Source organism: Schistocerca piceifrons, chromosome X (assembly GCF_021461385.2).
Source record: "Schistocerca piceifrons isolate TAMUIC-IGC-003096 chromosome X, iqSchPice1.1, whole genome shotgun sequence".
In the NCBI taxonomy this organism is placed as follows: domain Eukaryota; kingdom Metazoa; phylum Arthropoda; class Insecta; order Orthoptera; family Acrididae; genus Schistocerca; species Schistocerca piceifrons.
In genome coordinates, this window is record NC_060149.1 from 704,510,840 (window position 1) to 704,582,928 (window position 72,089).

Sequence of the window (72,089 nt, forward strand, 5' to 3'; positions counted from 1 at the left end):
TATTGTTGTGAAACATTAAATTAAGACGCAATATATAGTATGTATGACAGGTAATTGAAATACCACATTTTAAAGTAAAGTTTACATTGTCAATTCATAAGTTCATTATTGTGAAATATTAAATTAGACATAATACACTCTTTACACATAAACATGTTTTATAGACTACTTTCCATACTACGTTTTTATACTAGAAATAAAGAAATACAATGTAACCAGTTACTCCAACTATTAAATTATTTCTCGTTTCGGAAGCTCGGGGCCGACCAGGTGACGGTTTCGGTAATCATCCTAGCTTCATTTCTTCAGGGAAACCACCGATGTCGAAATTCGTGCAGTCCTGTGCATCTGAGTTGCTATTTTTTCTCATGAGAGCTTCATTTGAGCTTGAGACTGTCACTGCTTACAAGTTTGTAAAAAGTGCACCTCGTGCAAAACACGCAGCGCAGGTCCACAGAACAGCAGAAATTTTGACGTCGTTGGTTTCGTGTGAGCTATGCTGCTAGGCTGAACACCAAAACCGACACTTGCTGTTAGAGCAAAGTCTCCGAAACGCGTCTCAATAAAATAATTAAATATTCCACACCTACTGTCGTTTGGAACAGCTACTAACAAACTCAGAAGAAAATTGAAGACCTCGGCTGTAAATAATGGCAAGGGACAAGTATGTTGTTTAAAGAAATTGCGCAGAAAAGATTCAATAAAATGTCATAAGTAACTTTTGTCAAGTATATTCATTGACTTTTTTATTTAGATGAGTCATTGTTTTCAAATATGTCTAACGTAACAACATATTTTTAAAATTTTCAATTCTATCCAAAGCTATGTCAATGGGAATGTTTGCGTGGTAGAGTAATGGTGGCGTATGCGTACGTGGAGAACTTGTTTGAGCAGCAATCGTCGACATAGTGTAGCTGATATGAAGATGGTTTCTCGTTGACTGTGTTTATCTCTTTTTACAGCTGTGATTTTCATTTACACTGAGCAACAGAATTAAAGATTCCCTTTTTTTAAACTCCATAATTCCCTCCCATTGCGACGCATAAGTTTAAAATTTGATACAAAGGAACCTGCAGCCTTTCTCTGTATTGGTTCCATAACTTGGCGGGCTGTGACGTCACCCCCTGTCGTGGTGACGATTCAAACAGCAAAGTGCAGACACATGGTAAAAATAGGCCAGACCTCAGAAGTCCATGTGAGGTGTAAGCTGAGTTAATGGTTCTATATTTACGCCAAAATTCTGCACAAGGTCATCGTGGACGTGTCACACGATGGGAAGGTCGTCACATCCATTCTTACACACATTTCACCTCTTCTTTTGACGGCTCTGCGATGGAGGCTATAACAACGACGCCTTTTTTCAAATCACGAGGTTTCACTGTGGGCGGTCGAGAAAATATGTCAGACACACTGTCACTCAGAATCAATACGAATATGCTTCAGGAGTGACATAAAGTGATTGAATGAAACCGCCTCTTCCCTCGGGGCGTTGATTCCCACACATTTCGCGACAGAAAACGACAGGCCTCAGTGCGATGAGCAACAGGACTTCGGTCTTGATAACCTTTGACGATACTGACACTCGCCAGACGTTTCAAACCTACTACAAGTATATAGTGGATCTGCAACCAATTTGAACGTGATCGCACGCCTTTGGAGTATAATGTGGCAGCAAGTTTTGCTGTGGGGTACAGGGTGAGACAACAAGGAGCCATTCAGAACCATTCGACGAAATTTGAACGTAATCCAAAGAAGCAAAGTATATTTATGCTTTTTCAGCCCTCCTGTTACGGCACACCTATGGCGCGCTCACAGAGGAGTTCGGCAAAATCTTTGGTGCCACCTCTGCACCTTTGTTCATCATTTTAAAAGTGGGACTGTACAGAGACAAACTCTGATAGATTCCTAGGAGCCTGTAGACAGGCAACCCCTAGTCACCCCACAGATTCTGTATGCCTACAAGCGGGCGCTAGAGACACAGCGTAGTGTCTTGGTTCAAATGGCTCTGAGCACTATGGGACTTAACATCTTAGGTCATCAGTCCCCTAGAACTTAGAACTACTTAAACCTAACTAACTTAAGGACATCACACACATCCATGCCCGAGGCAGGATTCGAGTCTGCGACCGTAGCAGTCCCGCGGTTCCGGATTGCAGCGCCAAGAACCGCACGCCCACCGCTGCCGGCAGCGTAGTGTCTCTCAGCTGAAGTAGATTAAGGGGCTACCTGGCTGCAGGTGCCTAGGAGTCCGTCATAGTTTGTCTCCGTACAGGCCCACTTCTAAAGTGATCAACAAAGGTGCGGAGGTGACACTGAGGATGTTGCTGAACTTGGGAATTTAAGAGGGACTCTTCGTCGTTTTATTCATGCATCTGCCAACGACACACCCATCCGTGAGCGCGCCATAGGAGAGAGTGTAACAGGAGGTCTGAAAAAGCACAACACACTTTGCTGCTTCGGATCAGTTCAGTTTTCATCGAATAGTTTTGTATGGTTCCTTGCTGCTCCAACCTGTGAACCAGAGAAAAAATTACTGTCACACTATACACGAAAAGGGTGCGATCTCGTTCAAATTGGTTACAGTCTCACTATGTACCTGAAGTAGGGTGGAATCGTCTGGCGAGTGTCAGTAGTGTCAAAGGTTGTCAAGACCGTCGCCCATTTGCTCATCGCATTGCGAACTGTCGTTTCCGATTGCGAAATGTGTAGGAAACAACGCCCCAAGAGAAGCGATGGTTTCAATGACGCTCTTTACGCCATCCCTGAGGCCTCTTCGTATCGATACTGAGTGGCAGTGTGTCTGAAGTGTTTTCCTCTGCCGTCCCATAAGAAAACCGCATGATTTCAAAACTGGGCGTCGTGGTCATGACCTCCATCTCAGAGACGTCAAAAGAAGGGGTGAAATGTGTGTAAGAGGGGGTGTTACGACCTTCCCATCACGTGTCACGTCCACGGTGGTGTTGAGCAGAATTGTGGTGAAATTAGGTGCCAATGTGAGATCATTAATAACAATAACCGACCTAACACCTCACATGAACCTTTGAGGTGTGACCTACTTTTCGCATGTGTCGACTACTCGCTGTTTGGAGCGTCGCCGAGCCCGATGGTAACGTCGCAGGGGCCACGCTTTTCTACAATTACAGAAGAAGATTGTAGACATCTTTCAGGCAAGTGTCAAATTTCTGCGTTGCTGTAGGAGACAATTATGAGGTTTCCGAAAAGTGACCGTTTAACTGTGTTGCGCAGTGTGTTTTCTGGTCTGTAGTCGCACTTTTATTATGTCTAATGGTTGCTGGTTTCGGTATCACGTACCATAAACAGGGCATCCTACGATCAAAAAATCACAATTTGTAGTTAAAATATTCTTTAAAAATTATTTAAAAAATATTTTCTTTAAAGTGTAGTCTTAAAATATAGGCATCTCCTTACCCCCGGGGTGCAGTCGTCAAGTTCGTTTATCGAAGTAGGTCTGTCATATACGAAAAGTAGAGGTCAATGTTGTTCCTTAATTAGATCAAATTGCTGCCAGAATTGATGAGAGTGCCCTTATGTAAGATTAATTATTTATTTCTTATAAAAGAGTCAGAATGTAAAAGACACACCCAAAAATAAGAGTCCCATAAAATGTGAAATGTAAGAAGATAAATGATAAAATATAATATTATATTAAGAATGAAACCAACCCCATTGGAAAAGTACATTAAAGGCAGAATATCACATATAATTAGCTTCATATCCATCCACACTGTGTACCACAGTAATACATCGATATCACCATCAGTTTTCTAAGGAAATATGTGTTGTCTCGATCAATGTTTCATACTGGTACGGCTGCAAATGCTGAATGGAAATATAGCATATTAGACTTTTAGTATATGACACACCTTCTTGGATAAACAATGGTTCAAATGGCTCTGAGCACTATGGGACTTAACATCGGAGGTCATCAGTCCCCTAGAATTTAGAACTACTTAAACCTAACTAACCTAAGGACGCCACATACATCCACGCCCGAGGCAGGTTTCGAACCTGCGACCGTAGCGGTCGCGCGGTTCCCGACTGAAGCGCCTAGAACCGCTCGGCCACAATGGCCGGCAGACAAAATAAAAGTGGGACAATAGACTAAAGCAAATAATTTTCTCATAAGATGAAGAAGAACCACCTTGAGCCACAATCGTGATTTTATTTCGACGCACGACGAATTTCGAGCCCTGGGTCTCATCTTCAGGTGGTTCGACAGCCTACGTCGATTTTTTTTTCAGAGTTAGTTTAATGCTGGGAACTTAATTCTGATAAAAAATATTGACGTAAAATGTCAAATCACCTGAAGATGGCCGGCCGAAGTGGCCGTGCGGTTAAAGGCGCTGCAGTCTGGAACCGCAAGACCGCTACGGTCGCAGGTTCGAATCCTGCCTCGGGCATGGATGTTTGTGATGTCCTTAGGTTAGTTAGGTTTAACTAGTTCTAAGTTCTAGGGGACTAATGACCTCAGCAGTTGAGTCCCATAGTGCTCATAGCCATTTGAACCATTTGAACCTGAAGATGAGAAGCCAGGGCTCGAAATGCATCGTGCATTGAAATCAAATCACGATTGGGACTGAAGGCAGTTGTTCTTTACTTTACGAAAGTAATACAGTCACGGAAAACACTGACAGCAATGGACAAAATTTTTAAAAAAATATATTAATTTTCTTCCGAATAATCAAAGTTTAGTAACAAATTACATTGTGTTTGTTTATTTGTATTTACAGTATATTCTAATCTCTAGTGTTAACGACCTGGCCGCAGTGGATGCACAGGTTCCCGTCAGATCACCGAAGTTAAGCGCTGTCGGGCGTGGCCGGCTCCTGGATGGGTGACCATCTGGGCCGCCATGCGCTCTTTCCATTTTTCAGGGTGCACACAGCCTCTTAATGCCAATTGAGGAGCTACTCGACCGAATAGCAGCGGCTCCGGTCAAAGAAAACCATGATAACGACCGGGAGAGCGGTGTGCTGACCACACGCCCCTCCTATCTGCATCCTCAGCTGAGGTTGACACGGCGGTCGGATGGTCCCGATAGGCCACTTGTGGCGCGAAGACGAAGTGCTGATATCTCGTAAATATTTATTACTGTTACGCTCAGCTACTCACAACAGTTCCATGCGGCTTTTCGCGGATGATGCTGTAGTATACAGAGACGTTGCAGCATTAGAAAATTGCAGCGAACTGCAGGAAGATCTGCAGCGGATAGGTACTTGGTGCAGGGAGTGGCAACAGACCCTTAACATAGACAAATGTAATGTATTGCGAATACATAGAAAGAAGGATCCTTTATTGTATGATTACATGATAGCGGAACAAACTCTGGTAGCAGTTACTTCTGTAAAATATCTGGGAGTATGCGTACGGAACGATTTGAAGTGGAATGATCATATAAAATTAATTGTTGGTAAGGCGGGTGCCAGGTTGAGATTCATTGGGAGAGTCTTTAGAAAATGTAGACCATCAAAAAAGGAGGTGGTTTACATAACATTTGTTCGACCTATACTTGAGTATTGCTCATCAGTGTGGGATCCGTGCCAGGTCGGGTTGACAGAAGAGATAGAGAAGACCCAAAGGAGAGCGGCGCGTTTCGTCACAGGGTTATTTGGTAAGCGTGATAGCGTTGCGGAGATGTTTAGCAAACTCAAGTGGCAGACTCTGCAAGAGAGACGCTCTGCATCGCGATGTAGCTTGCTGTACAGATTTCGAGAGGGTGCGTTTCTGGGTGAGGTATCGAATATATTGCTTCCCCCTACTTATACCTCCCGTGGAGATCACGAATGTTAAATTAGAGAGATTCGAGCGCGCACGGAGGCTTTCCGGCAGTCGTTCTTCCAGCGAACCATACGCGACTGGAACAGAAAAGGAAGGTAATGACAAATGGTTCAAATGGCTCTGAGCACTATGGGACTTAACTGCTGTGGTCATCAGTCCCCTAGAACTTAGAACTACTTAAACCTAACTAACCTAAGGACATCACACACATCCATGCTCGACGCAGGATTCGAACCTGCGACCGTAGCGGTCACGCGGCTCCAGACTGTAGCGCCTAGAACCGCACGGCCACTCCGGCCGGCGAGGTAATGACAGTGGCACGTAAAGTGCCCTCCGCCACACACCATTGGGTGGCTTGCGGAGTATAAATGTAGATGTAGAACAGTTAATTACGAGCGTCACTCAATCCTCGCTAGGCAACACGGCCGTGGTTAGTGGGCGCTGCGTGCATATGTGCTACTTTGTTGTCAGCGCGTATAAAAACTCGTGTATTAATGTTTTTCTAAATACCGATTTAGCAAATCAAAGAAAGCTCGGGTCGTGTACTGTGGATGCGTTACAAATCGTACGGTAACTGTATAGTGGAGAGCTGCCCGAGGATGACGAGGTAGGTGAGGACGAGAGCGAGGGCGGAGACGACGAGTCGGCGGTCGACGGTGAAGAAGCCGGCGGCGGTGAACGACAGCGGCGGCCCGTCGAGGGCCAGCCGCAGGAAGGCGGACAGCTCCGCGCGCGCCCGCGGCCGGCGGTCGTCCCACAGCGCGGAGGCCCGGAGTAGCAGCTGGCCGGCGGCAGCCGCGGATTCGGCGGCGGCGGCGCACGGCAGCGCCAGCAGCACCAGCCGCACCCCGTGGAACCACAGCCACAGCAGCGACGCTGCCGCCGGCCGGCTCGGCGAGAAGTCGGCGATCTGGCGGGGCCGCGCCGCCAGCACCAGCAGCTCGTAGGCGCTGCAGGTGCCGCCGCACACGCAGTAGGCGGCGTCGGCCACCGCCACCGGCCCGAAGTGCGCCTGCAGGCAGTCGGCGGCCCGTCGTAGCGCCACGTGCGCCGCGCGCAGCTGCCGCAGCCTCGCCTCCGGCTGCGGCTGCGGCTGCGGCTGCGGCTGGCGCTGCGGCGGCGGCAGACCCAGGATGTCCCGCAGCTGCGGGCTGCACGAGACGCGCACCGCGCTCCGCAGGCAGCCGGCCAGCCCCTGGAAGCGCGTCTGCAGTTCCAGCACCAGCACCGCCAAGTGCAGCGTCACCAGCGACTCCAGGAAGACGTGCGCCGCGTGCGCTGCGGGCATCAGTACCGCGCCGGAGCCCCAGAAGGTCGCCGCCGTATTGCCGACCACCACTGTTAGCTGAACTAGGAGAATGAAGCCTCCCAGAGCCTTCTTGTTTACGGTTTTACAGGCGGGCAAGCGCTCGTCTGCGAAGTTCACCGCTTCCGCGTACGAACGCAGACGTCCTAGACCCGTAGCCGCGCATATCCCGAGTGCCAGCAGCACCTTCAACCTTCCTGTAGCTTCCATTACGATATAAACGAGCGGCGCGATTTCCGGAGCTCGGAGATACAAGTGAGTGCGCTGGTACGAAAGTAACGCCGAGATACAAGCGTAGACTACAAACCAGAAAGCCGTAGGGGTTAGGAATCTCTTACCCCAGAACTCGTGTCGCCCAGTACAACACGGTTTGCGCAGCGGAGCCATACCAGTTATTTTCCACACTGCGCACAGTAATCCGAAAGCGAAGTGATAATCGAGTGTAGTCTTTCTTATATTCGAGGCCATCTTTCCTTGCTGATCACAAACCAGTATCCACGTCCGGAAACTCGAGAGCGGACGCTGATATCCTTACGACGCCGTACCATTGACGTACAATAACGTAATTCGATTGTGTATCCTCATTCTGTAGTGAGCAGGTGCGCATTGTGGCTACAGAAAGATTCTGTGACGTCCATTAATGCTGACTCCAATACCGTAGGATCGTTTGTTTGCTAAGACAACTTCATTCCCTATAGACTTGTATTTTCATTCCAAACAGGATATCAGTCGAGCTACTGTATGCCTACAAATTTGAGGAGTACTGTCATTCGTAAACATTCTGTAGCAGAACCGTGGCCGAAATGCAATTACATTACCGCACATGTGGCCATAGGTTCTAGTACTTACTACTCTGTCAAAGATTCTCCTGAACACCATTCCTGTCAATGTACAGAGGCAGCCTGAAACATGTTGACATTCGTGTAACTGCTGTTCACTTATAAATGAGTGTTCCTTTTACTTCTACACCTTTATTTTCTTTGTCACAAACTTACCGCGCATTACACAACTTACTGTCCTTTATGCTTTGTCTATTAAGACTTTATTTTAGTACTAGCTGAGTACGCCGCGTTGCCCAGTGATATATTTATTTCATAACCCATCTTCTGCTTCCCCTCTCTTTGTCAGTTTTCTCCGTCCTCCTCTCTGTCCATGTCCTTCTCCTGCCCCCCTCTGTCCACCTCATCCACTTCCACTCTCTATCTCCTCTTGTCCCTCTTTGTATCCATCTGCTATTTCTCGTCTTTCTGTCTATCTGCTCCTGCCCCATCCGTCCATCTCCTCCTCCCCCCTTTGTCTACATTCTCCTCCCCCCTCAGTGTCCATCTCCTCCTGCCCCTGTATCTCCTTCTCCCTCCCTTTGTCTCCTCCTCCTCCTGTCTCTCTCTGACCATCTCCTCTTCCCTTTCACTGTTTATTTCCTTCTCCATATATCTCTGTCCATGTCCTTCTACACCCTCTCTCAGTCCTCATACTCTCGGTCTCTCTGACTATCTCCTCCTCTTTCCTTCCTCTGTTCGTCTTCTCCTCCCCCCTCTGCTCCATCTCCTCCCCCTCTCTGTCCTACTCCTCCTCTTTCCTTTCTCTGTTCACCTTCTTCTCTGCCCTCTCTCTATCTCCTCATCTTGCTTTTCTCAATAGATTTCCTCTAGTAATAAATTAAAATGTCATGCATGGTGCGGAAGTTTTTCACGCATCTCAGCATTTACAAATGTCATATCTCCTGAACTATGTGTCGTACAATGACATAAATTTGCAGGTATATTCACTGGTATATTTTGATACTGTCTACGAAAGCTGGCATCTATGCATTTAATAGTAAAGAAGCAATCAGTTAAAACGACATGGCCTGATACCGCAGTTTTTCTGCATGAAAAACGAAAATATAGTAAGTGATAAACTTTTTACAGCATTTTATGGGACTTGTCAGTGAGAAAAGTTTCCATAAAAGTTTGAAATCATGTATAAAGTTTGTTGCAAGTCACTAAGTGCTCTCTTTCTCAAATACTGGATGAATAAAGCCTGTGAATACGTGCATCGTAAGCTACACTACTTTTTCACCCCCATCCCATCCCCTCTGATAGATACGTAGTTCTTGTCCTGACAGCCATTCTCTGCAGACAGTAAGTGATACGTGTACCAGGTTTGGTTGAAATTGGTCCATTGCGTTAGGAGGAGATGTGGAACATACACACATACGGCATATGTAACTGCTCCTCGTCTAGGCAGTGGAGACCCAAGAAATGTCTACCGGCGGCCGTGTCATCCTCTGCCCTGCGCCGTCATGCGGATGTGGTACGCAGGTGCATGTGGTCAGCACTCCGCTCTCCTGGAAGTTGTGCAGACTTATCAGACGTGGAGCCGCTACAGTTCAATCAAACAGCTCCTCAATTGGCGTAACACCACCTACCAGTCCACCCGCAAAGGAGAAACCCTTGGCAATACTGGGAATTGTACCCGGCTCCTCTACATGGCAGCCATCTACTCTAACGACTGAGCTACGGAAACATACTTATCCCTTTCCACGCCGGCAACATCACTTTTCTGCGTCACTCCAGACTGCAACGACTGTGAGGGCTCCTGGCTTGCGTTTGGTAGGTGTTTTGTCTCATTATGCGGCCATCAGAGGGCAACAGATGACTTCAAACTTCGACGAGAAGACAGAGCCATGTGTTCCCGAGGTAAATACAATGTATTTTCCTCCATTTCATTCATTTAAGGCAATGCTGCATTATTTTTGACTGAGAATGTTTCACTTAACGTATGTAAGGTGTCTAAACTACTGCATGAAGTGCCATTGGATTTTATAAATGTTTATATTTGGAGTAAAACGATCGTGGCTCTCAGGTGTTACTGATGCCAAGCTTAGACGCTAGCCTGTTTTCACATGCAGACAGTACAGTAAATATTCGCTCTAATATCTGTGAACAAATAGTACTGCTTTGGTTTTTATATACAAGTAAAATATCCTTTTGTCTTTTCGGGTTACCAGATGAAGAAATAATACACCGTATTTTGGAGGATTCCGATTTATGTGACCTCTCCAGTGGCAATGCAGACGATTTTGAGCCAAGTCATGTTGCATCAAGTGTGACCAATATTTGTGCATGTCCAAGGAAAAAAACTGATTCCGTTCATTCCATATTAAAAATTATTGTGTGTGTGTGTGTGTGTGTGTGTTAGTATTCGTATGAGAGTAGGTTATTTTGCAACACATATATGTTTATATCACTTTTGTCATACTATTGTATTCAAAGACCTTGAAAGAAAAATATATAAAACCACTCCTTGAACAGTACAATACATATGAGTTGGACTGGAATAAAACCTAACTAGAACGATCGTGCTAGTGACGTTTTGAAAAAACTTTCATCTTGAGAATTTTTTCATTTTTTGACCTGATTCCGCAGGTCATAACGCATGAGAATTGACATATTTCAGATAAAGGTTTAAGAAATTTTTTCTCAGGGTGAAAAGTTATATACTATGTAGATCCACATTTATTATATGTATGCGTTTGGTCCTCATCGTTACCTCTTTATTTGTGAACAAGCATGGCCATGTTTGACTCGTCATAGGATTATAGACGACCTCAGGTACAGATACATTGGGAGGGAATGAGGTGAGGGTTGGGGTGAATCGTGGTAGTCTTGAACCTCCCCCTAAAACAAAAAAAAAGTTTTAGCCGGCCGTAGTGGCCGAGCGGTTCTAGGCACTACTGCCTGGAACCACGCGACCGCTACGGTCGTAGGTTCGAATCCTGCCTCGGGCATGGATGTGTGTGATGTCCTTAGGTTAGTTAGGTTTAAGTGGTTCTAAGTTCTGGGGGACTGATGACCACAGCAGTTAAGTCCCATAGTGCTCAGAGCCATTTGAACAAAATTTTACTGTAAGTTTTCATATTTTTACACACATCTGTTTCAAAATTTGCCAGCTAACTGTGGGAGAATAAAGTAGTATAAATACTAAGAGTTCTCAAAAAGGCAAGAAATTCTAAAAAATTTACAAGCTACAAGTCTGTATGTTAGCCCAGAATACTGTTCAGTGCTTGCCTGCAGGGTAGTGGTCTGACAGGTAAAAGAAAACATTCCAGCTTGGTAAAGGCGTCTGTTCACTGGCTGATTGTACCTACTGCCAACATCAAATCGGACACAGTTCTTGAGTCCACTAACAGCACTGAACAGCCACAGGAAGTTGTTGAGTAAGGTGGGATACAAACGCAAAGGCCCTCCACTTGAATTGCAATGCAAAGCCGTGATCGGCAAACCTGTGTTCATACCCGAAGTTCTAACAATGGAATGGTCCAATACGACATTTCGAAACGTGCGATGATGTTTTTTTTTTCAACTGGTAGAATACAAACAAACAAGTGTACTCCAGATTTAAGGTGCTATGACAAACAGCAAGTATTTTTTTTTTAAATCGTTGAAAACCGCCAATTTCATTACCTTGCTAGAAAAATGTACAACTCTTGTGGTATAGGGGCAGACTGTGCATGTGCAACACGGTTGGTGTACAGCATTGGCTGACGACACAGCAGTAAACAGATAGTACGACGAATTCTAATCATAATTTTGAAGTGATCTTTGGTTTCCGTTGGTAGTTCCCCTAAAACAGTTGCTCATAATTGCGATTCGGTGGAATGTGCAATTCATTTGGTGTCCTGAAATAATGACAATTACCAGTTCCTTTTGTGGTATCGGTAAATGTCAACAGCGTAAATATAACTGAATTGATATTTGTTGTGGTTTTTTCGTATATTCTTGTTGATAAAATATGTCTTTGTGCAGGTTCCAGAGTTTAATGGTAATGTGGAAGACAATGTTCTCAACCTTGCAATCGCGCAATATAAAGAACGTGGTATGCAATTGGCATTATCCAATTCTCCTGTAGATCTACATATGCGTGATTTGCTGGATAATTTCTTGGACATTTATTAGAATAATGTTGACTTTGTTATAGAAAATGGCAAATGTTGTTCGAGTGATAGTAGTTGTGGCAATAAGAGCGCAGAAGAAGAGTATCCCCCTAGCACAAAGAAATCATTTAATGGTACCGCAAACAGCTTTCACAAGCAAGAAAAACACTGAGTTTTTTGTTGAAGGATGGAGAGAAGTTAAGCTATGTGCCAAGCTTGTTCTGTTTTGTAAAATCTGAATGTGAGTTGTATAAATGGAAAAAAGGATTACACGAGAGTGAAACTCGTAAAGGTGTGGAAGGAAAACTTTCGAAAAATTTAAAACTGCTTGTGAAAGACAATGGACTGTTACCAAAGAATATCTACAAGAATGGGCCCTCCGAATCCCAAGTGAAATAATCGTGGGTGATTCCAAGCTGCCTCAAGCTGGTTAAGCGCATTCATGAAATAAAGCAGTATAGGAAGTTTAATTAACTTTCTAGAAGAAACGCCATTAATCTGCAGTACTGTAGAGTATTTTATCACTAGCGTTTAGACGGAACTTGCTATTACCCGTACACAGCTGATGAGTCATGTTAGCTGATTGTGGACCAGAAGATCTTGAAGATGATCTCAGTAGAAGGTTCGAAACGTCGATTTTGTACGGAGAAATTCAACAGGAACAAGAGCTGGCCTGACAACTCAGCAGATTTTACTTTCAGATTTCGAGATGTTAGATTGTATCACTCCCTTGTTAGAAATAGAATACATAATTATAAGGTCACACTTACATTCTATGTTGTGCAAATTGCGACATTATCGAAATTGTTCGAGTATGTTACTATTACTGCTCTTTAATGACTTGCATGACATGTACTTCTATTTTCAAAAGATGTATTTCTTTGACTTGCAATTTCTTGGATGTTATGATAAGGTCATATACTAAGCACCGATGTACACAAATTATCATTATTATTGTTTGTGGAAAAATAAATTGTTTTTTTAAGAAGTTCCAAATTGTATGTACACTTTTTTTACGAATATATCTTTAAAAAGTGTGTGAAATTACATACCTATTACCACGTTTTTTAGCAATAAAGATGGAAAAAAGTGAGAATTGAGTTGTGTAACATAAAAAGTTATAATCAAAAACGGTGTCTGGTTTAGTTAGATTTCGTACTGAACATAAGAAGTAAGCTTCCGCAAGTGATGAGCCGACTTGGGCCTCTAGATACAAAAGAAAACTAAAAGACTTTGGACACCACCAACGAAAAGGGTGCAGATCGAGGACAAGTTGAAGTGGACAAGCTCATTGCGAAGCTGCAGCCATTATGGGTTGCAAACAGCAACGTTTTTATTTCATTTATTTATTTACTTACTTTTGTCGATGTGTCTCTCCACGAACGATTATTTCTCTCTTGTGTTAACTTCTTCGTGTGAGAGTAACACTTGCACCCTATGTCCTCATCTTCAACTACTTGTTGATTGTATTCCAATCTCTGTCTTCCCACCACAGTTCTTATTCTCTTCAGTTCCCTCTACTACCTAGGAAGTTATACCCTGAAGGTCTTAATGCATGTCTAATCATCGAGTCCCTTCTTCTTGTCAGTGTTATTCCATATGTTTTTTCTTACCGACGTTGCCGGCAACCTCCTCATTCCATATTTTTTAGTCCACCTAATTTTCAACACCCTTCCCTAGCACCAGACCTCAAACGCTTGGATTTTCTTCTTTAGTGGTTTTGTCACAGTTCGTGATTCACTACCATCAATACTGTGCTCCAGAAGTATATGCTGAGAGTGTGCGTGTCTTGATTTTTTTAAAGTCTTGCTTCCATTATTGATTGCATCATCAGAACTGCTTCTCGACTGCCCTTACCTTTCTGAAAGCCAAACTGATGCTCATGTAACAGGTCTTTAGCTGCTTTTGCCAAGTGTGCACAAAAAACGAACTACTGCCATCGTTCTTTGGCAAAGAACAAATCTTGATGTGTATCTAAGAATTAATATAGACAATTTTGGATATCTTTGAAGTGCTATTTTATATTGACACAAAGACTGAACTATAATTGTTGCCATGTGTACCTTTATCTGAAATTTATATCAGTTGTGTCAATAAGTAAGTCATGTGTTTTGTACTTTTATAGAAGATGTCTTTGTGTGTTTTGATTAATAATGCAGACAATTTTTTGGTTTCTTACTATTTTACTTTGGTACAAAGACTGAGCTCCACTCATCAGTGACCAGAGATCAAGCTTTCCTCTGCATGGAACCTTGTTCAAAGACTTTACAATTCCTGAGACTCATAGTAGCACACCCAAGAGAATGTGGAATGTCTTTGACAGAAGGAACCTGAGCAGCCGCCATGTTGATCTAAGTGTTTAAAAAGTAAAATGTTGCATTTGGTGCTTTTTGCAGTTACACTTGCGTGTTACAGAAATGTGCAGTTTAAATGATACACTGCGTTAAAGATCTCTCCAAAACGCGCCATTTTTAGTAGCGTTTGTTGTACTAAAGTATTTGAAAATGTGACGTCAGCTGCTAAACATAGATCCTGGTATTATTTAGTAGTTGAATATTGGAAGGAAAGGAGATACAGTCTGTAAAGCTCTTTGGCACTATAGCTTCTATCGGTAAATGTTGTAGCCTTCCTCAAAAGTTAGTTTCTCTACCATCAGTGGAATAGAACCTCAAGGAGATCTAAGACCGAAAGTAATAAAAAAAAGCTATATTAACCAGTCAAAAAACCCAGTTATACTTTTCTAGTGTAGAATCTGATGGTGCTTGGTCAAGTGTTGAAGGTTCGTTTTTGGACCACCAATGGAATATAGCCTGTCAGGTAGACCTAGGAGAGGTGAAGGGCTCAATGGAAAATTTGTGGTAAGCTCTTATGGGACCAAACTGCTGAGGTCATCGGTCCCTAAACTTACACACTACTTTAATCTAACTTACGCTAAGAACAAAACACACACACACACACACACACACACACACACACACACACACACACACACACACATACATACACACACCTCTGCCCGAGGAGGACTCGAACCTCCGACGGGGAGAGCCTTGGGAACCGCGACAAGACGCCCTAGACCGCGCGGCTACCCCACGCGGCTGGGAAGGGTGCGTTGAGGAGAAGAGCAGAGGGGTGAGGCATGATAACATCATGCATTTGTCTTTGTCCGTACATGTAGGCGCGCCGAAAGTTCAGTGTCATATTTGTCCCTGAAGTACTGTTGCATTCCTGCTCATGAGCCAGAAGATTGTAAGGAGATGAGTCAACGCTACTAAACACATTGTTAGTGACTGGAAGGAGAAGAGCCACGACTAACAGGAGGCTACGCAGACTTCAGTTTACTGTCAATCACTTCCAGCCTCCTTTTCTCCCGTACTGCACGAGAACCTGGTGCAACAACGAGGGAACGGATGGCAACAGAACAGCACACTTTTATCGGCCAGTCCTCCGACAAGCTTGTAAGTATAACGAGTGATTTTCAGATGAAAATGATAAAATCATGGCAAGGGAAGTCATTTATGTAAGTAACTCGGTGTATTTTTGTGAACTAAATAAAAAGGAAATACTGGAAACGTGAATTTATTCTCAAGTCAGCTACCAATTTAAATAAATGAAAACTTGACAAAGGGAATTGTTACGCAAATTGCGGGTTAATGCAATCATACGTGGACCAAACAGCATATATAAATATCTTAGCATTCTGATTCTACCTCGTTCATGAGTCAAACAGGTCACTTGAACTCGAGTGTACAAGAAACAGTGCTCACGTATGGTGCAATAGGAATTGGGTAACAAGCAAAACACTGAAAACTGTCATTAAATTTATTGTATGGGAACATAACATTCTCATTTTATAATGGACACAAGAAATAGGAAATATAAATTGAAATGGCAAAACACTCATATAAAGAGTGATACCTTACAATTCTTAATCGGTTGGGGGACACATTAGGGCATACACCAGCTGCAAGGATTAATATAGGCTTCAGACGCGCAAGGAAAGGTTGAGGTACAATAATCTAAGGAGCTTCTAACTTACGTTACGTTGATCGGAGAAATGACTTGCTGCAGTTATATAGGGGTAGGCACGCGTATAAAAAAAGGATAATTCACCCGCCATAGCTGTCTTGGTTCAACATAAGCCGAGACAGCCCATCGGCGTGATCGAATTTAAAGTTATTTCAGACCATGGCATCATCCATGGACTTCCACGCGGTAAAATCTGTGTGAATTTTCAGGCTAAGGAAGCACACCGAAAATGATCAATTAACTTAATAATTTTTACTGTAGTTACAAGCGAAATTGCTTCTGTGGGTTCATACGGGAGAAAAAGACACAATGTATACATTCATTCGATATGAGTTGCACCTAATCGACTAAACTCGCATGTGGTTCATCACACAAAGAAAGGATCAAAAAATTGAACAACAAAGTCAGCAACCTGTATAAGACTAATAAGCAACACACATTCTCCATCGTATGAGAGAATATCTCGCGCTTCAAGCTCTCTTGAAATTTAAGTTCGTTTCTTGTATCACGGACTCTAAGGTATCCCGTTACCTAGCACGTAGCTACTTCCACCCTCTAATTTTGAACCAGAAAAAGAGACTAGTGAATCATCGTAATCAGATATCTGCTACATACACTCTTGAAACGGTTTGGAGGTTGCACAAGGAATGTCAGCAGATGAGACAATTACTCCCTCGATCACGCCGCACCTGCTCGTGCCTTGTGTATCGCAATATTATTCTGCTATGGATACTGCGAATAGGTGATACAGGCAAATCCTGGAGACATAGCTGTAATATCCACAGAAAAATATTTAATAACTGAAACACGTTTTGTGGTTACAGTTGCAACCAATATGGTTTAACGAATCTGGAAAATTATGTGATTGGTATCATTACCTTCAACATCCTGAACTACAAACATCATCTTTATTATTAAGTGAGGCACTTGGTAGTTCAGAAGGATTGTAATACAGACTCTAGAGACGTAAATTAATTTTTTTCTTATTGATATTGTAACTGACATTGTGTTATAGATTTACCAGAGGATAGAAAAATCCGTAAGTCGGCTTATATATGTAAATAAACGTGAGAAATCCAAGGATTTTTTACTTAACCGAATTTACGACATCTCCTACACTAGCGTGCCAAAGATGAACACTGTAGCACCAAAAGGGGAACATGGTTTAGCACTATCGAAGCACATGTTCCACTCGGGGCAGCTAACAGTGCACGTGAAACGAACGATGCCAGCCGTGTAGTGCCCGAGGTCATAGTTGAATCATTCTAGCGACTCGCGGAGATGCTTAAGATCAGCCTTGGTCATGGAGTTTTTGAGTGTTACTCATAATTTGCAGCACTGTGATTTTACGAGCCGAGAAGGCTGGAGCAAGAGACTTCGAAGGTTCTGTGACAAGCTAGGCTGTGACTTCTTGGACTTACGCTATAGAATTGAGAATATTAGGATGCACTTAAATCGGCCAGGGATGCATTACACGTCAAAAATTGCGTGGCTGAGTGTGTGTGGAGTGCACACAAGGTTATTTTAGCTTAGGCGACTCCTCAGCCAATCCAGCTAACGATAGCGTTAATGGGCTCCACATATGATAAGATTAAAATCCTAGTGATCAATTGCCGAAGCATTCGCATCAAAATCCCAGAGTTTGGAGCAGTAATAATATGAGGTACGGAAAGCCGACTAAAACCCAAAATTGTTTGCAGTGAGATAACTGCTTTAAATCAAGTGTGTATCGATCGTCTCGACAGCCGAATTGTTAGCGTGACTGCCTTCGATGTGGAAGGACCAGGGTTAGATTCCCAGCACTTCCTCGGATTGTTCTAAGGTAGGAAGGTCTGGAATGGGATCCGTTCAGCCGCGTGAGGCCAAACGATAGGCTGCTTTAATACAAAAAAGCAGCGGCAACATTTGGATCAATTTGCTTGCAATAACAGCTGGGGGTTGTCGACATGCTGATCACAAGTCGTAGATCGAAGATTGTTCCTGGTACTGCCTTGTAGGCAGCAGTCGGCCAGTCAAAACAGGCCTAAAGCACTTGAGTCGTATTTAAGTTTTCGTTTCATAGTGTGTATCGAAAGGATAAGTTAATTGGAAATTGAGTTCGAGTATTTGTTTCTTTCGAGATAGAAATGGAAGTTGCAATGGAGATCGTTTGGATAAGGCTCATTAACAAGGATGAGCATAAATGTTGACTGGAATTTTCTATCAGCTACCAGACTGAACCCCAGATCCAACCGAAAAATTTAGAAAATTACGTTCACTAACTCCAATGTCAGTTACTCATACTATGGTCACTGGAAGAGTCCTTAATCATCCAACAATCTGTGTGGATAATTACTCTTCTTTATGTCGAGGGTGTGACAATACAGAAAGAGAAATCTTAATAAATGACATTTCTGAAAACTGTCTACTACAGATAGCTCGAAAGCCCATTCATAATGGAGATATATTAGACCTAATGAGACTAAATATACCTTATAACTTTGAGGGTATCCATAGTGAAAAAGGTGTCAATCACCATTTGCAGCAACATTGATTACTAAAGTACAAGCTGCTCTACCTAAAACAAACACGAAGATTTACAAAAAATGGTTCAAATGGCTCTGAGCACTATGGGACTTAACTTCTGTGGTCATCAGTCCCCTAGAACTTAGAACTACTTAAACCTAACTAACCTAAGGACATCACACACATCCATGCCCGAGGCAGGATTCGAACCTGCGACCGTAGCAGTCGCGCGGTTCCGAACTGAGCGCCTTAACCGCGAGACCACCGCGGCCGGCGAAGATTTACAACTTCAGTAATACAGATAAAGAGACATTCGTGTCATATCTCAACGAGGAACTCGAAACATTTATTTGTGGGCAGGAGCATGTAGAAGATCGGTGGATCAGGTTAAAAAGAATAGTTCACCATACACAGGATAGATATACCGAGGTGACAAAAATCATGGGATAGCGACATGCACATATACAGATCCCAGTAGTATCGCGTACTCAGGGTATGTAAGGGCAGCGCACTGGTGGAGCTGTCATTTGTACTCAGGTGATTCATGTGGAAATTTTTCCGACATCATTGTGGCCGCGCGATGGGAATTAACAGACTTTGAACGCGGAATGGTAGGGAATTCAATATTCCGAGAGCCACTGCATCAAGTGTGTGCCGATGATACCAAATTTCAGTCATTTCCTCTCACCACTGACAACGCAATGGCAGACGACCTTCACTTATGACCGAGAGCAAGGACCTCTGAGTAGAGTTGTCAGTGCTAAGAGACAAGCAACGCTGCGTGAAATAACCACGGAAATCAATGTCGGACGTACGATGAATACCAAAAACTAAAGAAAGCTCCAGGATCCGATGGAACCCCTCTCAGAACCTATACAGAATTGTAATATTTTAATGGTTCAGCTTAACAGGTAGAACTCTTGAAAGCTGGTGTTCCGAGGCAATTATATGACATGCAGCTACAGGAAACAAGCAAAGATAAAATTGAATAAATTATTACACCTAAAAGGGTAAAGATTCCCATGGGTATCATGAAGTATGATGTAGGATTTTGAGACTCGGATATCTATCGATGATCTGCCGCTAAACATGACAGACGATAGAAAAATTGTTCTCTTTGGAGATGATATAAGTGTTGTTTTGAAACATGGGAAACATTATAAATCATACTGCTAATAGTATAGTCAGTAATATCAGCACGTGGCTTTCAGAGAACAAATTAACGCTTTGGTGTAACAGAACGCAATGCACACAGTTTGTGACACGGTACTCTTGCAAAAGTGAAATTTTATTATCCGAAGGTGGCTGCACCGTCAGTGATTTCGGCAATTTGAAATTCTTGTGATTGAGGGTAGATGCCAGGCATTCTTGGAAGTGTCTCGCTTAAGATTTTGATCGGAAACTGAATGCTGCTATCTTCACTACAAGAATGATATCCACTGTCTGAGACACTGAAAAACAAAGGTGTGTTTACGTTTCTTACTTACATTCTACTATCAAGTATAGTATTTCGGGGCAATTCTGTGCACTCACCAAAACCATTCTCAGCCTAGGAAATGACGGGCAAACTTATCTATATTGTTAGTTTATTAACTTAAAGTTGGCTATTTTTCAGGTGTCTCCGAATTCCAGCTCTGCCGTCCCTGCGCATATATTTCATGATGCGATTTGTTGTTGACGATAATGCCTTATTCAGAAGCAACTGTAGCATTCACACAGTGAAACCTAGACGGAACAATGACATACACTTGACTAACACATCCTTAAGCATTGTGAAGAAATGTGTATACTACTCAGCGGGTTTCATTTTCAGTTGGCTTCCAGCAGAACTGAGAAACTTGAATGATAAAACTCAAGTATTAAAATCACTGGTGAAAGATTTTCTTGTGGCACACTCCTTCCGCTCTCCACAACAGTTCCTCAGTGCAGGTGAGAACTTTTCTTTGTAGTGAGTTATTTATTGTTCTACTTTCTGTTTATTTGTGTTTTACTAATTGTTTAACTCTTTGTTTATCAATTTTCTGATCAGTATTCTGTAAACTATATGCTGACTCGTTCGATGACCAAGTAGCATTGGCCTGCATCAGCCCGTGAGACGTGATTAATACGAGGGCGTTCTGAAAAGTAATGCCTCCGAATTTTTTATTTGAAATCCCGTAAAGCTTTTCAAATAAAATAAACGTTATAACATTCTACGTCTTTATTCTTCATGTCTACTTATCTGCGGTCCCCTGCCGCAAGAGGGCTCTGAATTGTTACGTGCAACGTAGAGGTGTGTAACGTAGCTATGTTGTTGCGTGAGAAACAGCGTAGTGTTGTCGAGTTTTCAATTCGAAGACTTCGTCTACACAAGGAGAACTCTTTCCTTCAACAGGACAATGCCAGACCACACACGAACCCTGCAACATCTGCAACAGTCCGGCGCCTTGGGTTCATGTCAACGATCAATCCTGACTTGGCCCCATCCGATTTTCATCTGTCTCCAAAAGTTAAAGAAAAGTTTTGAGGACTCTGATAGTGATGAAACGGTGCAAGCAGAGGTGAAGTTATGACTCCGCCAAAAACGTCAAACATTCTATAGTGACGCTATCAACAAACTGTGCTCGTCAGCAGTGTGACTATGATGAGAAATAAATATGTATATATGAAGAATGAAGATGCAAAATGTTAATAACGTTTGTTTTACTTAGAGAGCTGTAAGAGTTCTCACATAAATTATTTGGCGACATTAATTTTGAACGCTTCCTCGTAAATACTATGGGACAAGTACACGAAAGCTTTCATTTTTCCTGCGACCTAACAAGATGCAAGCCCTCTGATTCCATAAAAAAGAAGGAAAATCAGGGTTTAAGATCCCGTCGACGACGATGTCATTAGAGACGCATCAGGGATTGGAAAGAAAAATGGCGGCCTCCTTTTCAAAGAAATAATCAAGGCCCTAATTTATTTAGGAAAATCACTCAAACCCGTATCTGAGTGACCGGACATGTATTTGAACCACCGACATCCTGGATACGAGTCTAGTGTTTTACAACTGCGCCTCCTCGACTGGTCCCAATAGGATGTTTAAACATGTACGCTAGAAATCGATAAAATAAACGGTTACAGCGGGTGACATCTATCCCACAGCCAGTGATGTACATCATGAAACACCTGAATTATTGATATTACTTACAATTTACGATATATGTGAAACGTTTGTCATAGTTCTTCTGGTGACATGTGCCTGATACATTCTGGACATATTCAACACTGCTAAGATAGTACAAACAAATGATGATTCGATCAGAACGGCAATCTGTTCAGACTTAACACTATTTCGTGATCCACGTGAAGATTCAATATTGGGTCTTCTGTTGTTTCTTACATACACTGCTGAGCCAAAATATAATGATCACTTGCCTAGTAAAGTGTTGTCGCCCCCCCCCCTCCCCCTTTGGCAAGCAATACAGCAGCTATTGCGTGACATGTATTCCGGAGACCTGTGAACGGTTTCTGGAGATATGTGATACCAGGTGTCTGCACATAGGTCGCGCAATTTTCGTAAATTGCGGGCTGGCGGTCTGTGGCCGCGGAGATGGCGGCCGATAGTGTCTCAGATGTTTTTATCACGTTCCGATCAGGTGAATTTGGAGGCCAAGGCATCAACATGAGCTCACTATCATGCTCCTCAAAGCACTGTAGCACGATTGTGACTGTGTGACAGGGACAGTTATCCTGCTGGAAGTTATTCGGGAGGACGACGGTTCAATTCTGTCTCCAGCCATCCTGATTTAGGTTTTCCGTGATTTCCCTAAATCGTTTCAGGCAAATGCCGCATGGTTCCTTTGAAAGGGCACGGCCGATTTCCTTCCCCATCCTTCCCTAACCCGAGCTTGCGCTCCGTCTCTAATGACCTCGTTGTCGACGGGACGTTAAACAACACTAACCTAACCTAACCTGCTGGAAGTTATCATGCCCTTCGGGGAAGACATCACGAACGAAAGGATACAGGTACTTTACAGCTATCATGGGGTGTTTTATTACTGCTAGAGATCCCCTAGGAGCACAGGTGAATATCCCCAATATCATAATACGGCCCACACCGTCCAGCGTCCGTGCCACGGTGCATGCTTCGAACTGCCGTTCGCCTGGATGACGGCGTATCCTGACATGACAATCGACCTGTTGCATCAAGAAAGATGTTCCACTCGACCAGACGGCACTTTTCCATTCATCCACTGGCCAGTCTCGATGAATCCGTTCCCAAACGCGAAGGAACAACCGCAGCTAAACCAAGACGAGGCAGAACTCATATGCTGATGCACAGGGGCCCTCAGACACTCCAGAGAGTGCGTGTAAAAAAATCGCACGAAATCAGTGGAAGGAATCAGGCGTGAGTTACAAAGTGATCGCAGCATTCGAGGCTACTCAGTGACTGTAAGCATTAAAAAGAATGTGGTAGAATGGTGGAGGAGTTCCTCACAAGCCCCACTTTTCCGTTATCAGTGCCAAATGACGATTGTATTAGCGTAAGGAGCGACGCCAGTGCAAGGAGGATGACTGGGGAAAGGCGATTTGGCCTCTTGAGTCACGTTAAACCTTGTGGAAATCCATCGGACGGAAGTGTCTCACTTTCGCGAATGCCTGGAGAACGTTACCTCACATCATGTGTTGTACCAAAAGTGAAGGACAGTGGTGGTGATATTACGATACGGGGATGGGAGTGTATTTCGTGGTTAGGGAGGGGTCTCCCTATCACGCTTAAGAAAACGCTAAATGCGAAAGGATATGAACACATTTTACAGTACTGTGTACTACGTACAGTGGGTGAACAGTTCGTAGACAAAGCTTGCATCAGAGTAAAAATGTACCCTGTCAGAAAGCAGCATCTGTGATGCAATGGTTTGTGGACAATAACATTCCTGAAACGGACTGACATGCCCAGAATCCCGACCTCAGCCCAATGGAACATCTTAGGGATGGGTTAATACTTCGACTTCGCTCCAGACGCCATTGTCAAACATGGTTTCTGCACTTCATCAAGAACAGCTAGCAATTCCTCCAGACATGCAGACACTTCACTGAAGTGTCCCCAGCAGAGTTTGAGCCGTCATAATGACGATGGGTGGACACACCACACTTAATGTTCACTAATAGGTGTGCGGATACTTTTGATCTGATAGTGTGTAAGTATGCCTCAACAGGTTCGACGCACTGCAGGAATTCACACGGCGCAGATGGTATCCGTTGTATTCCGCCAGCTCGTTATCGTAATTAGCATTCGTCGGCTGCTCTAAGCGGCTCTGCTCATTCTAGAAATGCTCGCGTAAGAAATCCCATGTGGCGTTCCTAAGTTATAACAGCAACAGTGTAGCCTACTAGAATCGTGTGGTGACGGAGGGGGGAAGGGAGAATTTATCCAATGATTCTTACGCTTCCTGGGTATTAGCACTGACTGGGTACCGCGAGTCCTTGCAGCCTAATTATGTCCAATATACTTAATAACCTAGTTCTTCCCTATCATAATCCACAGTATGAAGAATTTTGTTTTAGAGTTTTTTGGTAACGTCGGCATCATTAAGCACGGATAGCCACTGACGAGATGACCTATTAATCACGGATTCTGATGAGTCTTTGGTATGTTATACAGGAACCGGTTGTGAGTACATGGTTAAGGATTTTTCATGTAACGGCCCCCAGCTTTCGAGAAAATATATGCTGAAATTTTACACTTACCACCTATATCCGTAACTTTATTTATGTTTCCATCGACCGTGCGTTGTGCAAGGCCTAAAATTCACGTCTTCCACGCTGGCGAAAGAGGTTCAACAGCTTGAACAGACTCCTGCTGACATGCGGGATCCTCGGATTCATGAGGTTGTCTCCATACCCGTACACGTCCATCCGATCGATACAATTTGAAACGAGACTCATCCGACCAGGCACAATGTTTCCTGTCATCAACAGTCGTGTGTCGGTGTTGACGGGCCCAGGCAAGGCGTAAAGCTTTGTGTCGTGCAGTCATCAAGGGTACACGAGTGGGCCTTCGGCTCCGAAAGTCCATATCGATGATGTCTCGTTGAATAGTTCGCACGCTGACACTTGTTAATGATGGCCCAGCATTGAAATCTGCAGCAATCTGCAGAAGGGTTGCACTTCTGTCACGTTGCACGATTCTCTTCAGTCGTCGTTGGTACCATTCTTGCAGTATCTTTTTCCTGATATTCACGGTACACTCGTCAAATGGTCGTACGGGAAAATCCCCACTTCACCGCTACCTCGGAGATGCTCTGTCCCATCGCTCGTGCGCCGACTATAACATCACCTTCAAACTCACTTAAATCTTGATAACAAGCCATTGTAGCAGCGGTAACCAATTTAACAACTGCGCCAGACACTTGTTGCCTTATATAGAGGCGTTGCCGACCGCAGCGCCGTATTCTACCTGCTTACCTATCTGTATTTGAATACGCATGCCTATATCAGTTTCTTTGCGCTTCAGTGTAAATCACAGCATGCGCTACCAAATTAATGCATTTGACATCTTTTTTAAAACAAAGGAAAAACTCAAAACGTACTTGCCATCCAAAACATCTGGACTAGCAGAAAAAAAGTCCGGTGAAACATAAAAATATATCCGGAATCAAATGAAAGAGTTCAGTATACATTAGAATCATATGAACGGTACTGAAATGTGGACATGTAGTTCATCTAATAATATCACTCATAAAAATTGCCATTCGGTGTGCTAAAAATTATGGTATTTTAAGGGAAATACATGAAATTGGTGCAGTAGTTGGCAACCGCAGTTGAATAGTTAGACAAGATCGTGGAACTATTGAGGAAAAAGCATTTGAAGATGGCCTATTAAGCCGAAAACCAGTAAACTAAATAAATTAATCCTGTTATTACGCAATATTGTGCTTTTCATTAATCATTATGTTATTCTACCAAGAAGTGACTAAAGAATCAGTTAAAATCACCATTTCTAAACAAAGAAAACAATAACAAATAAAATAAATCCATCGCAACTTTCCTACACCGCCATCCATCCAAAGAAAACAACTCACCAACCAACTAGCACCCATTCCCAGCACAAAAAGCAAATAAAAATAAAATTAACACCAGTTAAATCATATACTCCTTCGAAATAAACAGGAATAAAACAAAATAAAGAAACATCTTTAATCAGCTTCATGTCCTATCACGATCCTTTAACGTAACTTTCTTGCAGGTTCTCTAACCTCTTTTCGGCACAGTCGTTTGACTATAGAAAATGGTGGCTCTGTATGGCAATTATAAAAATACAAATTAATACCAAGATAACGTAAACCCCAGGAAATACGTTATTAGAGATGGTACAGTCTATAACGCTTATAAACTCAAATTTTTCAATATGTGACATTTCAAAAAGTAACTTTTAAATTGGAATTACATGACGATAATTTTCTACTGGATTGGGAGCCGGTACTCCTATCCAACCACCATTGTCCCTGTTAACTAACCACGGAATATTTTAAATACGGTTTCAGTCATAATTAACAAAGCGTGTACATGTTTAGACCTCATATGACGTGGCGTAAAGGTTACTAATGGCCAGGTATCATTTGCTGTCTGTAATTTGTCCAGAACGAAGCTTCACAAGAAGTAGCAGCTGCGATCAGCTGGATAAAAGAAGACTATCCGTAACGATTTTGTCCATCAATCTCTAATTATTATTATTATTATTATTACTGTAATTGTTATCTGTGTGTCTAAGGTTTTAGTATTATTATTACAGAAATGGATGTGCAGATGTTCCTGCCTGAATCACAGCAGCAGCAGAAACAGCAGTCACTGTCCACAGGACGACTGCCTGACCTATCAGACCTCATGTTCTTCAACTACGCCACAGCACTCCCACCCTCAGAAATTAAGTCTCAGCTGAGTACTAGCTCAATACTGCAATTCACAAATAAACATAATTTTATACAACTGGATCTAAATGTATGAATGTAAGCCTACCACCTCACAATGACTTTGATATTTTGATTGAGATAGAGAATGTTCAGCATCTTGGTACTAGAGTGCAGTACGTGGAGCAATTGGGGCTATCTACGCAGTATGATAGAGTTCATGGAGAGAAAGATGGCGACTGAATACAACCCATCACGTACTCCTATTAACATCAGTATGTTACAGGGTGAGGGCTCCGTACAATCCTTTCAGTCGGCGATATTCTCGAAGTGCAGCTGCAGCATTTCTGTTGTTTTATAAAAACCTTCACCAATAATGCCCTGCTTCTTTTGTCCAAGCTCATGTTGACACGTTAACAAGTGCACTGCAATTGGTCAGGTGTGTGAGACTATGAATCACCATGAATGATCACAGCACCTGGTGGCTATAGTTGGAACTGGACGGTGGCACTGTGATGCTTGGAAATCATACTCTGGACATTAACGCTACCAAGTTTGGTACTCGTACAGTAATTAGTTCCTGTGTTAAATAGGGAAAGCTTAATTATAACCACGTGGTGTATAGACAGATGCTTACTGAACACCTCTGCCTCACTCGACTGCATTAAAGGCACACACCCCCCCACAATGATCTCAAGCAGTACATCTGAGGGGCTCATTGGGGGTGTTACAGGTGGAGACAGTAGAGGCGATACCTCTTATTTGTTAAGCTGTCCTGAAAAACATGACAGCCTATGCGTATCGGAAATTTAAGTACTCCCTAAGTGATACCTCTTATTTGTTAAGCAGTCCTGAAACAACATGACAGCTTATGAGTATCAGAAATTTAAGTACACTCTCAAGTAAAAGAAAAAGAGACATTTATGCTGAAACTTTGCATCTTCATTAGCATCTGATATTTGCATAGCAGGCATCGGTTCACCAAAATAACAGCGATTATCACACTGCTGCATCTGGCTTGCTAGAACAAACAAAGATATTTGTGAAGTATACATGAAACTATAACAGCACTCGACATGCATATATAAAGACACAGACACTCAGATATACTACACACTGCCATCGTTATTGGTACATATCTGTGATAACATGGCCGGCACCGGTGGCCGAGCGGTTCTAGGCGCTTCAGTCCGAAACCGAGCGACTGCTACGGTCGCAGGCTCGAATCCTGCCTCGGGCATGGATGTGTGTGATGTCCTTAGGTTAGTTAGGTTTAAGTAGTTCTAAGTTCTAGGGGACTGATGACCTCAGACGTTAAGCCCCATAGTGCTCAGAGCCATTTGAACCATTTTTTGTGATAACATGGCTAATATCCCAATATATAGACTATATCCACAGGCCATCCCTGTGATCCCATGTACCGTGATACTGAATTATAAGCAACGATTTCTGAAACAGTGAGAAAAAAAGGAACTGCCTAATTAATGTTAAAAATACTCACGCATGGGTCGAGATATGTTTCATATTAGGACCAAATATATCAGGCCCCTGATTTATATCTATGGGACTCATAGGCAAATTAAAACTACATAACACTCAACATATATCGAAAAAAATATTTAGATACACACACACACACACAAAGCAACTGCTACCTACGCACAATAACTGCCATTAACTCCACATATAATGCATCATCGAGAAAGGATGATCATGGTGTCCCAACATCATAAACCCCCTTCTCAAAGCAGGAGCTACCACTTGCTCCATCATCATCAGCATGTACTGACTGACATTTCACGACTAATGCTTAGATGCTGATCAGACTGAAATGAATAGGAGCTGTTCAGTGCTGATTATTTACAATTAGCAGTTAGGATGTGCTTGCATCTGGTCGTACATACACACGTATCGAGAGGAAATATTTCTGCAGAAACGGTAAGATGATCTGCTGCTTCCGGCGACTGATGCATTCCCACCAAAATGATTTTACTGTACAAGTGCAGTGTATTTCAGTAGAAACCGTTGCATGGTGCTTCTGACTAATGTTAAATTAAATTTTTAATGCGCAAATGTCGTCAATTCTGTAACGCATTTCCACAACTTTTGGCGTGTACAAATGTTACTGATTCTTGTGTTATTGAAAGCTGCCATGCAGTCCCATTACTGCATGTACACACGTGGAAAGCGATTTTGGTGAAACAGACATGCATATCTACAACTGTCAGCTTGTTTGTGTGCCAAAAACCACAAGGAGCACCACTGCGGTGCAACTCTAGCTCCATCTGCTGCACGCCTTGTGTGTGACATGTGAGTCAAAACATGTCTGTCACTTCTGAAAGGTGAGTCTGCACTCATGGCAGCTTCTGAAATTGCAGCGTGGTGCTTCATCAAACTGCAGCAGGAGCAGCTGCAGTGCGCCCACTCCAGCCCACGAAGCTAGAAAAGGAGTTCGCTTTCCGGATTATACGTGTACAGCAATTCGTATATTGGATGACTGGCATTTTTACTGTATACATCTATGTATGTAAGCAGCTATCGACCGCTTCTGCTTCCATGGTAAAGACGTGAAGAACTTTCAAGTTAGCAATTTTATTAAACAAATTACCGACAAAATCTGTTATTCCATGGGTTTTAAATTCTGCAAACGATTGTTATGTTGCTAGGTGTACAATATCTAGTCCAACATATTTAGGTGCATTGTAAACACCCTTTTTAAGCAGATCCACATGTGAATGGAGTTTTATAAACATTTTTTGTATGTTCTTTAATGCAGTAAATGGTCTCGATTCCAACATTTTCTAACAAGAACTCCAATGCAATGTACCATCGCTGTTTACAGTAAATACTAATATCTTATATTCCCCTGTTGTAGCCAGGTTTCTCCATATCCTGTGTTTAAAGCAATATGTAATCTGCGTTTCCACATTTGCAATAGCTTCTTCTTTTTTCCAATTTCACTTTACATTTTTCCTTTACGGCAGTTGCCTTCGCCATATACAGCTGTTTCGTTCCTTGACTTCGATGTCCTCCATTTACAGTTTTATTTTTCATATACATAGCACATTAACCGTGGTTGGAGGCTATAACCACAGTAGACAAACTTCAGAATACTATTAAACACTAGAAATCACCTGTTCTTTAAGTTATTCGTTAACTGAAACTACACAGAGGTGACTGGTGAAAAGTACTGTGGAGCACGTTGTGAATGCTGTTTGTCTGAAGCAACACCTTCCAATGAATTAAGTTGAGGATTGACATGTGTAGGAAATAAATACATTCAAGGTAATCGGGTTGATAACCGTTATAAAACTATGGTCTGTACGCCTTTAGTTTTAATCATTTTAATGCAGCAATCGATTACACGAACTATTAGAGGGCCGATACAGACAGTTGGAATGTCGACATAGTCTTGATGGAATTCTATAATGTTCTACTGGATGACGGTCTATGCGTCACAAGAAAATTACTGTTAAAAGTCAGTATGGTGTGTGTATGCTGTACAAGACTGTCAGTTTTTAACGGAAGCAAGAGATACAGGCGACCAGGTTGATGCCGTGGTTGTTCACTTCTGGAAGTCATTCAGTACAGTTCCGCACAGCCGCCTCATGAAAAAAGTATGAGCGTATGAAATAGCAGGCCAACTATGTGATTGGACTGAAGAGTTTCTAGCAAACAGAACACATCATGTCATTCTGAAAAGAGAGAAATCTTCAGAGGTAAAACTAACTTCAGGAGTGCCCCAGGGGAGGGCTGTAGGAAAATTACTGTCAACAATATCTGTAAATGACCCAGTAGATAATAACGGAAGGTCCGTAAGGCTTTTCACGGATGATGCAGTTCTATACAGAGAAGTCGCGTTGCTAAAAAATTGTAGTGAAATGCAACGAGTCCAGCAAAAGACTGACTCTAGGTGCAGGGAGTGGCAATTGATCCTCAAAATATGCAAATGTAACATATTACGAATACATAGACAGAAAGACCCTTTATTGGATGATTACATAATTGCAGGACAATCACTGGAAGCAGTTAGTTCTATAAAATACCCAAGAGTAGGCTCACAGAGCGACTTGAAACGGAATGACGACATAAAATTAATCATCACTAAGGCAGATGCCAGACTGAGATTCATTTCACGAATCCTCAGGAAATGTGAACCAACAACAAAGGAAGTAACTCATAAAATACTCGTTCCACCAATACTTCAATATTGCCCATCACCATGGGATTTGTACCAGATATGACTGACAGGAAATAGAGAAGATCCAAGGAAGAGCGGCGCATTTCGTTACATGTTCATTTAGTAAACGAAAGCGTCCCAGAAATGATCACCCAATTTCAGTGTCAGGCGCCGCAAGAGATCCTTCTGCATCATGGTATGGTTTACTTTGAAGTCCCGAGAGTATATATTCTTAGAAGTGTTAACAAATATATTGCTTCCTCCCACGAATAAAGACCATGGAGATAAAGTTAAAAAGATTCGAGCCTACGCGGAGACTTGCAGGCACTCGTTCTTCCCGCGAACTATTCACGACTCTGCCACACACACAGCAATGTGGCTTGCACAGTGTAGATGTAGCTGTAGAACATTTGATGATCGCTGAAACGAGGTGATGACTGGCTATTCGTTGCGGAATTTCCGTGTAGAACTCTAAATTTGTCTACGTGGAAATAGATTCGCTAGCTACGTTACTGGGGTCGGATATCTGGTATAGAGTCAAGATTGGGTAAGATGATGAAGCTGGGAAATATATCTGGTTAGTGAAGCTGCCAAAAACACCACCTTCCCAGCGGTCATCCTTGCTAACGTTAAGAATAAGGAAAAAATATAGTAAGAGTTGTTTCCATTATAGTAACTACTGGACTGCAAAGAATAGATATACATCTCTGCTAACATCGGGGAGAGCTGACTGTCTTGCTGGTAAAGATGTAGGTACCTAAAGGAGTCAATGTGTCCACCAGACTTAACGCTTTACCTATTAAAAGCTAATAAGCTGCTCACATGACCATGATGTTGCTTTTTGAAGCTTTAGCTTAGTGCTCTGACGCTACCACAGATAACATTATGTGTAAAAGCGTTACAGTACTACCACGTTACGCTCTTGTCAATATGTAGCCGTAAAATACTCGCGATTACCCTTCATGTTCGATGCAGTCTATAATTATTTATCACTTGTATAACATATTTCGCATTTTCTTGTTGCATTATGTGCAAAATATGGGATTTGTTAGACAGTCTGGGACACTCGCCGCGTTGGATTAATAGCTGTGTGATATAATTATCACGGGAAAATATGATGGAAGACTATTTCATGTGTAGATGATAAACCAGTTCAGTATTTACGTGTACATATGTCCAAACAACAATAAGACTCAAACACCAGCTAATTGTGCACACATGTAGCAGATTCTTCGTGGTTTCTATGGACTGTGATGTAGGGCTCACTACAGTATACTACCAAATACTATTGTGCACTTTGCGTGCATATCGAAGGCTTTCCTATTCAAGCAACAAATCTAGTTCTCATATACAGGGTGAAAAGTATTTAAACCGACAAACTCTGGGAGGTTGTAGGGGACATCAAAACAAAAATTTTTCCCTAATGTCATTTTTTCCTATGAGGAGTATTTAAAACAGTAGAGAAAGATTTCTCTGGCGGCAAATCAATTAAACCAACAAACATTTCTCCATTTTTTTATGACTAAGAGATAACAGATTAACACAACCCAGTTTCAAATTACAGTACATTTTCAAAAATGCCTCCATTGACACGTAAACAAAGGTTACGCCGTCGGATCATGTTCTGTCTGACACGGGCAAAAACCCCAGGAGTATCCTGAATTGTTCCTGCTGCTGCTACTATCCGGGCAACCAGATCCTCTTCTGATACAACAGGAGTTGCAGAAACAAGGTTGCGCATCTCTCCCCACACAAAAAAATCAAGAGGGGACATATCTGGGGATCGAGCAGGCCATGGTACAGGACCATCTCTGCCAATCCACGTTTCTGGGAACCGTCGGTCCAGGAATCGATACACACGACGACTGAAATGTGCCTGCGCCCCGTCATGTTGGAACCACATGCGCTGTCTTGTAGGGAGTGGGACGTCTTCCAGAAATTCTGGCAACGCTCTAGCGAGAAAAATGTAATAGTGCCTGCCATTTGATGGCCTAGGTAGCAGATACGACCCAATTAAACAGTCCCCAGCAACACCGACCCACACATTAACGAAGAACCGCACTTGATGAGCGCTACTAACTGTGGCATGTGGGTTATCCCCACTCCAAACATGCGAATTGTGAATGTTGAAGACTCCATCATGCCCGAACGTTGCTTCATCGGTAAACGACACAGAGGATGGAAATGTAGGATGCATTTCACACTGTTCCAGGTACCACTGCGAAAACGGGGCTCTGGGTGGATAATCAACTGGTTCCAGATTGTGGGAACGCTGTAAGTGGAATGGACGTAACAATTGCTCTCGAAGGACTGTTCTTACATTCGTCTGATTCGCCTCATGTTACGTGTAATTTTACGAATGTTGATTGAAGGCACCCGCTCCACATGTTGCAAGGCAGCTTCCTCAAATTGCAGCGTTCTTACCGTGCGACGGCGTCTCTGTCCAGGTAATCTGCTAAATGACCCGCTCTCACGCAGACAGCAGCAAAGGTCGTATGATGGGGGATACGCCGATTAGGATATTGTTGCTGATAAACCCGCTGTGCAGCTCGTCCGTTGTGGTGCGCTACGTAGTACGCACCAACCATATCAGTGTACTCACTCCAGGTGTATCGCTCCACTACTAAACAGAGACAATGCACTACTTCATTGGTGGACAGCAGTTGCCTACAACTGAAGAGCGTAATACGGTCTCCACCGGTTTAAATAATCCTCATAGGAAAAAATGACATTAGGGAAAAATATTTGTGTTGAGGTCCCCTACAACCTCCCAGAGTTTGTCGGTTTAAATACTTTTCACCCTGTAAATGTCCCAATACTTTTACGAAAACTCATAATTGTCTCCCATTCCAACGTATAAGTTTCAAATTTGGCTCAAAGATGCCTACAACCTTCCTCCGTAATGATGCAAAAAAGTGGCGCCCTGAGACGTCACCCTCGGGCTTGTCGACGCTTGAAACGGTGAGGTGTCGATAGATGCGAAACACAGGGGCAGAGCTCAGAAGTCCATGTGAGGTGTAGGGTGTGTTATTTATGTCATATTAGCACCAAATCTCACCACTACTTTTCCCAACGCCGTCGTGTACGTGTCACACTACGAAAAAGTCGTCACACCCTCTCTAACCCACTTATCACCCATTCTTTTGACACCTCGGAGATCAGATCCACGACATCCAGCGTTTAAATTACGCGGTTTTCTTACGGATGGCCTAGGAAAACATTTCAGGCATCGCCACTCAGAATCTGCACGACAAAACCTCAGCCATTTGTATAAAAACAGTCAATGAAATTACCCCCTCCCATGGGGCATTGATTCCCACACATTTCGTGGCTGAAAACATTTCGCAGTGTAATGTGCAACAGAACGACGTTTTTGACAATTTTTGGCGCTTTTGGCACCCAACTGGACGATTCAACCGTTCTCTAAGGCCGCTATTGAGCTGCAGCCCCATCGAACGTGATCTGACGCCTTTGGAGTGTAGCGTGATCGCAATTGTTGCTCTGGTATCAGGGTGGTAACGCTAGGGACCGTTCAAAACTGTCAGAAGACATTCAAACGTAATCCGGAGCAGCAACGTGTATTTATGCTTTTTTCGCCGCGCAGGGCAGGCAACCCCTTTGACACCCCTTATATTCCGTATGCCAACAAGCAAGGTGCCAGAGCAACAGTGGAAAGCCACTCAGCTGAATGGGTGTCGAAGTCTCTGTATAGGTATATTTTTAATGTGGTCGACAAAGATGTGGCGCTAGACTTCGGGGAGGAGGGCGGGGGGGGGGGGTAATCTCAGAGGAACCATTTACCGTTTTCTTAGGCACTTGTCAAATGTTACACTCCTGGAAATGGAAAAAAGAACACATTGACACCGGTGTGTCAGACCCACCATACTTGCTCCGGACACTGCGAGAGGGCTGTACAAGCAATGATCACACGCACGGCACAGCGGACACACCAGGAACCGCGGTGCTGGCCGTCGAATGGCGCTAGCTGCGCAGCATTTGTGCACCGCCGCCGTCAGTGTCATCCAGTTTACCGTGGCATACGGAGCTCCATCGCAGTCTTTAACACTGGTAGCATGCCGCGACAGCGTGGACGTGAACCGTATGTGCAGTTGACGGACTTTGAGCGAGGGCGTATAGTGGGCATGCGGGAGGCCGGGTGGACGTACCGCCGAATTGCTCAACACGTGGGGCGTGAGGTCTCCACAGTACATCGATGTTGTCGCCAGTGGTCGGCGGAAGGTGCACGTGCCCGTCGACCTGGGACCGGACCGCAGCGACGCACGGATGCACGCCAAGACCGTAGGATCCTACGCAGTGCCGTAGGGGACCGCACCGCCACTTCCCAGCAAATTAGGGACACTGTTGCTCCTGGGGTATCGGCGAGGACCATTCGCAACCGTCTCCATGAAGCTGGGCTACGGTCCCGCACACCGTTAGGCCGTCTTCCGCTCACGCCCCAACATCGTGCAGCCCGCCTCCAGTGGTGTCGCGACAGGCGTGAATGGCGGGACGAATGGAGACGTGTCGTCTTCAGCGATGAGAGTCGCTTCTGCCTTGGTGCCAATGATGGTCGTATGCGTGTTTGGCGCCGTGCAGGTGAGCGCCACAAACAGGACTGCATACGACCGAGGCACACAGGGCCAACACCCGGCATCATGGTGTGGGTAGCGATCTCCTACACTGGCCGTACACCACTGGTGATCGTCGAGGGGACACTGAATAGTGCACGGTACATCCAAACCGTCATCGAACCCATCGTTCTACCATTCCTAGACCGGCAAGGGAACTTGCTGTTCCAACAGGACAATGCACGTCCGCATGTATCCCGTGCCACCCAACGTGCTCTAGAAGGTGTAAGTGAACTACCCTGGCCAGCAAGATCTCCGGATCTGTCCCCCATTGAGCATGTTTGGGACTGGATGAAGCGTCGTCTCACGCGGTCTGCACGTCCAGCACGAACGCTGGTCCAACTGAGGCGCCAGGTGGAAATGGCATGGCAAGCCGTTCCACAGGACTACATCCAGCATCTCTACGATCGTCTCCATGGGAGAATAGCAGCCTGCATTGCTGCGAAAGGTGGATATACACTGTACTAGTGCCGACATTGTGCACGCTCTGTTGCCTGTGTCTATGTGCCTGTGGTTCTGTCAGTGTGATCATGTGATGTATCTGACCCCAGGAATGTGTCAATAAAGTTTCCCCTTCCTGGGGCAATGAATTCACGGTGTTCTTATTTCAATTTCCAGGAGTGTACATTCACCCCCTCCACCACCCACCATCCCCAACAACCCCGTGAAGGGTGCAAAACAGAAGGCTGGAAAAACCATACTTGCACTTTGCTGCTTCGGTTAAGTTAGAATTTTATCGAATAGTTTTGAACAGTCCACAGTGGCTTCACCTTGTGTAATAACAAACATTACGCTCACTCTACACCCAGAAGGCATAGATCGCTTTCGATGGCGTTGCAGCTCTACAATGTCCTCAGAGAAGAAATGAATAGTCCTGTGGGGTACCAGCAGTGTCGAAAGTTCTCAAGAATGTCGTTCTGTTGCTCATCACACTGCGAAATGTCATTTTCGACTGCGAAATGTGTGGGAATGAACGCCCCAAGGGAAGGATTGGTTTCACTGACGTCCTTCACACCACCCCTGAGGCCTTTTCGTGTCGATTTCGAGGTGCGATGTGTCTAAAATGCTTTCCTAGGCCTTCGTTAAGAAAGCCGTGTAATTTAAACGCTGGGCGTAGCGGCTCTGACCTCCATCTCAGAGACGTCAAAAGAAGGGGTAATACGTGGGTAAGAGGAGGGATGGCGGTCTTACCATCGTGTTACACATCCGCGATGGCGTCAGGCTGAAATGTGGTGAAATTTGGTGCCAATGTGACATCATTAACACATCTTACACCTCGCATGAACTTGGCCCTTTTTTCTCCGTGCGCCGACACATTACTCTCCTAACCCGAGAGTGACATCGCAGTGCGCCACTCTTTTACACCATTACGGAGGAAGGTTGCCGGCCGCTGGTGACCGAGCGGTTCTAGGCGTTTCAGTCTGGAACCGCGCGACCGCTACGGTCGCAGTTTCGAATCCTGCCTCGGCCATGGATGTGTGTGATGTCCTTAGGTTAGTTAGGTTTAAGTAGTTCTAAGTTCTAGGGGACTGATGACCTGAGATGTTAAGTCCCATAGTGCTCAGAGCTATTTGAACCATTTTTGAGGAAGGTTGTACGCATCTTAGAGCCAAATTTCAAACCTATACCTCGCAATGGAAGGCAATTACGGGGTCCGAAGAAGTGATACTCTTATTGTGTTGCACATTGTACTTGCCACATATGTACTCTCTGGAGCGCCGTACAGTGTACTGTTCCTCAGATTCGCACCCATTTCTGACAGGTCTTTACGGAGACAAATGTAAGGCGCGGCAGATGGCTGACTCGTGTCGCAGTGTCTTCCCAGGAGTTTCATCCGTTCGGTGTACTATCGTGGCAACAGTACTGTCGCAAAGATATCCTTAAATATCGATTGTCTAAATTTATGTCTATTACACTTTGGCTAAACCGACCTATTGCAATTCTAGCAGCGTGCCTCCTAATTTTTTCGATTTCAGCTGTATACTTATTTGATAAGGATTCCTAATGCTGGTCGCACTGGCATCTCGTAGGTGATATCCTAAAAGATGCGCTGCACATACTCAGAACCCTGCCAACATATCGATGTTTTCTATTCGACTTGCTTGTAACATATTCCACACCACTTTTTAGTGTTGTCGCTGAACGTGTTAACGACGTTACATGTCACATTCTGGAGGAATATTTGGTAACTCGGATTCAAATTATGGCAATTTTGATTTGTCTCTTGTTGCAGGTGCTCGAATGGGAGCCGAAAGGTAAGGCTATGCACTTCACTAAAAGTTTCTGCTGCTGTTGATGCGGGTCCTCGCGTCATTCGTATACTGATCCTGGCGTTGCGCAATGAGAGTCTAAGAGGTAACGAGGAAATCTGTAAGATCTGGTCAATTTTGGTGGGGTTTACGCTGACAAAATTGAAAGTATTACACCAAGAAGCAGCAGGTGGAGGTGCTCATCACATAGCGGATATTAAATGATTAAACTGGAACTGATATCCGTCATCAACATCAACGCAGTACATGAATACACAATTAAATTCGTTGCAGCGTGGAAGCTAACATCCTACGAATGTCATCTTGAGAACTTTTCTTATTATGTCTGTTCATGAAGATTGCTGACTGAGTGGGTGGGTGGTATGGAAGTATATGTTTCGCAATCTCACCTCAGACATCGTCCATGGGTGACTAATTAGGCGAACAGTCAGACCATTCTACAATCCGTACGTCCCTCATTTGTTTGTGGTGTGAACTGCATCTGGAATCTTGCACTTTCCTGCTGGAATATACCACTTGATAACGTTGTTGTGAAGGGCATGGTAACAGGGTTCACCATTCTGGAAATATATTTGCGACCATTCATTCATCCTTCGTCGGTAACCAAAGCAGTCCTGTTGTCACATTCAGGAGATCAGCACACGATGGTTACAGGAGTCAGAGAGATGTGAATCTCTAGAATCGTTGCTTCCTGTGACCTTCTGCCTCGTCATCTACGGACACGTTGACGTTGATGTAATTCGCCGCAAACGGAAGCGAGACTCAAGGCGCAACACCACAGAACGCCATTCAGTGTCTCAGCTGACGCTGGCTCTTCACCACACAAGCATTTGCCGTCTGGGGCATGGCGTGATATCGCATAGCAACTCGAGACCTCAACATAAATTCCAGTAATCTGTATCCCAAAGTTCTAGGAGACACTCCGCCCGTAACCTCAGCCTTGATTACAGCTGCTATCATCCGTCTACTTATCAGAACCAGAAGTTGAATCCTAAGAACTTCTCGCGGTGTAATTCTTCTCGCTACATTATTTTGCACTGAGTCCATCTTGTCACCACTCGGCAGTCACTGTACTGCAGGCAACGTCCTGTGTGAGCTGTCGGTATGATACACTCATATCATTCATGACAGTGATACGAACTTTTCGAAACTCTGGAAGATGGTGATAAGCGACAGGTGTACGTCTCCAAGCCGGCCGAAGTGGCCGAGCGGTTCTAGGCGCTACAGTCTGGAACCGCGCGACCGCTACGGTCGCAGGTTCAAATCCTGCCTCGGGCGTGGACGTTTGTGATGTCCTTAGGTTAGTTAGGTTTAAAGCAGTTCTAAGTTCTAGGGGACTGATGACCACAGCAGTTAAGTCCCATAGTGCTCAGAGCCATTTGAACCATTTTTTTTGGATCTGTTCGTCGGATGACATCAACTGACTAGTCCACGTTCGAAGCCACTGAGCGCTCCTGACCGACCCATTCTGTTATTACTGCTTCTCTACTGGCAACGCAATACTCTCCCTACGCCTTTTATACTGTTTCGTTGAATGGTTCGCACGCTGATACTTGTTGATGCCCCAGCATTGAAATCTGCAGAAATTTGTCGTTGGTCCCGTACTTGCAGGATCTTTTTCCGGCCGTAGCGATGTTGGAGATTTGAAGTTTTACCGGATTCCTGATAGTCACGATACACTCGTAAAATGGTCATACGGTAAAATCCCCACTTCCTCGCCACCCCGGGGATGGTGTGTCCCATCGCTCGTGCGCCGCCTATAACACCACGTTGAAACTCACTTAAATCTTGATAACCTTTTACTGTAGCAGCAGTAACCGATCTAACAACTGCGCCAGACACTTGTCGTCATATATAGGCGTTGCCAAGTGCAGCGCCGTATTCTGCCTGTTTACATACCTCTGTATTTGAATACGCATCCCTATACCAGTTTGTTTGGCGCTTCGGTGTAGTATTCTTCTTTTGTAGGAATAATTTTTTTCTGTATTGAAATTACTGAAAATACGCTCACATAAAGAAGGAATTTTAATCAAGATACCCGACGGGTATGAAAATACTGGAGCGTCAATTTGGCAGCGTTGGTTCAGTGTGTTCATGGTGTAACACTTTCCATTTCCGTCAAGGAAATAAACAGAGTTATGAATACATGAAATAACTCCATATTGTTACTGTAGACTTGAGGAATAGGGATGAGTATACGATACTGGCAGTCTGAGGAGTCACAGTGATTGCGGGGATCCTTTTAAGATGCGTCGGACGACGCACTGAAAGTTATAGAGTTTAATTCAGGAAAGATATTTCTGGGAACAGGTGACGAAAGCTGATGAGAGAGAAAGAGGCGGAGGCAGGAGGTAAACAACCCGGCCAGACGAACCGGCGGCACGGCCGGGAAGACGCTGATACGAAGACAGCACGTAGCAGCAGTGATGTAAAATGCTGACGATCGGAGGGTAATAAGCGGGCAGAAGACAGATGATTCTCATTACTCGCTAACAATGTTTGAACTGAAGCTTACACCAATGACTGACGAGCGAACTGTCATAGTAGTACAAAATAGTAGTTTTTTGTATTTGTCTCTGGTTAATGATGAGAAGTTACTACAGTCGTGGAAAGAATATCGATTGATCAGTGATATTGTCGACAATGGCTTGCAGGAGCTGAAGAACAAACACAAAAATAAAACAGCTGATGTTTAAGTATATCCCTGCCGACCGGAATGGCCGAGCTGTTCTAGGCTCTACAGTCTGGAACCGCGCGACCGCTACGGTCGCAGGTTCGAATCCTGCCTAGGGCATGGATGTGTCTGATGTCCTTAGGTTAGTTACGTTTAAATAGTTCTAAGTTCTAGGGGACTGATGACCTCAGAAGTTAAGTCCCATAGTGCTCAGAGCCATTTAAGTATATCCCGTAATATCCGTTACGTAAACTGAGAGAGGTAGCAGAGTAGTGGCCTACATCATTGTTGTACACAAAAATAACGTGTGAGAAAACAGACCCACAAAACGAGACTGAACTCGATGAAATAAGCACGTATCTAGACGTATAAGCACGTATCCCATACTTCTGGACTTTGTACCGGCTCTGCCTAAGAAGAGCATATTTCTGTTGGCTGACATGCTTGAACATAAATTTGAAAGCCTGTCACTCATTGTAAATTTTCAACCAGTGTGGTCGTGAATAATTATGAAACTGTTCTCTCTCTCTCTCTCTCTCTCTCTCTTTCTCTCTCTTTTATTTATTTTTTTTTTTTTTTTTGCCCTGAATTTTACCCTCAAGAGGTAGAACATAACCATTGGAAACGCAATCTGACTGGAATACTAACGTATCAGAGATGATTGAAGTCCTGCAAGTGCAACTAAATAGGTTCTTAGGAAATGCTTCCCAATAAATTTTGACTTTAATGACGACTAAAAACACTGAATAATGACAGTTCATCGTGTATTAAGCCATGCCTTGTCGACTCAACTTGTGCAGGACAAATGTGCTTGCCATTTGTGATCTACACTGCTCTGAGCTAGCGTCATGGAGAAAGTGAAATACAGTCACACCGTTACAGCAAGCGCGTGCGTCATACTACTGCATCACGTCGCCTTACGTGTGCCGTGTAAATCTTATAGAAGATAATTGCCAGAGCGGCACATAACTAAATGCTGCTGCCAATGTGAATAATGAAATGTAAGTGAATGGTGCACTTTTCTCACGAAATGAATTTGTAAATACATATGACCCGGTGAGAGACAGACGGTTGGAACAGTAGAAAAAGGCAATTATGGAAAGTAATAAATTCATGGATGACAAAAGTGGTGAAAAAATATGATAATGATAAAAGTAAGACTAAAGAATGAATTAGCGTTCGTGGGTACATACAGTGCATCAGATCTAGTATTTTTAACATACCAACTTTACGTCGCCATACAAAGAAAATTCAATATAATATTACAAAGCTGTATATCTTGATTTTAGAAGTAAGAGAGAGTATGTGTGTGATTACAAGTCGCTTGAATCTATGGATATTTGAACTAGGTTCAGATCCTGTTTACCACATGATCTGCTGAAATCGAATGATTCTAAAGAGATCAAGTTGCCCACACCAACTGTAATGAAAATGCTACGTGCAAAATTTGCCTGTTTTTACGTAGTTTGAAAGCATATGAAATCTCCTGCAATGTAGTAGCTTCGCGAACGAACTAAGCAAGTTGCGATCTCGCGAAATCCTTTGTGACAGCATAATGTATTAAATATATTCTTAGTCCGCGAATATGGGTTACCATCAGCTGTCTAATAGACCGACGACAATGAAAATTTTTGCCGGACCGGGACTTGAACCCGGATTTCCCACTTATCGCGAACGGTGCCTCACCTTTTTATTGTAATTCTTTGTTTATCTCATTTTGTTCTATATTGTTCATTTTATTTGTTCGGGGCGGACGTCCATGACACCCATTCAAGTTCTTCGTTGATCCGTTCACTCAGTTTTTTATTACAGACGGTAGCTAACCCTCTGACCGAACACGCTGAGCTACCGCGCCGACACCATTTGGCTATCCGAGCACGACTAGTGGGCAGATCCAAACTTCCATATATCATCAACCAAGTGTCTACTACTTGTACTCGTACATCCATTACGTATATTCCCGTACAGGTGAGACATTTTACTTGAAAGTCACTTGCCCAGTGTCAGCAGATAAATACGACATTGCAGTGCCTTTGTTACTCCGAATTACGATGCAACGTTCCTTCGGACATTTCATTGTTGTTATTCCATTATACAGCTGATGGTGGTCCACATGTGCAACTGCGAGTATATTTCATGTATTTCACAACGGCTGTCACCGCCGCAGTGCCTGTTCCTTCGGACATGCTTCGTAAATCAGAATAACACAGATACTGCATTGTAATTCGGAATAACACAGGCTCTGCAATATTGTATTTGTGATAGCAGGCTGAGTGCACTCATCTCGAAACACGCAATGCAAGCGTCTGACACACATCCATTCGACGAAGAGGCGGGGACCAGAGGAGGCTTTCTTCCGCCACAAGAGCTTCCGCAGTAACGAGTTTAGGCGGCTCGTGACCTATCGGCCGTCACAAGTCAAAGCTCCAAGATCGATCAAGACATTCCCACGTGATGCTTTGCAAAAACTCGTTCCACTAGCAGACGAAGATACTAACAACTGATACTCTCTTTGATCGAGTGATTCGAGTGTGATGCGTATTTGTGTAAGCAGATGAACGGAATGGGTATTGTCTTGAAAGCAGGATGTAAGATGAACATCAACAAAAGTACAAGGATAAAGGAATGTAGTCGAATTAAAGCAGGTAATGCTAAAGTAATTAGATTAGGAAACGAGACACTTAACGTAATAGATGAGTTTTGCTATTTGCGTAGCGAAATAACTGATGATGGCCGAAGTAGAGAGGATATAAATACAGATTTAAGTATTACGAAGTCTTTTCTGAAAATATTTGTCTGGAGTGTGGCCATGTATGGAAGTGAAACATTAATTATTACAAAAGTGACGCATTTATGCGACGAAATAGGTCACTATTCAGTTACAAGCGGCAGTTCATAGGTGGACAGTTACGTGTATTCACATACAATTCTCACATGTGACTGAACCTTCTTTGGGTAGACTGAGAGCAACTGCGTATTATGGAGTGGGTACTTGTCACGTAAATTTACTAAAACTAATGCGAGACTGAGTCTCAGGTCACACCTGATGAAGGTAACGAGTTACGCTACCGAAATATCGTGCAAGTACGACGCTGATATCCGGCGGAACACCCGACAACCCAAGATGTCATCTACTTAACTATCGGTTTATCACATTATAAATAGTGTTGCGTACAAGATGAATAGAGAAAAACTTCTTGCATTATTGTTATATCGTCGATTGACGAGGAAGCGAAAAATAGACTTATTTGGGTTCATCCGATTAAACAAAGGAGATAAGGAGTTGGAGCCTTCTACAGTTCGTTTCCTGATTTAAGAAACGATGAAAAAAAGTTTTTCTTAATTATTTAAGATGTCAGTCTCGTCATTCGGCGAACTGCACAGCCTGCTGAAAAGTCAGATACAATGGAAAAAATACTAGACTGAGGAATTGTATTCAACGGTGGCTATGTTGGCAATACCTTTAAGGTAAGTAAAATGGAGAGTTGGGGATTAATTCATCACACAATTTTTAGATTACAAAACCTTACAATTCTGTACAGAATAATCTACAGCACTTTATTACATGTTTGGCAGTATTTGATCACAACGAACTACATTTCAGCAAAATCAATAGTGTTCTTTGAAGTTAATGAAGTTATTGAAGGGCTGCGATATTGAACATTATCATCCCTGATCATTTGAGAAAAATTTTTGTAATGCTGAGCAGCAGAACTTTTCTGCTGCGGTACGTTTGAAATTGGCTGGAAATTTGTGACTGGAGAGCAAGTCATTCATTAAAATGGAACAGGAGTACTTGTAAACTGCGGTGAACATACGATAAACGTAAATGCTTGTTGAGGCATCGGGGGAACACTGAAAGGTTACGTAAACTTCATATTTGATGGTTGATTAAACTGCTGGATCTGGGAAGTAGACTGGTTGTATACATTATGGGTTTGAGGTATGGACGGATATGTATTTTCAGTTTTCGAAATGCTTTGAAGAAATTCCATTTGGCATTGAAGCCATTGAGTGTCATCAGACTTGTCTACTTGAGGCAACATATTTTCAAAGAATGACAGTCTGTCCTTTTTTCTCAGGTTTTTCTGTAGTTTTTAGAATTGTTAAGTCGACTTTATCCATTTTTTTATGTTGCTTGTAGGTGGTTTTGCTTTTGAAACAACTGTTTCAGCTGTTTCTTCAATTGAAGTTACTGCCGGGGGTACTGGTGGAGCATTTAGTTCTTCACTGTCGTAGTCTTCATCTCCAAAGTTATAGCTTTTTCTCTGTTTCTCTTTTCTCATATATTTTTCACAGAAACTGTATCTCATAGTTGAATATGTACTTGTTTTCTTGGAGGCATGTGAACTACTTGCTTTTGATTCTTTGTATTTCTTTTATGATAAAGCATCACGTAAGTGTTTCCACCCTTTCATGACTTCCCTACCTGAAAATAAAATATTTGTAACGCGAAATAAGGAAGTATATTGAATAGCGCAACTTGTTAACGATAATATATGTGTTGCATTGACACTAAAATAACGTTTTTATTTTTAGGTGTTCGACCAATGCATGCACATTTACCAACCTCCATTATTCGTACAGAATTGGAATATCCACAACAAGATTGATTGTTAAAAAGGTCTGTCAAGCTCTGTGGCAAGTTTTGCAAAGTGAGTGCATACCACCACCCACCAAAGAAAGCAGGGCGGAATCAGCAATAGCAAATTTCCCTCTTGGTATAGGTGCGATAGATGGAAAGAGCATCCGTCTCGTGTGGCCAGCGGGAAGTGGCTCCACGTTCTTCAATTATAAAGATTATTATTCAAATTTGTTAACGACTACTGCAGACAGTTCGTACCGATTTACTTTCGTGAACATTGGAAGTTACGGAAAAGACTGTGACTCTTTTATTTTCAAAGACCCTAAACAGTGGAAATCTGTTGAAAGTGGTTCACATAACCTACCGAACGTAATGTGCCTACCAGGAATAGAAGGACCGGAAGTACTTCATTTGTTTGTTGCTGGTGCTGCATTTGACTTGTATAAACATTTGTTGAGAACTTACAGTGGTACTCACTTGACTGTGTAGAGGAAGAAGATACAGAGTGTGCGCTTTTGGAATACAATGGAATTCAAATGGTGAATTTTTCACCGTCCCTTGAATGTACAACCTGATTTTCCTACTGGTATTATCAAGGCCTTTATTGTGCTTCATAATAATGTCAGAGACAGAGATGGGTACGTAGCTGAGGAGGCTACGTCAATTACAGGACTTGAAAAGATCCGAGTAGTGTGCTATACAAGAGAAGGTTTGAAAGCCTACAACGTGAGAAACATTCCCTGCAAGTACTTCGTGTCAAGTGTTGGAAGCATTCCCTGGCAGATGTCAAAGCTGTGAGGGTCCAGAAGCGTGAGACCACAAAACATAAGCATAACCATATTTTTTTTACATCGTGGACAGATTCGACACTGTTTAACATAAAAAATAACACAAATCCTACTGATTCGATATATAAGAGGTTCTATGTATATTGAAACTTTAAAAATGTAAAATAAATACAGTGATACTGAAAATAATCTTTAAACTATTAATTATTAGTTACAACGCTATTGAACTGACTTTAATAGTCTTACGTTTATTTAATATTATATAAATGATTTGTTAAATTACATTTCTTACTTTTGCTTCGGCCACGTCTCTAAACTGAGACTTTCTTTATCAAGCCTTGTTTTAAACGATGATGATAATCTAATTTATTCATTAATACTATGACTGTCCTCTTACCTGCTGGTGCTATTATAAGATCTTTGTTGTTTTGTAATAGTGCTTTAATATCTTGTTTTTTTCTTTTTGTGCACTGTACGGTGTTTTATTGTTTTTAAAATTTTGATTCTTTGCATTTGTTAGTAAATTAAAAATTGCGAATAAAAAATAATAAATGTAAGACTATTAAGGTCAGTTCAATAGTATTATAAAATAAGTAGATAAAATTATTTGTACTCATCAAAGTCATTCTCTTCGCTGTCTTCGCGCTTATCAGAATCATTCCCAAGCTGAAGACAAACTTCATGTCACACATTCCTTGTGGTGTTTCTATATTTTTAAACGTCCAAGGGTTTGTCCCCGAGCACAGGCCTTTCTTGTACAAATTGAGTTAATAACTCATTGTCAATTATAACCACTTAGGCCACGATAAAATCGTCTCACCACGCCACTCTCAACGCGTACACAACAGAGGTCAGCAGCAGACTGTGTAACCACGCATTTAGTCACGTAGGCCACCATTTCGGGGGTACGGTAAACAATCCGACGATTGTAGCAGCAATGGACGGCTGCATTGCTGCCGTCAGCATTAAATAATCCAGTCGTCCATTTTTCCACACAATGTGTGCGTCGCAATACCATCTTACGGCCACTACCGGTACGGCGGCGACGATAAAAATTCCGATCGGATAAAAACGTCACGTGTGTTCCCGGCCAGTAGGGCGGGCACAAGCCCAAAGTGACAGCAGCTGCTGTTTGCAGGCCACAGTTTCCTCACGCAGTTTCTGAAGCTGCCAGCGTGACGCCCTTGTGCATTCTTGTGCGCTACCGCACTGCCGGCCAACTGCCAGACAGGGGGTCACTTACCAATTTGTCTCACACACACACACACACACACACACACACACAGGCGAGTGAACCAAACGTCGGCCAGAAAGCTCATCCCCAGAACATCACATGCTATATTGGAATCTTAACTGCAAGACAAAATTATGAAATTAAAATTTAACTGAGGAACCACTACACATGAACCTCGTGCCCCCAGATTTACTGACAGAGAAAAAAAATTGATATTATAAAGGAAATACAGTCACGTAAACTCGAATTTACTTTACAGAAAAGCGGATTTACAATGTGAGGAACAGGTCCACACCAGCCGTTGTACCACAATTTTTTGTGTGAACATTAATTAGAATTTCGAAGTAATAATTTCATAGCCATTATTACCTGAAATAGAATCCATGCACCATTGTCGTATATCTGGAGGGTCACTTATTAATTCTAAATTTGTTTAATATTGAGGAGAATAACTTTGCCAGAAACTGAAGCTAAATTTTATCTGCATTTGAAAGTTTATATTGCTGCAAATTAATTAACTAACGTTTAAGGATATCATTTAAGAGAACTTTTGAAACCACTGAACATGACTTATTTTACTTCTGATAACTAACAGAAGAAATATTGAATTTAATTGATGAAAGGAGAAAATATAAAAATGCAGTAAATGAAGCAGGCAAAAAGGAATACAAACGTCTCAAAAATGAGATGGACAGGAAGTGCAAAATGGCTAAGCAGGGATGGCTAGAGGACAAATGCAAGGATGTAGAGGCTTATCTCACTAGGGGTAAAATAGATACTGCCTACAGGAAAATTAAAGAGACCTTTGGAGATATGAGAACCACCTGTATGAACATCAAGAGCTCAGATGGAAACCCAGTTCTAAGCAAAGAAGGGAAAGCAGAAAGGTGGAAGGAGTATATAGAGGGTCTATACAAGGGCGATCTACTTGAGGACAATATTATGGAAATGGAAGAGGATGTAAATGAAGATGAAATGGGAGATACGATACTGCGTGAAGAGTTTGACAGAGCACTGAAAGACCTGAGTCGAAACAAGGCTCCCGGAGTAGACAACATTCCATTGGAACTACTGACGGCCTTGGGAGAGCCAGTCATGACAAAACTCTACCATCTGGTGAGCAAGATGTATGAAACAGGCGAAATACCCTCAGACTTCAAGAAGAATATAATAATTCTAATCCCAAAGAAAGCAGGTGTTGACAGATGTGAAAATTACCGAACTATCAGTTTAATAAGCCACAGCTGCAAAATACTAACACGAGTTCTTTACAGACGAATGGAAAATCTAGTAGAAGCCGACCTCGGGGAAGATCAGTTTGGATTCCGTAGAAATACTGGAACACGTGAGGCAATACTGACCTTACGACTTATCTTAGAAGAAAGATTAAGGAAAGGCAAACCTACGTTTCTAGCATTTGTAGACTTAGAGAAAGCTTTTGACAATGTTGACTGGAATACTCTCTTTCAAATTCTAAAGGTGGCAGGGGTAAAATACAGGGAGCGAAAGGCTATTTACAATTTGTACAGAAACCAGATGGCAATTATAAGAGTCGAGGGACATGAAAGGGAAGCAGTGGTTGGGAAGGGAGTAAGACAGGGTTGTAGCCTCTCCCCGATGTTATTCAATCTGTATATTGAGCAAGCAGTAAAGGAAACAAAAGAAAAATTCGGAGTAGGTATTAAAATCCATGGGGAAGAAATAAAAACTTTGAGGTTCGCCGATGACATTGTAATTCTGTCAGAGACAGCAAAGGACTTGGAAGAGCAGTTGAACGGAATGGATGGTGTCTTGAAGGGAGGATATAAGATGAACATCAACAAAAGCAAAACGAGGATAATGGAATGTAGTCGAATTAAGTCGGGTGATGTTGAGGGTATTAGATTAGGAAATGAGACACTTAAAGTAGTAAAGGAGTTTTGCTATTTGGGGAGCAAAATAACTGATGATGGTCGAAGTAGAGAGGATATAAAATGTAGACTGGCAATGACAAGGAATGCGTTTCTGAAGAAGAGAAATTTGTTAACATCGAGTATAGATTTAAGTGTCAGGAAGTCATTTCTGAAAGTATTTGTATGGAGTGTAGTCATGTATGGAAGTGAAACATGGACAGTAAATAGTTTGGACAAGAAGAGAATAGAAGCTTTCGAAATGTGGTGCTACAGAAGAATGCTGAAGATTAGATGGGTAGATCACATAACTAATGAGGAAGTATTGAATAGGATTGGGGAGAAGAGAAGTTTGTGGCACAACTTGACCAGAAGAAGGGATCGGTTGGTAGAACATGTTCTGAGGCATCAAGGGATCACCAATTTAGTATTGGGAGGCAGCGAGGAGGGTAAAAATCGTAGAGGGAGACCAAGAGATGAATACACTAAGCAGATTCAGCAGGATGTAGGTTGCAGTAGGTACTGGGAGATGAAGAAGCTTGCACAGGATAGAGTAGCATGGAGAGCTGCATCAAACCAGTCTCAGGACTGAAGACCACAATAACAACAACAATTAATCTTCTGTGCTTTTGGCTATTTTCTGTAGAAATGTGTCGGATGTCGTTTTCCTCTTGCATTTGAGCGATTTTCGTTTTAAATGAAGTAATGCTGAGGTGAATTTTAACTATTTGGAAAAGTTTATCTTTCAAAATTCGTAACAGTAAAAGTTATAATGAGGTTACGCTACGACATTATCATCGCATAGAGACTGCTGTGATTCATTCAGTTTTTGTTTCGTTTTAGAGCTTGTCTCAATTTTTGTTTTTATATCCTGACTACGAGAATTTACTCCCGCATAAATAATGGCTAATGTCACTGACTATTTCGTGAACTATAGTCTGGTCATAACCAATTGGTTTCAGAAACAAACGATTATAAACTGGAGACCGGAGGAAAATGAAAATCGACGCACCACGAAGGAATTACCGGAATGAGAAATTAGATGATTTGTTCAAGAAAAAGAGCTTCACAAACTGAGCAAGTCACAACCGTGTTGGTCCACCTCTGGCTCTTATGCAAGCAGCTGTTCGCTTTGGTTCATGGAGTTACTGGATGTGCTCCTGAGGGATATCGTGTCATATTCTGTCCAATTGACTCGTTAGATCGTTGAAGTACCGACGTGTTGGATGGCCCTGCCCATAAAGCTCCAAACGTTTTCAACTGGGGTACATCAGGCGACCTTGCTGGTGAAGGTAGGGTTTGGGAAGCACGAAGACAAGCAATAGAAACTCTCACCATGTGCGGGCGGTCATTAACTTGCTTAAATGTAAGTCCACGGTGGCTTGTCATGTAGGGCACCAAAACAAAGCCGAACAACTGCTTGTTGAAGGGCCAGAGGTGGACCAACGCGTTATTCACTTGCTCAGTTTGAAAAAGTCTTTATCTTGAAACTCGTATCATCCAATTTTTCTAAAATTGTAATGATTTTTGCCAGCGGTAGTGGCCGAGCGGTTCTAGGCGCTACAGTCTGGAACGGAGCGACCGCTACGGTCGCAGGTTCGAATCCTGCCTCGAGCACGGATGTGTGTGATGTCCTTAGGTTAGTTAGGTTTAAGTAGTTCTAAGTTCAATGGGACTGATGACCTCAGAAGCTGCGACCCATAGTGATCAGAATCATTTGAACCATTTTTTGTAATCATTTGGTTGTCTGCATATGTACATCACATCAACCGATTTCCATCCCATTTGGATAAATCCTTCGTGGTGCGCCGCTTTTTCATCTTACAGTGTATATCGTTGCTTGACTGTAGTTTCACAAAAAGAAAAATTTTAATTAATTACAATTTTCTCTGAACAGTCTAAACTGGTCTTTGCAGTTGCATTTCTTTGCACCAAGTCTTAATGAAGACTGTGGTAGCCAGTTTGGTGGTTACTAGAACATTTTTTTACATAATTTTGGTCAAATTACTTCAGAAGCGATGCCTTTCTGGCAGGTTAGGTATACAAAATCACGACCTGTTATAGCATATATTGGTCGAAGTGGGAGAGTTACAACAGCACAGAGTGAAGAATTGTCTAGATCAAGGCGGACCACACGTAATCTACAATGACTGGGAAGATCAGCGCGTCCGCTAAATTTGGAGAATTATCGCCGGTTGAAGGGGAGGTACTAATTATTAATCTAAAGCAAGGACACTGGGAACTTTACTAAAGTACCCACTTACTGTACGACGTTAGGGTTAGACATAAAAACCATTGGCTAAAAAAGTAAAATTACTTGTAGTTATTTCAATATGCGATGGGAGCACGATGAGGAGTTGGAGAGAGACAGCGGACTACGTTCTTTCGACACTTGTTTCCAATGACACGCCGTTGCGGATAATGATAATCACACCCGACTAAGAAGTAAAAAATCATAGAGAATATCTTTTCAGTAATGATGTACATCCTTTTGCGGTAGAAGAGGTAGCCTCATTAATCTCCTAGATGAAGAAAGGGATACCCCAGGACATGACAACAATTTTCCAGAGATCTTTCAGAATGCAGCCCAACATATAGTGCCTCCTTTAACATCCATTCTTAGTGACATACTCATTCGGGGGTTATTCTGGAGATCTTGAGAACATCAAGAACATTAATTATTAAATAAGAAGACTTCGAAGACGCCTCACACCCGAAGAGCGATAGACGCATATGCATCATAAACACTTTGACCAAAGTCTAGGTGAGGCTCCTGTGTGACAGTTTGCAGGCAGACAGAGAGCTTCAAGGGCTGCACTAGAGTCACTTTGGATCCAGAAAGGGCAAATCTATTGATGATGCAATAATTAGGGCTATGAGTGTGGGACACAGAAGCCCTAGGATATATGCGATAGCTATAATGATGGACATCACAGGCTCCTTTGATAATCTCTGGTGGCTTGTGACGCTCACCCGATTAAGAAAGCTACAAATGCCAAAATGTTTGGTGGCCTTCAGAGGAGGACGAACAGCTCAGTGGCAGGCTAGACAACTAAAACAATTACCAAAAATATTACCAAAGGCTGCCCTCATGGCTCCATCTGTGGACCATATTTTTGGGATCTAACTATTGAGCCTTTGCTATCCATGGTGTATGGGGAGGATGATGTAGACAGTGTTATTGCGTGTGCAGACGCCATTCTGATAGTTGTCTCAGAAAAGTCGAGGGCAAAGCTGGAGGCAAAAGCAACAAGTGTTCTATCATTGTTGCGGTAATGGTCCATTAATAACAAACTCTCAGTAACTACCTGTAAGGCAATTTTTCTACTAAAAATATATATTGTCTCTAACTGCTCTTAAATTATGAGGACATTCTATTGTCAGAAATCAAGTTTGTAGGTATTTACGGTTGTATACAGACGAAAAATGAAATTTCTAGGCTCACGTCAGAAAAGTCAACGAGAAGCTTGCAAAGTTATACACCAGATGAACGGAGTTGAAACTATGATTTATAAATTACTATTGTCAGCTGTGAGTCTGTACCATAGTGCGACGTGGACTCAGCAGGTGCACTCATGCAAAAGAACTCAGAAGACGTATGCAGTGAGGTGTGCTTGTAACATTTACTGGAGCAATTTGTACAGCACTAGCAGAAGCATTGTAAGTAATTCAGGGAATATATCCTGCCGATATAAATGTCACGTACAGAGATGCATTTGTAAGCTGAACGGGGATATTGAGAAGATTGGGCAGGTCACTGAGGAACGAATCACGGTTAAATTGCAACTGAAGTCGCAGAGGACTGTCATGTGACGGTGGGATGGGGATAATGACAATGACTGTCGTGTTTACCTGTTGTTCCCTGACAATCGGGAAACTACGACAGACATGATCCAGTTTGTAACTGCATATCTGCATAAAATCTGGAAAATTCATTTAGACAGATACCCTTGCGGAGAGTTCGGTACACGTTAAATGGTTCAAATGGCTCTGAGCACTATGAGACTTAACAGCTGTGGTCATCAGTCCCCTAGAACTTAGAACTACTTAAACCTAACTAACCTAAGGACATCACACACATCCATGCCCGAGGCAGGATTCGAACCTGCGACCGTAGCGGTCACGCGGTTCCAGACTGAAGCACCTAGAACCGCACGGCCACACCGGCCGGCGGTACATGTTATACTACAATGTTCCGTGGACAGAGATACCACGGTCAACATCGTTCTATATATGGACCTTCATCTTACGTTAATAAACCCTTGTTCCTGAGCAGATGTGAATAACATTGGCAATCTACTATCTCACAGGGAACTTCTAAGTTTCAGGGCACAAAGGAATGTATGAAACGCCGGCCGGTGTGGCCGAGCGGCTCTAGGCTCTTCAGTCTGGAACCGAGCGACCGCTACAGTCGCAGGTTCAAATCCTGCCTCGGGCATGGATGTGTGTGATGTCCTCAGGTTAGTTAGGTTTTAAATAATTCTAAGTTCTAGGGGACTGATGACCTCAGATGTTAAGTCCCATAGTGCTCAGAGCCATTTGAACCAATTTTGAATTTATGAAATAGTTGAAAATTCATGTATATCCAAGATTACTCTAGCCTCATTTTCAGGTGACAGTTAACATAATTATTATTCCTTAATATAAGAAATACGTATTTAACATTGTCCTTTGTATCTTTATTTACAGATTGTAATTTGGATAAATATTTTATTTATTGTTGCTGTAAGTAGGCTTAGTTGTTACGTATTGGGTCGTGTGTACTTCATAACATTCAGTCATGCGATGCGGCGTATAATTAAACCACAGAGCATACAAGTAATGCTCTGAGAATTAAACACCTTGCAAACCAAGTGGGACGCGGTGAGCTGCTGCTGTCTGCAGACACTTTCCGTGGTTTGCTCCGAAAGTGTACTAGGAGACGCCAACCATTCTGTGGGAAAGACTCGGCCTTGAAAAATTCCCGGCCGGGCCAAGCTACACCCGTTAGCCAGATTAAGTAAAGCCGGCCCACTTGGCTCGAGGCGTGAGAACAGTTCCCCTCCCCCCGGAAGCCTGCAATCACGCTGTCGCCCACAAAAGCGACCACCATTCACCGAAGGTCGCGGCCCGGAGATGATCCCTTACACAGTGAGGTGACAGGTAGTTCATCACTGTCAGAGTATATGGTAACAAATTCAGACCAAATGAAACGCACATCTCTTAATAAAGTGTACCCAAAGAGTCGCATCAATACACAATGTACACCCTATCTGGGGGCAACACAGGCGTGTGTTCTCGCATGCAAACGATCGTAAAGGCGCCGAATGGCATCCTGAAATATACTGTCACTAGCATTTTGAACCTTTTGTTGCAATTCGGCAATGGTTCTTGCAACGAGTAAGTTCTCCCCTCATCATGTCCCACTGGGAAGAGATCTGGTGATCTTGCCGGCCAGGGCAGTTATTTTACACCACATAGAGCAGCTGTATGTGGAAGTGCGTGGTCCTGCCAAAAAACCACATCATTTTCACGTCGAAGAATTGGCAGTAGAACGGGGATAACAGCCTGTGCAATGTAGTGGGCACTGGTTACTTTACCCAGGAGATACACCAAATGCGATCGCAGGTTGTAATTGATGGTTTCCCAAACCATGAAGCCTTGTATGTCGTGGACGAATGCAATCGAACTGGCGGAAAATCACCATGTGTACATTAACACACGTGTAGGTTCATTACTCGCTTACAGACACAACCTACTCTCATCACTGAAGACAATACAGTGACATTCTCCAGTCGACTCTTTCACGACACCAGAATAGCCATCTTTGGCGGTGTCATGATACCAGTGGTAACCTGGCGAGAGGCACACGTGATCTTAATCCTGCTGAAAGAAGCCAGTTCGCAATGGTTTCTGATGACACATCATATGCAACTGTGCCCGGATTTCGTCCCTGTACTATGTTCGGTCAGCCATTGCTACTCGCACAGTACGTCGATCTTGAAGTGCGTCTGTACTAGTGCCCAACAAGTGCAGCCGTACATTGATATATCCATCCAGTTTTCGCAGACCCACAATGACCGCTTTCAAACGGCTGAAGCGTTACACAATACACTCCTGGAAATTGAAATAAGAACACCGTGAATTCATTGTCCCAGGAAGGGGAAACTTTATTGACACATTCCTGGGGTCAGATACATCACATGATCACACTGACAGAACCACAGGCACATAGACACGGGCAACAGAGCATGCACAATGTCGGCACTAGTACAGTGTATATCCACCTTTCGCAGCAATGCAGGCTGCTATTCTCCCATGGAGACGATCGTAGAGATGCTGGATGTAGTCCTGTGGAACGGCTTGCCATGCCATTTCCACCTGGCGCCTCAGTTGGACCAGCGTTCGTGCTGGACGTGCAGACCGCGTGAGACGATGCTTCATCCAGTCCCAAACATGCTCAATGGGGGACAGATCCGGAGATCTTGCTGGCCAGGGTAGTTGACTTACACCTTCTAGAGCACGTTGGGTGGCACGGGATACATGCGGACGTGCATTGTCCTGTTGGAACAGCAAGTTCCCTTGCCGGTCTAGGAATGGTAGAACGATGGGTTCGATGACGGTTTGGATGTACCGTGCACTATTCAGTGTCCCCTCGACGATCACCAGTGGTGTACGGCCAGTGTAGGAGATCGCTCCCCACACCATGATGCCGGGTGTTGGCCCTGTGTGCCTCGGTCGTATGCAGTCCTGATTGTGGCGCTCACCTGCACGGCGCCAAACACGCATACGACCATCATTGGCACCAAGGCAGAAGCGACTCTCATCGCTGAAGACGACACGTCTCCATTCGTCCCTCCATTCACGCCTGTCGCGACACCACTGGAGGCGGGCTGCACGATGTTGGGGCGTGAGCGGAAGACGGCCTAACGGTGTGCGGGACCGTAGCCCAGCTTCATGGAGACGGTTGCGAATGGTCCTCGCCGATACCCCAGGAGCAACAGTGTCCCTAATTTGCTGGGAAGTGGCGGTGCGGTCCCCTACGGCACTGCGTAGGATCCTACGGTCTTGGCGTGCATCCGTGCGTCGCTGCGGTCCGGTCCCAGGTCGACGGGCACGTGCACCTTCCGCCGACCACTGGCGACAACATCGATGTACTGTGGAGACCTCACGCCCCACGTGTTGAGCAATTCGGCGGTACGTCCACCCGGCCTCCCGCATGCCCACTATACGCCCTCGCTCAAAGTCCGTCAACTGCACATACGGTTCACGTCCACGCTGTCGCGGCATGCTACCAGTGTTAAAGACTGCGATGGAGCTCCGTATGCCACGGCAAACTGGCTGACACTGACGGCGGCGGTGCACAAATGCTGCGCAGCTAGCGCCATTCGACGGCCAACACAGCGGTTCCTGGTGTGTCCGCTGTGCCGTGCGTGTGATCATTGCTTGTACAGCCCTCTCGCAGTGTCCGGAGCAAGTATGGTGGGTCTGACACACCGGTGTCAATGTGTTTTTTTTTCCATTTCCAGGAGTGTACAACAGGAGTACGTACTAGCCGGTGGGGCACGGTTGTTCTTTAGAACGAATGTTGCAAACACTATTCAACTCTATGTGAGCGTAGTTACAGCCTGCAGAGTCAAAAAAGAGCGTACAAAGACAGGCCTGTTGAGTGCCATCTGATAGCCGGTAACTGTGACAAATGAGTCACTAACACTACAGCTCATCAGTATGCACAGTGGTGTCACTAAACATAGTCCTTGAGGGTGTCGCATTTTTCCCGGCATTGTACAAAGAGTCCTTAAGTAAAGCTCCAATTTCAAAACGCTGTAGAAAGAGAACAACTGCTCAGAATGACGTCAAATTCAACATCGTATTACTGATGCAGGGAGAGATTTTATGGAACAAAGAAAACTTAACAAAAATTATGCCAGTCGATGGCACTGTAAGCGTCTTAGGATAAATGGGGTTTGCCACATATGACAAATGAATTGCTATATGACGGGTATGGTTTGAGTTGCACATTACTCCACCGGTACTGTTCAATATGCATGACTGCACAAGTTCAGCAGTCAGCAGTTGAGGCACTGTTAGTTACGTAAGCCCATCCACCACGGAAAAGTCGTACCACGTTGGATTGGGAAAAATCGGTTTCTAATTGTCCTGAGGCCAAACACCGCATAAAAAGCAAGATGACATCTTTTTTCATTTCCCTAGACCAAAAACAGAACAAAAATCAAAATGACATCGGTTTCTAACTGTCGTGAGACTGAAGCAAGACATGTTCCAAATGTTTTCTGCCACAAGTTGAAATCGAGGAACAATATGTTCCGCTACGGATAGGAGTGTCTCGGGAGCCATGCTCAGAATGCGTTGGGCAATGTGTTCTTTCGAGTCAGCTACATTCGTAATTGGAGAATTGAACACCATATCTTTCAGATAACCCCACAGCCAGAAGTCACACGAATTAAGATCAGGTGATCAGAACGACCAGGCTGTAGGGAAATGACGACTGATAATTCTAACATTTCCGAAATGCCCCTGAAGCAGCCGCTTCTCTACCAGTGCAATGTGCGGGAAAGGTCCATCTCGTATAAAAATGATACCACCCACACATCCACGCTGTTGAAGGACTGGAATGAAATTGGTGGCCAAAAGACGCTCATAGCGTTTACAGGTGACGGTACAGGTAACCTGGGTCACAAGACTCATCTCTTCAAAAAAATATTGCCCTGCTATAAACGATGCCGTCAAACAGCACCACACAGTCACTTTTCCAGACTGAAGTGGTAGCGGTTGACGTGGCAATTCTGCGTGTTGACATGTCCTTGGAGATGGAAATAGGCTTCATATGTCCACAGAATGCTCCATGGCCATCGATTGTCCTCGTCTGTGCGAGCATGAATTTCCAGAGCGAACGTTTGTCTAGCTGGCAGGTCAGCAGAAAGCAACTCCTAAACATGGTTGATGTTATATGTATAGCAATGCAGAATGTTTCGTAGGATTTTACGCACTGTGCTCGCAGGCATCTCGACGTTCGGGTAATACTCTGTGCACTGCATGTTTGCACACCACCGCTCGACCCCTCTTACAATGCAGTGGCCACATCTTCGACAGACGTCTGATCAACTACTTACCTCCCTCTGCCACATTGCACTTCAAAAGAACGTGTCTTTTCCAATTTTGTAATCATTTTCTTCAGACCCTTAGCAGTCACCAGATCAGTGCCTTTTTAAACATCCTTGAGTCTCGGGAACTTCTGCAGGGCTACTGTCGCACAGACATCATTCTTGTCACAAGACCTTTACTAGTAGCGCTCGATCATTCATGGAGACAGTCATGTTGACCGTCTCGGAAGCAAAGTGAAGAACAGCCGTGTACCGTGCATCTGTTGATGTGCTTACAACACCATCTATTGCACAAAGTTTCGTTAATTTTTTTTGTTCCATGACGTTTTCTCCTGCATCAGTAATATGCTGTTCAAATTAGACATCATTCTGAGCAGTCGTTCTCCTTCTACAGCTTTTTGAGATTGGAACTTCAATTATGGACATCCTACATATACAGGGTGCTTCAAAAATACTTTTTAAAACTTTGAGGAAAGGTTTCTTAGTCCAAAACCAGCAAAAAAAGTCCGAAAATCATTCGTTTTCGAGTTAGTAATGAAAGTTTATATACAATGGCTTTCCAGGTACACCCCAAGAGCTTCACTTATCTATGGATCTGTTTGAGTCATTGTATCCTAGATCGCATTGTGCTGCCAGGGAGACTTGCTTACATTCTTCAATCGTCCGTCTTCAAAGAGTCCATTGTGTACACATAATACAGATAGTGAGTTGACTGGAAGTGCTCCGTTTAAACAAGGGAGGATATTTATTTAGTGAGCAGAGAGATACGATTTTTACGTACGGCCGCGCAGATGACAATGGACACGAGGCTGCACGGCTGTATCAGACGGCGTTTCCAGACCGAAGACAACCGAGTCATCCAACATTTGGTGCTGCGTATCGTCGCGTTGCCGAGACAAGATCCCTAGCACCACACACTGTTGACCAAGGCAGACCACGTGTTGCTCGTACGCCTGACAGGCACATTCTACGGGTTGTTGAAGAAGAGCCACGAATCAGCGCAAGACAAGCGGCCTTGACACGTAGTACATCTCCAAGATCAGCATGGAGGCTACTTCACGAGCAACTCATGTATCCGTATCATCCTCAACGTGTGCAGGACCTCACGCATGCCGATCACCCGCCACGGGAGAACTTTTGCCCATGGTTTATTGCACAGACTGTCAATCCGCTGTTTGTCTCTTCAGTTACAAACGAGGCAACGTTTGGAAGGAATGGAATAAGAAATTTCATATGGACCGTTCGCAGTCCTCATGCTACAATACAGGCTACACGTCAGCATCAATGTGAAATTAATGTGTATGCTGAAATTGCAGGTGACTATCTGGCAGGCCCATACACTATTCCAGCACGTCTTACAGATGCTGTATACAGGGACTTTATTCGGAACTCCCTCTAAGAGTTACTAGAAGATGTGCTCTAAAATAAGAAGAAATATGTGGTCTACGCACGATGGAGCTCCAGTACATTTCAGTCTCATTGTTCGAGATGCACTGGCTGATATCTACCATAAAAGATAGAGAGGTAGAGGGGGACCAGTTCCACGGCCTGCAGGCTCCGTCGACCTCAGTTCTTTGAATTATTATCTCTGCGTCATTTTAAACAATCGATCTATGCAGCAAACCACCTACATGCAGGTCACGGAAGCCTACGAAACCAACTGGAACCATCAGGGAGTATTTGAAAGGGAGGGACAGTCCACGATTCGGCGAGTGAATAGAAGCAAGTGCTAACAAATTGGAAACGAAGGATTTTCGGACATACGTTTATATTTTGGTGCAAGGAACCTGTCTCCATAGTTCGTAAAAGTATTTTTCAAAGCTCCGTGAATCATATTTGGGATATAATTGTAATTTTTCAACCATTACTAATTTTTTATTACCATTATGATGATGTGGTCCCATACTCCTTGAGAGAACGTAGGGGAACGATGCGGGAGACTCGCACCGCCGTACTAGGCAAGGTCCTGGTGGTGGTGGTTTGCCATTGCCTTCCTCCAACCATAATGAGGATGAATGATGATGATGAAGACGACACAACAACACCCAGTCGTCTCGAAGCAGTTGAAAATCCCTGGCCCCGCCGGGAATAGAACCCGGAACCCCGTGATCGAGATGCGAGAACGCTACCGTGAGACCACATACAAAGCTTAATATATAATAAATTGTAACATATCAGTTCTCGGTCACGACTGTCGCTTACTGCTGGTTGATACTTCGAGTGACAACAGAAGGGTCGTTTTTCCCATAAACCGACTAAAAGAGAGGTGATCTGAGACGACTACACTATTTCCGAGTGCTAGTAAATTCCGCAGGATGGTCGGTGTTTCCTAACATCCTTTGGGAATAAACTTTTGAAAGTGTCCTGAGACAGCAACACTTCACAGCAGTACTATGGGCGCTAACAGGAAATGGCCTGTCGAAATGCTACATTCTGCTCTTGGAGGCTGATTAGCCGAAAGTTATACATCGCGTAGCTGCCGAGATCGAATAGTCGGCCGGCAGCCCTCGTGGGCTTCACCAGCAACGTTGTAGCCCTCTGGGGCGGAGGTGGCGTTGTGATGTGTGTTTCGGAAATCAGTGGTTTGCGCTGAATAAAGCGGAAAGTTTAGAAAGTGTTCAGAAGTGTGTTCCCATGCGCGGGCGTGGGAAGCAGCTTTGTCGTTTGCCCGTTTGCAAGGCGGGTGTTGCTGTTTAGTGAGCATATATCGACTCCGTAGGAAGATTCAGCCTAGCAGAGCGTGAAGCTACGTCCTAGATGTAGGTATCAACTAAGGAAAAAAGCGGTCTTCTCAAGGATTAATAGAAGATAATAAATACGATTTTGCTCCAATGGAAATTTGAAGTGTGGAGTGGCTGTGAGTGTTCTCCTTTTTAACTTTTAATTGTTATCGCGTATTGTTTTTAGAGCTTACGGCAGATACATAGCGGTGCGCAGAAGTAATCAGGATTCTCCAACAAACGTATCGAAGAAAGACTGCAGAGCAATACGTCGCGTGATATGCCACGCGCACCGTACGGCAGAGAATGGGATTCGCCAGACGCTACGAAAACTCCGTGGACAAGACCAGAAGGAACGCTTCTGAATTTCTAATCATAACACCATAAATACTCATATAATAGCATTATAATATGTGTTTATAAGACCTGTTACAGGCAACCAATGAAAGGGGAATCTGAGCTGATGGCCTCAATAAATGAATAAAAAATATCAGTCGCAGTTGTGCATCCATCATGATTATGGCGAATATCCAAAGATGATTGGGCGCAGGCATTCATATTTATTACCATTGCTTACGATGGTATGGTTCATAGTTTCATGGCAGGTATTCCATATATGTTTGAGCGTGTAATGTTACACATATTCAGGCGAGCTATTCGGCCTTCTAGGATTGGTACTGAGGAGAGGTGAATTCGCTTGCTTGGCTGTGTGCGCGTCGGAGGGGCGAGAAGGCTGCTCGACCGCTCCAGGCCAGCTCAGTTACAAAGACAGTCAGTACATGGCCGCATATGCGTAGTCTCAGAACGGGAAGAATTTGAACGGTGGTTGCGTGCTTGGCCGGAGTGCAGATGTACAGTAAAAGCAGCATTTAAGGCAATCTGAAATATGGCTGCTTTCAGTTCTTAGAAATTCAAAAATAAATCACAGTTCTATACTAAAGCGACTCCGAATACATGAGTGATCGCAGAAAATTGAGGTGCATCCAATGAAACAATATCTTAAAAACTAAAGAGTTAATAATTCATGGTGACTGAATATCGTTACAACAAACGTTGAAATTAACAACTTTTAAAGGCTTTGTGCAATTCAACGAACAATGTAGCAAATGGTAGCATAACACTATAGCATCATCCCTGATGGTTACGCATCTGTATTTATTTTATTTATAGATTTATTACATTTTGTATCGTTTTCATTTGCAAAAGTCTGTCAGAACAGCATGTCCTCCACAATATCACAGCAACTGAATGTAGCGTGAATGCCTCATATCTTGTCATACTTGTGTAGCTGTTTAAAGAATATTTTACTGTTCAAATTTGTGTGAAATCTTATGGGACTTAACTGCTAAGGTCATCAGACCCTAAGCTTACACACTACTTAACCTAAATTATTCTATGGACACACACACACCCATGCCCGAGGGAGGACTCGAACCTCCGCCGGAACTAGCCGCACAGTCCATGACAGCAGCGCCCTAGACCGCTCGGCTAAATATTTTACTATTTTTTGCCAGCACCTTTATTTAAAAGTTTATTAAAGTTGATGTTATAAACCATCGTAATTCAGACGTGATCAATAGTAGCAAGGAGATGGTGCTTTGAGCTCATTTTTGATGTCAAATTGATATACAAATTAATTAAATTGATCAATGAATTACACTCCCTCCCCCACCGTCCCAAGCACCAACCCCCACCCAATCCCTCCCCCTCCAGATGACGTCATGTGTTTCCCTCAGCCTGCATGTGGTTCCCCACCCCCTCACTCCCCTATCCCCCGACTATCCTATTGGCGGCAATTTAGAAATTTGGCGGGAAGTTTGAACTTCGGCAGGAATTTAGGATTTTGTCAGGAATTTCTTTGCCAGGGGCTGTGCTGATGTTGCACTCCCCCCCACACACACACCTGGGAAATAGTGGGAAATTAAAAATCGCAGTGCCTTTCCGTGGCTCGAACCCTGGTCCTTCTGAATGGAAAGTCCAAGTGCACCCTCCAGTATATGGAAACTGCCCAGATGCAGGAGTGGAAGGTTAGATTAGCGTATTTTATTTTTTTGGCTGGAAAACTGAAGAAAAGATCGGTTCCAATTACGTAATTAATCACAAAGATCGGCCCGAATTACAAAGCTGTGTGCATAAAGCTACACAACGACTGTCTATAATCGCAATACAGTTCAAAAATTGACGACCCATACAACTGGTGTTGTCCTGATGGGAAAAAGTTCCACAATACCACTCGAAACTAGTAGCAGACACACTGAAATGCTCCCCTTCACCTACAAGCTGGCGGGAAAAAGGCTGGAGTGGCAAGTGCTATCTTTATTTTTCGGTGGGAAATATATTCAACTGATGAGATGTTGGTGTTGGACAGAGAGGAGTTTCATAAGAATATTACCTGTAAGCATACAGCTGAGGAATCTATCTATCGCTGTTTGACATCAGAGTTTGCTACAGACACCTCACCCTGCAGCTCAGATAATCGTTTGGGATTACTTATAGTTTGTCTCGTTATCTTTGTCACCATAGGCATGAAAGAGGCCCAAAAGCACGGCCCATATTATTTTAGGGAACGGCACTCACAAGTTACGTCACTGAGCAGAAGTTTACGATTTTCGTATTCGCACTGTATGCTTTGGTGCCGGTTGATTTTCAACTGTTTTCCTGCTCGTTCTGCCACGGAAGTTTAACTTGTTTCTTACTTTTTCTCTCTCTCTCTCTCTCTCTCTCTCTCTCTCTCTCTCTCACACACACACACACACACACACACACACACACACACACACACACACACATTCATGCTATGTACATGTGTACGCACGTGTGTGTGTGTGTGTGTGTGTGTGTGTGTGTGTGTGTGTGTTTGAGTGCATGTGTTTTCTAAAGCTGTTTGTGTAGCCTTTTTTTTTTTGTATAGTGCCTTCAGTGTGTCAAACAGTGTGCCACTGATAGTGTTCTTTGATCTCGTATATTCTATTTTCCTTCTGCTAATTGCTAATGCCCTATGTATAATGAAGTTGCTGTCTGTTCACATAATCTATTCTGTAAACACAGCTACTGCTAGAGCATGAACTACCAAAGAATGATATATATCTACGACTTAGAAATTGTAGTTTGCGAATTTTAGTAGGTGAAGGCGTGAATACGAGCAATATCCATTTAGTCTGTATAAAAAATAAATCAGTCTCTTGCAATCACTGGCGCCTTTTCGCAACTTAGATAGTGATGCATGATATTTGTCGAACTTCAGCACTCATTTAATTTATTTTTGAGCCGCATAGAATTTCCGTATTTTTTTTTTTTTTTTAATTTGCTTTCAACCGACATTTAGTAGGCTATCAGCACATTCTCGTCCTGTTCCAACACCGGCTTCGGTTCGAAATTTCTTATGTTCCAGAATTTTCAGATGACACAACGCTAGAGAATATTTAATTTCGCAAGGAGCCCCTGGAAGAAGACTTGTCACTTCTCTCACAGCGGGACGACAAGATACACAATCATCTCTCGGACGAGGAGTATAAAACGAACTTAGTTCTTTGCGACGATTATCTTGACAAGGCGAAAGCCACCTTCAAGGCCATAGAGAGTATCGAGAAACAATTGTCTACTTCTACCGCACATCGTGTGCGACCGATTCAGTGTCGTCTGTGGTTCAGACCCCTACGTCAATTCAGCTACCGCCTATTAAGCTCAGACCATTCTCTGGGGACAATGCGACCTGGTCCACATTTTGGGAATAGTTTGAAAGCTGTATCGGCAGAAATGATTCCGTCTCTACTATTAATAAACACATGTTCCTAAGAGGAAATCTCGTAGGTGAACTTAAACAATTAGACGATGGCATAGCAGTGATTGCTTCTACTTAGGAAGATACTAAGCGAATTGTTCAGATATGAAGACCTTATCTGCACAGTGCAGGCCCACTTAGACTATTTAGAAGAAATCCGACCCATTCAAGTTGAATGTCCTGGAACTCTTAATACAAAATTCATAGAATGCAATAAACGCATCCAGGCTTTGCAATCCTTGGGTGAGGATTAAATTCCTATGACAATTTTCTCACTCCAAAAATTTTACGGGCTATCTCCGCAGACATTTGCCGGCCATGGATAATCCACGTCAAGAGGGAGAAACTATCCGAAGGAGACGTACTGCGTTTAATGGAATTTTTGTGGGAGAAGTCGATGGTGTACTCACTGCGCAAAAGATACGTAAGCACACGCCATTCATGCGCACCTTTGGTCCTTCGGACACATTAACTCCTGCCGCAGTCACTCTCGACGTTAACTCCAAGCAAGGTCGTTCGAAACACAAAGACCACATGCACCGTGAAGCCTTACTACATTTTTTTGCGCGAACGTAGCGAGCACTGGACACAAGACTGCAAGACGGTAAAATACATTCCAGAGCGCCTGAAGATACTAAGATCGAGAAATCGGTGTTTTCTTTGTCTTAGTCGAGGCCCCACTCTCGGCGAAAAGAAAAGCAGCTTGCTCTTACTGCAAAGGGAGTCAACACCGATAAATATTGATGATTCGAACCAATCTATGCCATCCCACAGACAATCTGATTCTCTCAACGTCCCGGTCAATAGTTCAGTGGCCAATGTCGTCACGGAACACTCAAGCTTCACACAACTTCAGACGACATACGGGTCTGTAATAGGTTCCACAGGCGAAAGCCGACTCACATGTTGTATTTTGGATGCAGGCAGCTAATCCATGTTCATTTGCTGAAATCTGTTCGATATCTAAACCTACAGATTATCGATACTTGGCCTCTGTCTAAGAACGTTCATGTTCGGCTCTGTGATTTCGAGAGTTTACATAGCTTCACGAAACATCCTACTGTGCCCAAAGATGTCAAAATAAATCAAAATACTGAACATTTACAGTTGATGGACCCCACTGAAGAGAAAGGTGATATTCCTGTACAATTACATTTTTTGTAGTGGATCACTACTGGGGGGTAGTGGACGACGCAACGCCAGAACGTATTTCTCCGTCTCTAGCACCATTATCCTCTAAAGTCGGGAAGATCCTTAGTGGATGTCGCCCGGGTATTTTAGCTAAACACAGAGTTAATTTAATAATTTATCTGTTGAAGAACCGAATGATAACACTATAAGTAGCTTTTGGGACTTAGAATCAATCGAAATCAGCACCGATCAAAAACCACTAACGAGAAAGAAACAGTGAGCTTACTGAAAGAATATCGGACAACGTACATGCTTGCGTACCGTTGGGGACTAGTTCGCTTTCCTCTAAAATCCGCTGTCGTTCTACCCAATAACTTTCACAATGCTGAGAGGCGTTTTGTTGCTTTTCAGAAAAGACTATGCCGAAATGATGACCTAAGACGCATTTGCGTCAACATGATTCTACAGTACATTAAAAACGACCCCGTAGAGTTGGCTACTACAAACGAATCTGCAAATTTATTTTATTTGCCTCATCAGTTGGTTAAGCGAGAAAGACAAGAGAGCACAAAATGGTGAATAGTCTTTGATGGTTAATCACAAGAACAAGATACACCCTCTCTTAATGACACCTAAGAAACCGGGCCTGACTTGTTGCCTGAAGTTATTGAGGTCCTTTTGAGAATCCGTCTGTGACGTCTTACAGTCGTTGCTGACATTGTCCAAGTTTATCTCCAGATCTCTCTACACGCTTACGATAGGGATCTTACTAGATTCTTATAGTACATGACCAACAATAACAAGACTGAAGAACTCATTAATGCAAGACAAAGGACAATTGGTTGATTCTCAGTTCAAGAAAATAAAATAGACACTGTCGAAGTGGACGACTAATTCGCATCAGCTACCCGCAATTTGGAACGCGGAAGGAATATACATCCAAACGAAAGTCACGATACTAGGGATGACATGGAATTCGGAAAAAGACACGTTCTCAATGGCTCATCGACAAGTCACCGAAAAATGTTCAGACACATTTACAAAAAAAAAAAGAAATTTACTAAGGGCAATAGGAGGTCTTTAGGACCTTGTGGAATTAATAACCCCGATATCCATTGTAGGAAAAGTTCTGTCTCAAGACACTTGATTGCCCGGACTAGTTTGGGATGAACCTCTGCCTTAAAAACTATCGGTTAGACGACGCACCTTGGTGTCAGACTTTCCTGAGCTATCTAATATTACTATTCCAACGTGGATCCATTTGTCAGCGAACGATAGCTCCCATATTCACTTTTTCTGTGATGCATCTGAGAGAGTTTATGGCGCCCCTTTATATATAACATCTAGTGTTAACATTTCCAAACTAATGTGTAATAAAAGTAGATTAGCACCAGCGAATAAAGTAACATGTCCTCGGCTTGAACTTCTAGCAGCATTGATAGGAACCAGACTACTCTGCACCATTACTGCACAACCTGTGACCTTGGCAGAGTGACATACACAGCTCTACAAAATAAAATTTTTTTTTCGTTGCCAGGGAAGTTTGAACGAAAATGGGATATTGTTATGATACTCATTCCGAGTATATTTGTACTTTTTCCAAATTGGCTCTGGTTTTTGAGATATAGGTTATTTGTGGAAATGAGAGTTTCATGTGGATAATATCGAGTGCAGGGTCCATATATGGTGTAATGTATTTGCTACCTGTTTTTTAATTAGTGATATTGTACTATCTTTATTAAACAATTGTGCTCAGGGAGTGCATCTGTGTGGTTGAGGATTACATCATGCAAACATCACACTGTCAGCATGTGTTCAGTCCTGTTGTGCGGTGCGTGTGTTGAAGATATTGAGGGTTGTGCAGATTTGAATTCGGCGGTACTCGACATTCATTTGTTGGCCGAGGTAATCCCCGCAACAGCCGATAGGTAGCGTTCAGTGTAAACAAGAAAAATGGTGATGGTCGAAAGTCACACACATGTGCAGTGCAGCTTCAAGGAGATAGAACCTTTTCATCGTGACGTAGCAAATAAGAGGTGAGTATTCATTTCACACAAAACAATTAATGATGTTTGTTGGATGTGATTGACATGCAAATACAAGAAAGTTCTGCATAATATGTATCATTTGTGCAATTTTGTTTTAGGAAAACATGAGTTCTTCACGCCGTCTTTGCGTGAACCATCCAGATGAGTTCTGCTACATTTGTGGTGAATACGTTCTTCAAAAGAACAGGAAGAATATCACTCCTTTTGTGAAGGAAGCGTATCTGGCATATTTCGGAATTAAACTTGGAGATCAAGACAAGGCGTGGGCACCCCATAAAGTTTGTAAATGCTGTGTGGAGTGCTTACGGCAGTGGACAAAACGAAAAAGGAAAAGCTTAAACTTCGGAGTGCCTATGGTATGGCGAGAGCAGAAGAACCATACAGATGATTGCTATTTTTGCATTGTTAATGTGAAAGGTTTTAATAGGTTCAAAAAACGAAAGTGGGAATATCCCGATTTGGAGTCAGCAAGAAGACCAGTGGTGCACAGCAACGATGTTCCTGTACCAACCTTCACAACATTACCCACGCTAACATCATCAGATGACGATGTGCACGGCGAGGAATGTACAAGTAGTGGTTCGGAATACGAAGGACGTGAGACACAACCCCAGCAGTTCGACCAGAAGGAGCTCAGTGACTTGATACGAGAACTCAATCTTTCAAAGCAAGCATCAGAACTCTTAGCATCCAGGCTTAAGGAAAAGAACTGTCTTCATCCAAGTGTTAAAATAACAGCTTACCGGGCGAGAGAAGAAAACCTTCTTCCATACTTCAACCAAGAAGAGGTTATAGTGTATTGCAGCAATATACCTGGACTTTTACTTGAATTGGGGCTGCCGGAATATAGACCAGAGGACTGGCGTCTCTTCATAGACAGTTCCACTAGAAGTTTAAAATGTGTTCTACACAATGGCAATCGTTACGCATCTATTCCAATTGCCCACTCAACAAAACTTTGTGAAGCATATGCTAACATCAAGATGGTTCTGCAGAAAATTCAGTATATGCAGCACCAGTGGTTGATTTGTGTTGATTTGAAAATGGTGAACTTCTTGCTTGGACAACAAAGTGGATATACAAAGCACCCATGTTTTATCTGCATGTGGGATAGTAGGGCAAAGCACGAACATTGGAAGCAGAAAACATGGCCTCCAAGGGAACATATGGCTGTTGGTGAAGCAAACATCATTAATGAACCTCTGGTTAGTAGGGACAAGATTGTTCTTCCACCATTACATATTAAGTTAGGACTAATGAAGCAATTCACCAAAGCTTTAGACAGAAATGGTAATTGCTTCACATACATCTGCAATACGTTCAGTGGACTCAGTAGTGAAAAACTTAAGGCAGGAATATTTGATGGTCCTCAAATTCGCAGGCTCATCAACGATACCAATTTTACAAGTGTCATGACTGTCACTGAAGCATCGGCCTGGAACAGTTTTGTCGCTGTTGTAAAATGTTTTTGGGCAATCATAAAGCTCCCAATTACGAGGAACTGGTCAAATACATGCTCACTAACTTTCAAAACTTAGGAGCTAACATGAGCATAAAATTGCACTTCCTTCACAGCCACTTGGATCGATTTCCTCGTAATCTAGGTGATTTCAGTGAGGAACAAGGAGAGCGGTTCCATCAAGATATGAAAGGAATAGAGGAAAGATATAAAGGAAGATGGGACAGGCATATGATGGCAGATTATTGCTGGAATCTGCAACGTGACTGTCCTGAAGAGACCTATAAAAGGGAAGCGTGCAGGAAGCGGTTCGTCATGGACGGAAAATGATATACTTATAGAGAAACTTTTCAATTATGTTTTATACGTGGACAAATGCCTATCAGGTTTTCATAGAAGCTATTTATAAAGATTATTTTCTTTTTTCATTGTAGTTCGTAGCGCTCGAGTTCAGTATTAGCAATTTTTTCTAATTTTTTGAATAAATCATGCATTATCTCAAAAACTAGAGCCAAACTGCATAAATGGTTGCTATATTCGTCCTCAGCACCACTAACCCATCCTAAAGCCACTCAAATATCCTTGGCAAGAAAATGAGTGTTGACCAGTGATATTGGACTGACTCGGTTGTAACCTTTGGATCGATAAAGGGTGATTGCGCCACATGGCAAATGTCTATAAGCAATAGGTGTCAGAAATACACTCACCACAGCAACACGTGGGGACACTGTCCAGGCAAAGACAGATTTAGTTTCAAGAGAATCCACACCTTAGACGTTGCTAATACTGGACATCTGGTGAAGTGTACCACCATCCTAATTTAAGGTCGATCAATCATCACGCATCTATTGCAACTAAAATCTTGTTGGAAGCTAGAAAGTTAGATAAATATCCTCAGACTTTACTCATTTAGCTCCACAATCACTCATAGACGTAAAGAGATTAGACTCTTCCTGGAACTGTTACGAACCACCGCTTACGTCCTCCGCTTCCAAAGAAAACTCCTTTAGATAACGGACACTGCAGAAGAGACAGCGGAAGCTTGTCTTTATTGGATTAAAACTCTACAGCAACAATGTTTCTCCTCAGAAATCATCGTTCTAACCAAAGGTCTTCCACTTCCTAGCACATCCAAGATAAAATATTTAGATGTGGATTTGCGAGGGATGTTCAATAAGTAATGCAACGTATTTTTGCCTGAAAGCAGGTTGCTTTTTTTTCAGGATTGCAGTACACCGTATTATTCCCCACTCTTTTAAGTACAAAACCCTACTTTTCAACATAATTTCCGTTCAAAGTGACGCTTTACGCCATCTTAATGGGAGGGCAAACCACTGATGGTAGCACTCTACATGTCGACGTCGGATCCAACGTCTTGCTCCATCAGTAACCTCCCCATCATCCACGTACTGATTCCCGCGGAATCTTTCATTGGGCCAAACAGACGGAGGGTGCGATATCCATGCTGTAAGATAGATAAGGAAGAAGAGTCCAGTGAAGTTTTGTGAGCTCCTCTCGGGTGCGCAAACTTGTGTGAGGCCTTGGGTTGTCATGGAGAAGGAAGTTGGAAGTAACAACCAAGTTCGTTTGCATTATTGTGGTAATGAACTACGTCGTTTTCTCAATTTCCTCAGGGTAGCGCAATACAATTCAGGGTTGACCGTTGCGCATGAGGAAAGAAATCTAAGAGAATAACTCCTTCAGAGTTCCAGAAGACCGTCGCCATAGCTTTACCGGTTGAAGGTGCGGCTTTGAACTTTTTCTTCGGAGGAGAGGTGGTGTGGCGCCAATCCATTGATTGCCGTTTTGTTTCCGTTTCGAAGTAATGAATCCATTTTTCATAGCCTGAGGCGATGTACAGCAAAAAATTGTTAAGATCAGCTTCGTAACGCGCAAGCAATTCCACACTGTTGGTCCTTCGTTGCTCATTATGGTCTTTATGTTAGGCGGCGAGGAGCACAGGTAGCATACATCTTTGAGTACCCCATGGTGTGGACGAGTGTGTCAGCACTGTCAACAGAGATATCCAGTTGAGCAGCAAGGTGTTTCATTCTGATTCGTCGATTACCTCGAAGGAGAGTGCCTGCACGTTCAAACACTCCAGGAGTCACAGCTGTGTACAGCCGGCCGGCACACGAGAGATCCGACAGGTTTGCGTGACCTTGTTGCGATGATGATAGACGCCTAGCCCAACGACTCGCCGTGCTTTTCTTCTCTGCCAGGTCTCCATAGACATTCTGGAAGCGCCTATCAATATCTGCGATGCTCAAGTTTTCCGCCAAAAGTACTCAACGACAGCTCTCTGCTTGAAACGCACCTCCATTATAGACGCCATTTTCAAGGCTACGTATAGCGCCGCCACCTATAGGAATTTCATGAAACTATAGGGGCCGAATCAGGAATATTCCACGATGTCACACAACAAACCCCGCATTTATTTTTTTTCAAATTGCCCAAGAAAAAATGTGTTGTATTGCTTATTGAACTTCCCTCCTATAATGTTTAGAGCCGCCTGCAACACGCCGAGGTACCTATCAAAAAAGAACATCTCATTTTTCAAGAAAGATACCAACACTTCACCAAACTTCTGATCGTCTACACGCATATCATTCTACACAATCCTTGAGTACGAGTGCCGGCCGGTGTGGCCGAACGGTTCTAGGCGCTTCAGTCTGGAACCGAGCGCCCGCTACGGTCGCAGGTTCGAATCCTGCCTAAGGCGTGGATGTGTGAGATGTCCTTAGGTTAGTTAGGTTTAAGTAGTTCTAAGTTCTAGGGGACTGATGACCTCAGATGTTAAGTCCCATAGTGCTCAGAGCCATTTGAACCATTCGAACCTTGAGTACGAGAGTTTCTTTTAGAACTAAGAGAATGCTTTTGGATAGTACGTGACCATCATGTGATCTAAACGGTCCTACCTAGTTGTTTTTCCTGTAAAATTGCACACAACATCGCTGGCCAACAGTTAGAAGCGCCACTACCAGCTGATAGAATGAAACCTCACAAGCGGCTTGTAGTTTCTGGGACTAGTTTCGCTGGGCCCCTATATTCACAATCAGGCATCACTATAATTAAGTGTTGCGTCCTATTAATCACCTGTGCTGTATATAATTAGAGCGGTACATTTGGAAGTAACAACCAACTTGACAATGGACCGCCTCTTA